This window comes from Myotis lucifugus, unplaced genomic scaffold (assembly GCF_000147115.1).
Source record: "Myotis lucifugus unplaced genomic scaffold, Myoluc2.0 scaffold_27, whole genome shotgun sequence".
Classification (NCBI taxonomy): domain Eukaryota; kingdom Metazoa; phylum Chordata; class Mammalia; order Chiroptera; family Vespertilionidae; genus Myotis; species Myotis lucifugus.
This window is the reverse complement of record NW_005871075.1, coordinates 4,486,023-4,557,856: the sequence shown is the minus strand read 5'-3', so window position 1 is coordinate 4,557,856 and position 71,834 is coordinate 4,486,023. Positions and strand designations below refer to the sequence as shown.

The window sequence follows — 71,834 nt, the reverse complement described above, 5'->3', positions numbered from 1 at the left end:
TTTATATATATTTTATTGATTTTTTACAGAGAGGAAGGGAGAGAGATAGATAGTTAGAAACATCGATGGGAGAGAAACATCGACCAGCCGCCTCCTGCACATCTCCCACAGGGGATGTGCCCGCAACCCAGGTACATGCCCTTGACCGGAATCGAACCTGGGACCTTTCAGTCCGCAGGCCGACGCTCTATCCACTGAGCCAAACCGGTTTTGGCAACGAAAATAATTTTATGGTTGGGTCACAACATGAGGAACTGTATTTAAAGGGCCAGAAGGTTGAGAACCACTGCCAAGAGGTCACCCAGCCAATAAGTGGACAAAGTGGGATGCAGCCCCTGATCTATTTGACTCCGGAGCCTGTGCCCTTCGGGGAGGCTATCGGTACTCTCCTCCCCGCCCCTTTGCCAACCCTGCCCTCCCTCCACCAGAACTGAAGGTCAGAGTTTGACATCATGGAGAGCAAAGTGGGGGGTGACATGAACTACACTGTTGTTTGGGGATTGGGAAAGAATACATTAAAACATGCCACACTTTGATGGCCTCCTTTAAATCTTGGCATCTTGCATTCCCACTGTGCAGGGGAGTTTTTAAATGTGTTTTGATGACTGCATTCTGCCCTTTTGGTACACAAGGGGGAGCATTTAGCACAGGAATGGGAATAAGATCACTAGGAAGTGAATATTCTTGCTCTTTGGTTGCTCTGTTCCTCTTATTCCCTCTTCCTTACCTTTCTCTCTCTCTCTCTCTCTCTCTCTCTCTCTCTCTCTCTCATGATTGTTTGCTGAACCATTTGAAAACAAGTTGCAGGCATCACAAGATTTTACCTATAAATACTTCAGCAGGATTTCTTAAAAACAAAGACATTTTTCTGCCTGACAATATTATGATCCTGTCCAAGAAATTTAGCGTTGATGCAACAATATTATCTAATACACAGTCTATATTCAAATTTCTCCAAAGATGTTCTTTGTTGCTTTTTTCCCAATCCAGAATCAATTTTCTGTTCTCTTAATATTAATTAGACCATGGTCATTTTTCTGGAATATTTTGCTGCAAAATGTTTATAATTTTTGCTGGGTACTTAATATTTCATGAAGCTGTTTTGCCATGATTTATTAATCAGTTTCTCTTTGGTTGTTACTATCATAAATATTGTGCTAAGTGGGACCTCAATTTTGACTCGGATACCAATTCAATAGTTAGCAGATTCTAAAGTGAGAGTGAGACTGACCATCATCTATGGAATTCACCAAGTGTTACAAGTCAAGTTCCCAGGAAAAGACTCTCTGATGGAGACTTGTGTACAGGAGGTTTATTCGGGAGTGTTTGGGGATCAGCACCTGTGGGAGAACAAAGGAAGTAGGGCTGGGCTGGTTGAACTTCAACGCAGTCATCACTAAGGCCCTCCATTAGCTTTGGAGCTGAGGTGGTTTTGCAGAGTTGCCCTATTGAGGCAAGGAGGCCGGGTCTTTATACGTCTACATGGACTGACCAGTCATGGATGCACATTGCCCCTGGGAAGGGGACATGACCTTGGGTAGTTTTCTTCAGCTTAGAGCAATTTCACAGGTACACGGAGGCAATGTGGGCTTCACAGCATCCACTACAGCAGGGTACTCTCGTCAACCTGTTGTCGAAGGATTGCCCCCCCCCCCCCGCCCCAAGCCAGACTTAATACACAAGCAGGGGTGGGAAGTGGGGAGATGCTACTGGAAAGAGCATTCATTGCATGTTGTGACTCCTCCCTCGCTGCCCAGGGGAAAGGCTGGGGTGCTTACCCTCCCCTGACTGTGTGATGGGGACTTCCTTAGGACTAGGGACTGGGCTTGAAAAATAGTTCCTATAGTTGGTGGCAAAGAGAACTGGCTGGAGTGCCCTGTGACAGTCGATTACAGAGGGTGGGATTTAGTTCTGCCCTCCCTGGGTTTGTTGGGGCAAATGAGGAGAAGGTGGGCCCCTTGGGAACTTAATCATGTTGGCTCCTGTATCCTTTCAACATGCCCCATCATTCTTGAGTGCTTTCTTTCTTTTTCTTTTTTGCGCAGGGTTGGGGGGGGGGCGTGCACTTCCTTGTTATTCTAGGCTTATCCTGTATTTTCCTTGTCCTGACCTTGGAAGCAACACCCCCCCCTGCCCCCCGCCAATCACTCTTTTATTGGAGAATGGATTTAAAATCAAGATCTTGCCCTAACCAATTTGGCTCAGTGGATAGCACATCGGCCTGCAGACTGAAGGGTCCCAGGTTCAATTCCGGTCAAGGGCATGTACCTTGGTTGCAGGCACATCCCAAGCAGGGGGTGTGCAGGAGGCAGCTGATCGATGTTTCTCTCTCATCGATGTTTCTAACTCTCTATCCCTCTCCCTTCCTCTCTGTAAACAATCAATAAAATATATTTAAAAAAATAAAATAAAATCAAGATCTTGGTGCTGGGTGTGCTCATTGCTCCTGGAGCATCATTGCTTTTAGGCCTTCTCAGTGGACAAGAAATACCTGTATATAGACAAACGTATACATTTATTTCAATGTGTATCTGTATAAAAAGCTTTGGTGAATACATTCATTTTAAGGTAAATGCAATGTGAGGGGGCGAGGGGAAGCATTTTATGATCCTGTGATTAGCTCTGTCTTTTGATGAGCCGGGGATCCTAGTCTCTGAACTTCAGTGCTTCTCAGCATGGACCCACCCTCCTCGGGGAAGCAGCGCAGCTGGAGGAGGCTGGAGATGGGCATTTCCCTGCCTCCAGGGGTGTTAGGCTCTGATAAAACTTCAGATTAAGCTCTGTAACAGTTTCTCCTGAGGGCAGGCCTTGTTTAGAAGAACCGAGTGCTCTGATGTGTTTAAAACGTGTCCTTTTCCCTCTCTGTCCGGAAGCAGGAGCTGATATTTCTCAGTCATTTTGAGGATCTGGTACTCCTGGGGGTAAAACTCACCGGAAGGTGACTGGCACCTCCTAAAGTTTGTGTCTCTCAGACATGTTTACACTGAGCGGTAGCAATTCATCAGTGAGAGCTGAAGTTTTCTTACCCCAGTTCCTGACTTCTGCTCTGGTCATTTATGATTCTCTGTACCTGTCTATCTCTTCAATGTTCAGGGCAACCCTTTGCCCTGTGACTTCACTTTTCTAATGGATCTGAGAAAAAATGTTGATTTTTCAAATTGTTTAACTTTTTACATTTTGTTTGTTCTTTTTTTTAAAAAATTTTTTTGTTGGTTTCAGAGAGGGAGAGGGAGAGATAGGAACATCAATGATGAGAGTGAATCATTAATCAGCTGCCTCCTGCAAACCCTGAGGCAGCCCCCCCCTAGGGGTTGAGCCTGCAACCCAGACATGTGCCTTGACCGGGAATCGATCCAAGATCTCCTGGTTCATAGGTCAGCGCTCAACCACTGAGCCACACCAGTCGGGAACTTTTTGTTTGTTGTTGTTCATTATTATTTCTCTTGCACTTGGCTCATTGTCTTGCAGACTGTAGGTACATGATAAATATCTGTTGAAAGAATGTATGAAAGAATGAATAAATGAATGCAAGGGAATGAATAAATGAATGCAATAAATGAAAAAAAGGTAAATGCACGAGTATCGTTAAGCAGGCTTCTGTTTGTCTTCCAATAACAAGTAGAACAGGTTCACTACAATATTGCAGAGTCACTAGTACTTGTTTACTTTCAGTTTTATGTTATGATTCAGGTAGCCGAGGTTGTCAGAGAAGAGACCTTACCCCCACTATTCAATTCCTTTCAGTTCAATAGCTACTTAGGAGCACTAAGTGCTATGCACCTTACAACAGGGGGATGAGTCCCAGCATCTACTTAATACCGAAGGGCAGCATTATTTTACTTATACATGTAAATAACAGCAGTAATTGTGAGGCTTATTATGGCCTAGCAACTGTGATAAGTTTATTGCATACATCATTTCATTTAATCTTGACAACAGCTCTACAACAGTAGAGCATGCCAGTGTAGCACAGAGGTTCTAGAAGTTTTTTGATTTGGGTTCAAATGCCAGTTCTGCTACTCTTGTGAGGTCCCTTAAACTTCTCTGTGCTTCCATTTCTTCATGGGTAACGTGGGAGTGATCATAGTCACCACATCTTTGGGTTGTTGCAGGGATTGAATGAGGTAATATATGTGACACGCTTACCTCAATGCCTGGCCCATAGAAAGCGTCCCATAAGTGCCAGCTGCTGCTTTTTCCTGTGCGTCTGGGGGACATTTGAAGTCCTGCAGCACCAAACTGCATCCAGCACAGAGGGAGGTCGCGTTCCCCAGGCTGTCCCTGCCCCTGCGCACATGGTCAGAGAGCTGCAAGCACATGCTTAGAATTCAAAAGCAGACAGTACACCTGGTCCTCCAAGTGGCCACGTTCGTTTTATGGTCCAAGCACATGAACCCATGTTCTATTTTCCTCTTCCTCCAAAATAGCCGTCTCTGCTCCCTGAAGAGGCCCTGGATGATTATAGTTCCTTAAATGCCCTGAAATTCTCAGGAGAAAGGCTTTTTTTTTTTTTTTTTTCAAAGCAGAGCTTGGAGCTAGAAGACAAAAGGTTAAATTCTCTAAAGCTACAACAATGTAACTCATTTCCTGTTTTTCTCAACTGTCTAGACACAGATCTCATAAGCATTAGCCATGAATCCCACCATCAGGTTAAAAATAGAAGGTTTAAATATGAAATGTGGTGAAGGAAAGATTGTAGGTTTCTACCTTCATCCACAAAATGACTACTTTGAAACCTAATTTTTTTGTCTTTGTTGGTAGCTTTTCCAGAAATGCTGGGAAGCTATATTCCAATGGCAGGAGGAAAGGGCCTTTTTTCTTTAGAATACATTTGCCCCTTGGTCGTTAACACAGTTTTCCCCCTGGATTTTAAAAGCCACTTGAAAACATGTATTATATTAGCTTCTCTTGACAAGGAATGTGATCACACTTCAAAAATTTCAGGTTATTGCTCAGACCAACATTTAGTCCCAAATAAATTTGTGCGACAAAAAATGCGTATAGACTTGACATGTTTACTTTGTCTATCTTTTGCTTCCGTAAAGTTGTCTGATATTTTCTTTTGAGCATATAATTTTTTTGGGAAAACACATTTTTAAAAAGTCCCTTAACAATCCATGGGCAGTGTTACACCGGGTGAGGATATACTATGCTGAGTTTCTCAAACTTATGGGACCATAGAGGTCTTTCATCATGATGGGCTCATTAACACCTCCCAGGAAAGTATTCCATGGAATACCAGTTTAGGAAATGTCAATTGGATACCACGATGATTTTTATTTCTGGTTTGAGAATTACATGGAGACGAGGAGACAGGTTGAGTACCTCTTGCAAACTTCCAGGCAAGCGATGCTGAGGGCTCTTGTTGGGGAGAAAGCAGTGGAGAAGGAGAGGAGGGGGCCGATCAGGAGGAGATTTAAGAGTAGAATTGATGGGCTACCTGTGTTTCAATCATGAGTCTGTATTTCATTGAATCTAAGATGCCATGGATTGTAAGATGCAGTCTGAATTCAAACATTGAAAGTGAAAAGAGGCCTGGCCGGCATGGCTCAGTGGTTGAGCATCAACCTATGAACCAGGAGGTCACGGTTCGATCCCTGATCAGGGCATATGCCCGGGTTGTAGGCTGCATGTGGGGCGTGCAGGAGGCAGCCGATCAATGATTCTCTCTCATCATTGATGTTTCTATCTCTCTCTCTCCCTCTCCTTTCATCTCTCTGAAATCAATTTAAAAAATTATATATAAAAATGTGTGAAAAGAATGTTCATCTTAGAATTGATACCTAATTCTGTCTACCTAATTTCACTGGAACCTTCTCCCCCTCCCCTATGAGAACAGTGAACAGGAGCATTTAGTGTGAAAAGAGAAGCATGGTTTTGGTATCTGAAATCCTGATTGATGCACAAATAAGGATTAGCGAACATGTCCTTTTTTTGCTTCTCAAGTTGAACTCTAGCTCTTCTTGATTAAAGGACATGTTTAGGAGCTATTGATATGGCTGGGAACTTTATAGAAGCCACTCTATTGAACAAAATGCTACCCAGATGTGATGATGTCATTCATGAGGCCATAGTCATGCTTAGCTTGGGGGAGGCCAAAATCTGTTTATTTAATAAAAATGGATGTTTTGAATGGTGGTGCTAGGGGACCTGGCCGGGTGCTTCCTTTTCCAGTAGCTTTCTTGGGATTCTAGAGAGAGATTGGCTTTCACAGGCAGATGGAGCTATTACCCGTGTTTTCTTTCCCCTGTGATAGGCCAGCAAGCCTGTAATTACACAGTACCAGTATCCCTTGTTTGGGAGCTGGGATGGATGGTTATATAAACACGGAGAGCAGGCACAGCTGGCCCAGGCTACACTTTGAGGACCTGAAATTCCTTTTTGGAGGGTATGGCATCCAAGGAGCAGGACGCAGCTTTCTGCGGAAGAGCGGGCTGTGGGGTTGAAGGACCAACACGCCAGGATGGGCCCAGTGACACCGACCAGCGAGCTCACATCTGCATGCCCAGGACCTTGTGATGAGTTTCTGTCCTTTCTAGTTATGACAGGAGTGAAGAATTCATGCAAATGTTTTAAAAGAGCTTGGAGCCAGGCTTTTGGGTTGCAAGTTATTTTAGGATTACATTTTATCGGTTGCTGTTTTGGAAAAAGTACTTTCGCCTTCGCATTCCCGGAAGTGCCCGGCAAAATTGGCCTCTCTTAACCCTCCACAGACTCTGGATGTAGACAGGGTAATTTTGAATCCCTCTGCTCCGGTGCCCACTTCCTTCTTCTGTAACTTGGGGATAAGAACTAGTACACTTTCATAGGATTGTTGGGTTAATCAAGCACAGTGCCTATCTATTCGATATAAAAGTAACAATAATAACTGCAATATTGAACACTAACACGTGTCCTATTTCTTCTGCACCAGGCATTATTTTATATAAAATAGCTCATTTAATCCAACCAACCATCCTATGAGGCAGTGCTGGTATTATTCCCATTTTACAGATGAGAAAATTGAAACACAGAAAAGTCTATTCGATATAAGTTAAGTATTATTATGTCTCTGCTGAAACTCATGTATACCTGATTATAGAATATGAAAATTAATTGGCTTATATACCTGCCTCTTCCTCATAAATATATGGGTTTCTTAAATATGATGGCTCTAACTAGCTTACTGGGAAATCTCAGTTTGGGGTGTAAGCATGAAAAAGAAAATTTTTTTTCAGTATTGGCTCCCAATCTTATATGGCTCTTCCTGTGGCTTCCATGGGAACGGCTTTCTTGATGACCTTCAGGTCAAATTCTGCAGCAGCGTTTCAGCTCCTATTGGTAATTAGCAGTCTCATCCCAGTATCCGAGCCTCAGCCTGGTTTATTTGCTAAGGTCCCTCTCAGATCCGATCTGTAGCTCACCTCCTCATTGGCTGCGGTGTGAACCATAAGCTAATGAGATCTGACCAAAAATTGGCCAGCAAGTTCAAAATGATCACAACTATTTGAAATGTGGATTTATATCTATCACTACTAATAATGACTCTTAAGTGTTCATTATGCTTTGAAATATTAGTTAATATTTAGCTAATAATTAGTTAATACTGCATAGATAAATAAATATACATATATTGCGTTTATGCTTAAAAATTATTTAATGGGATGGTCAGAGACCACTCACTGGTTTAAACAGTTTGAGGGGGTCATTGATTTACTCACTGTGCTTCTTTTTATAGACAGTGATTTTTACATGGTTTTTCTGCCTCGAGCACATGATGCAAAAACAAAATGGAAAGTGGTCTTGTGATCCACAGAAGAAACGTTTTTGCCAAGTTTACTGTGTGTTAACCACTGCACTCACCACACAAAGTGTATTAATCACATCAACTGCGTCAGCCCTATTACTCCTCACAGCAGTTCTGCGGTGCAGGTACTGTCATCATCCCCGTTTTACAGATGAGGGGACTAAGGGGTGGCAAGGTTTGGCCAGTGTCCAATACAACTAGGAAGTGGCGGAGGAGGGTTTGACCCCAGGCAGGTTGGCTTCAGATTCTTTACTCTTTTTTTTTTTGAAGGAGTCAATTTAATCCATTCTCAGTTTCTCTGCCAGTAAAATGGGTATTTTTAGCTAGGAATGGCAAGACTTCTGCTTAAATATGTGAAGTTTGAAGTGGATAGGATGACTTTTTCTCTCGGATGCTGTAACACATTAAACTGGCCCAATGTTTTGCAGCTCCTCCCATCAGGAGACTGAGCTTATCTCCCTGCTCTGCGGAGCTGGGCTGCCTTGCGACCTGCTTTGACTAACGAATGTGGCAGCAGTGATGCTGTCTGCGTTCTAGATGAAGCCTCATGCAGCCTCGCAGCTTCCATCTTCATCCTCTTAGGCTGTTGCCCCCACCACATAAGGAATACCAAGCTACACCACTGAGGGACAAGAGACCGCATGTAAAGGGACAGCCAGCACCACGGCTGGGAGCTGTGAGTGAGGCCATTTTAGCCACTCTAGCTTTAGTCGAGCCACCCGGTCATTGCAGCTACATGAATGACCACACATAAGCAAGACCAGCGGAACTACCTCACTGAGCCCAACCCAAATTGCCACAGAATCAGGAGAAATAATAATTACTGCTGTTTTAAGTCACCAAACTGTGGGGTAGTGTATTATTTCCTAGGGCTGCCACAACAAATGACCATAATCCCAGTGGCCTAGAACAACAGAACGTTATTCTCTGTTCTGGAGGTCAGAAGTCCGAAATCAAGGTGTCAGAGACCATACTCCCTCGGAAGCCCGTAGGGCAGAGTCTTTCCTGGCTTCTCCCACCTCCTGGTAGTTGATGGCAGGCGGTGGTGTTCCTGGCTTGTGGTGTATAACATCAGCCTCTGCCTCCATCTTCACTGGCCTCTTCGATTCTGTGAGTTGTTTTTTTTAAAAAATATATTTTATTGATTTTTTACAGAGAGGAAGGGAGAGAGATAGAGAGTCAGAAACATTGATGAGAGAGAAACATCGATCAGCTGCCTCCTGAACATCTACTGGGGATGTGCCCGCAACCTAGGTTCATGCCCTTGACCGGAATCGAACCTGGGACCCTTCAGTCCGCAGGCCAATGCTCTACCCACTGAGCCAAACCGGTTAGGGCAATTCTGTGCTCTTGATCACCGTGCTGTGCGGACTCTTTGAAGGAAATAGGGCTCCTGGGAATAATTTTGTAGTTAAGAAAAACTGAATAGTTAGATGTAGACAAAACAATTGAATGCAAGTTTGAAAAGTACAAAGAAGGGGAGCCACTCAAACACTTGTATGTGGGTTAAGAGGACTGCTTGGATGCACTTACTCTTTGGCATCTGCCAATATGATTTCTCAGGATGTGGTAGTTGGCTGACGGCCTCCTACAGCCACTAGATTCTGCTCTCCCTCTGGTTTTTCTTCTGCCCTCTGAAGCCTTCCTCTAGCCTGTCCTTGCCCTTGTTCTCTTTCTAGGAGCTCATATTAGTCAGGGTTCTCTAGAGAAATATAGTCAACAGCATATTTATCTCTATCTATCTATCTATCTATCTATCTATCTATCTATCTATCAGTCATCTATCTATCTATCTATCTATCTATCTATCTATCTATCATCTATCTATCTATTATGCATCTACCTAGTTATGGCCAGTGGGAATTTGTCTGAAAGGAAATTTGAATAGGTAGAGAAAAGCTTTGTAGAGATGGGTTGCTGGGCACCCTACAGAATCTGTCAGATTTACTGTCGTGGTTGCCTGTTACTGCTGTGAGAGATTGCCATGGAAGTTAGTAGCTTGAAATAACACAAATGCACAACAAGTTCAGAAGTCGGACAAGGATCTCACTGGGCTTCGGTCAAGGTGTTGGGAGGGCTGCATTCCTTCCTGTGGCCCTAGGGCCGTGGTCGGCAAACTGCGACTCGCGAGCCACATGCGGCTTTTTGGCCCCTGGAGTGTGGCTCTTCCACAAAATACCATGTGCAGGCGCACGTACAGTGCGATTGAAACTTTGTGGCCCATGCGCAGAAGTCGGTTTTCGGCCTGGGCGAGTCTATTTTGAAGAAGTACTGTTGATATTTGGCTCTGTTGACTAATGAGTTTGCCGACCAAGGCCCTAGGGGAAAGTTGTTTCCTTGCCTTTGTGTTTTCCAGATTCCAGATGTTGCTCTCATTCCTTGGTTCATGGTCCCCTTTCTCCATCTTCAAAGGGAGTGATGGCGGGATGAGTCCTTTTCACATTGCATCACTTACACCGTTCTGCCTCCCTCTTCCACTTTTAAGGACCCCGTGATTGCACTGAGCCCTCCCAGAGAGGCCGGGATGAGCTCCCTATCTCAAAGCGCCCAATTTAATCACACCCGCGTTTCCCGTTTCCCATGTAACCTAACGTTCACAGGCTCTGGGGAGTAGGATGTGGACATCTTCAGTAGCCATTGTTCTGCCTACCGTAGCTACATGATTTATGTCCATTTAAAATAATAATTAATGTAAGATGTGATTTTAAGTGGAAGGGTATAATAATTTTACCTTGTTAGAGTTTTTTTTTAAAAGAAAATTGGAGGTATATTTATGCTTAAGTTATTAAATTTATAAATTATGAATTTTATTTGGGAATGTTTTGCTTATTAGGGTTAAAGCTTCTCTGAGCAGTTATTTGAAGTGCTTATAAAAAAAGCAAATTCATTAGATTTATAATTGCAGCTTTAAAATCTTGAAAGGAATTTTTATTAAGTTTGCTAAAGGGGACTTTTTTTTTTTTTTAAGAAACTTTGGTCTGTTCAGTTTGAGTTTTTCCAACAGTAAAAGAAGGCCCTCTTATTTTGTATGAAAATTTATGAGACTTGTAAAGACTTAGTTGCACTTAAAAGAAACTTTAATGAATACTGAGTCTCTACACTTGTTACTTCATCAACTACTATTAATTTTTAACTGAGGAGCTATATACATAAACTCATGCCGATTCTCATTCTAGCCGAAGGTAAGTGTGTGGTTATAACTGAGGCTTTAAAAGCATTTAATGAATATTTGATGTGTGGGTTTATTCGTTCATTCTGCCCTGGCACTGTGCTAGGTACTAGACACAGCCACAAAAAGGATTAGAATGTTCTGGGAGATGAGATTTACTTGAGGAGGCTTCAGCAAGGAGTTGGCCCCACAAGCAATAGAAGCTTACCAGACAGAGGGGCAGGGGAACAGCATTCTAGGCACGTTGGAACAGCCTGAGCAAAGAATGCATGGGCTATTTCTGAAATGGTGAAATTTTGTGATCCTGGTGGAACTTTAAAAAAATTACCTCTCATGAACATTGTATGTCATTTTGTGGTGGAGAGTTAGTGGCAGGATCAGGGTAAGTTCCAGAGTGAATGTACTGAGACAGTTACCCACAAGTAAGTCACCTGAGCAAATCGCACCCAACTTAGAACACAGTGTAATTTTTACCCCCTTTTCAGGCTCAGGGAATAATAATTGTTGATGTAAATTGAACTCATATTATATGCCTGGCTCCAAGTACTTTACATATACTAGTTCACTTGACCCCCACAACCATAAGAAATAAAAGATTATCATCATCTTGGAGTTGAGGAGATTGAGACGGGGGTAAGTGTGGTCTTTGTCTGGCAGGGCCATGATCTGCACCTCGCACAAGCCATTTCCTCTTTCTGGAATGCTCATGCCCTTATTCTTCTAGGGCCAAGTCCTTCTCCCCTTTCAGGTCTCAGCCCTTCTTTATTCCCTTCATAGCACTTATTACAAATTTTATTTTTTCCTATTTGTTTTTATTGTCTTTCTTACTAGAACCTAAATTCCATTAAGGCAGGGACCATGTGAGTCTTGTTCATCATCCTAGACTTGCAGAGTCTAGCATATAGTAGTTATTCATTAAATGTTGGTGAGTACATTGATATCGACTTGAAAGTTCATTATTCCCTAATCTTTGTACTATACAAACAGCAAATATAGAAATATCTCATGTAAGCATAATGCTGTATTACTGACTCAGGTTGGTACCCAGCAACAAGCTTCTTTTTCTATGTATTCCTAGAAATTTTACAACAATGAGAAGTTTCTGGGAGAAGGCATATAAGCCTAGCGAGGCAAAAGATAAACACACTCAGTATGATAAAAAGCCAACTGGAATTGATATACACCAAAAATGCACCAGTGTGTATTGTTGGAAAAACATTTATTGCAATTCAGTGTCAAAAAGTTTTACAAAAATATGCCACCGTCTGGTACAAACTATAAAAATGTCAGTTCATCATGCAAGAAAAGTGTGCAAATAATTTATACAGATGGACTCAGCTCACACAATATTAAATGAACATCTTTGCATGTAATTGATCTAACCTTATACTTTCAGTTACAATGTTCAACCCCCTGTACTATTTGTCATTAAAAAAGAAAAGCATCTAAGCTTAGGACATGGACTTGAATATACCCCTTGAGCCAGGGTGATGGCACTTGGTAGAATCAAGATGGTGCCAAGAGTGCTCAAGGGTAGAACACCACTTGGAGCCTTCTGCTTAACAGACTTGTGTATCGTTAATTAAACAAACATTTCTATACTCGAAGACAGAAAAAGTCACGTTCAAACTCCAGGAGTAATGTTGTAGCAGATGGAGTTTCAAGAAGTTCAGAGTTTTGGAGCAGCCATCCAATTTTGGCCAAATGGAGCAGGGCCTAAGTTTTGAGAGGTTTTTCAGGAAGTTTTGTTTGCTGAGTTGAGTTCAAGGACACTTTGAAAAATGTCCAGGAGACAAAGACTTGAATATCGTGGTTCCTTGCTCCTTGCTGTCTCATGGAATAATCCCCCCCTTGCTTAGTAGAGATGAGGTTTAGCAGAGAGCAAACTTCCGCGGGGATAGAGGCTCACGGGATGGGCCCCACAGCAGGTACCAGAGGACGGAGGTGGAGGGGGTGGATTAAATGTACCTCTCAGTTTAAGGAGAGAGGAAATGCCTGCTTGGTAATCATCAGAACTTCAGGTTCTAGAAGGCAAGCCAAATGCTCAGCTATTATCTGTCTTAAGGGCCACTTTATAATTAAAATGTAAGTACCCAGGGAAAATGAATTTGTCAAAACACGCTGCTTACTGTGTGGCCAGCAGGTTGCACTCACTAGAATGCTGTGCTCGCACAGAGTTAGACGGCTGTAAAAATTTTAAGTGGCTCCTGGATTTCTCCAGGAAGAACCAGGGACTTAAAATGTTTGGAAAATTGATGGCCAGATGCCTAACACTGGACCCTCATGCTTGCCTTCCTCAGTGAAGGTCTTGAGAAGAATCATGTTGGTTTCATGTGTCTCCAGCCACACAGAAAGGTGTGGGGGCAGGGGCACAAAGTCAAGGCCTCAGAACATCCCAGGTTTATGGTCAGGTCTACCACTGAGTACCAGGGGGGCTGAGGCACAGGGAGAACCAGACTTCAACATCTCTAACCTCCCTTCCAGCACTAAAGTCTGGGGTAAGACTTTCTTTCCCTTGGAAAACCATGGGGGGTTTACTTTCCTTAACAAAACAGAGAAGAAAGCATCTACAGAAAACGAATTTAGAGGGATTACAATTACAATCAAAGAGTCACGGGTCTGCATTTGCCTAGAGGTTCAAGGTATCTCTGAGGTCTGTTTAAACACTAATAGGATTTTAGGCCAGCATCCAGTCAGAGGGATGGTTCACAGACCCAGTCAGAGGGATGGTTCACAGACTCAGGGAGTTGGAAACAGATTAAAAACACACACAAAACAACAGATGTCGACATAAATTCACACATAAAGTTACAGTTAAAAAAATTCACACATAAAATAGAGTATTTGCATAGCAAGACATTTTTCGCCCTACAACCTGGCAGGAAAATATAAACTCAGGTGCCTATTTTGATAAACTCTGTATTGAACGCTAAGGATGATATACCGTTGAACATGTCTTGAAATGATTGACCTTGTATATCATACCCCTTGCTCAGACAAATGAAATTCCAAACTCTTTCTCTTCGCCCACAAAAACAACGGGAACAAGGAGCCTGTGGTAACAGCAAGCTTGTCGTGAAAAAGTTTTTGAATCTACAAAGATGGCAGCTGTGGCAGTAATGCAATACACACTCGTTGTCTTACCTCACCACCGCCAAGCAAAGCCCGCACTTGTGTTGAGTTTTGCAGTATAAACCCAGCTCATCTAAAATATCTGCTCTGAGCCACTTCAATATAAAATTGATCATCATGAAACAAATGTCACCGCACAACTGACACCTTGAAATTTCTGCCTCTGGCCCTCCCACGCGACTGGTCCATCTGCTCAAAGTAACAGCGTTGAGTAATAACCAGTCTAGTTTAAGATGTCATTACACATTTTTTTGGATCTCGCTATAAAATGAACACTCCTAAGCTTCGCATATTCTCCTCTCCTCAAATGCTGTTCTCCAGTCTCAAGAAGCTCTAGGCTCTTGCTCACCGACCTTTGAGTTGGACCAAATGATAACATGCCTGTGGATTTGCTCACACTCCTCTGTACAAAACTCCTTCCTTTTCTGGAAGTCCAAATTCATATTTGCCATCAATCTCAAATGTTACTCCACAGGATTGGGGTGTACAGCGAAGAGAGCAGAGTGGTCTGTCTCTTCCAGCAATTTCCATTGGCACGTCCCTTCTGGCTTTTAGGCCAGCAGTTCTGAGACAGGGATTCCCTGTTTTTGTTTTTTAGGTGGGGTTGTCCTAGGAGGGTTTGCCTAGACATTCTGTAGATGATTAGTGCCCAGGGAACACGAATGTTCTTCCTACCTCACTTTACTTACAGGGGAGGCTCTGACCACGCTGCACTGCTACCAACACAGATGCTCTGTGACAGCTATGCACGTCCCCATTGCCCTCACACAAACCACAGCTTCCAAGAGATGCCACTTCTATTCCTTTCCCTCTCCCTCTGCACCTGCCTTTTCCTTCTTAGTCTCCTCTTCCACCTTAAAAATTCCTCTTGACTGTCACACACCACCTCCAGTGAGGCCAGAGGAGATGGGAGAGCCCAGAGACACCATCTAGGCAAACATCTCAGAAAACCATAACCCTGTCACTTGTGGTAGGGGTTGCCTTGCACCCATGCACCTTGCCTTGAGCAAGCATGAGCATTGCGGACAGTCCCACCGAGGCTGATTCGCCAGCTTTGTGCTGAGAGTCCAGAGCAGGTGACATTTCTGGGACTGCAAACCTGAAGGTGCCCAAGAGCTGCCACCTCCTTGATCAACTTGAAGGGTCAGAGGTCACGAGTTGGTGGGAAGATGTGGAAGGCCATGAACACCTAACCCTAAAATTATAAACAAAGGTTCCAAAGCTCTCACCCCACAACTTTAAGAAAGCCGAGACACTTGAGAAAAGCTGTCTGAATTATGGAAGCTTTTTAATTCCTCAGTGTAGAGCCTGCATTCTCAGTGTGACCTTGACTCGGCGGAGAGAGGAGAGCAAACACCTCTCAGTATTACAATGGTTTGTGGCACTCCAAAGCTCAATATCACCCAATAAAATTTTGTTTAATATTTAATTTTTCTCATTAGGGAGAATTTAAATTCAATTTAATTTTTTCTTCTTGGAGGGTGGTCATGAAAAAATTACTGAGAAACCGTGGTGTGGGCACAAACATTGCAAAGTGAGGAGCATCGACTAACAACTGGCTTCTCTTCCAAATGTTGGTACTTGAGCTGCGTGTTGAGGGAAGGGCATGCGAAGGCCCCGCATCACTAGCTGGTCCCTGGGCTTGTTTCTGTACATGCCTACCCATCTTTCCCTTCTTCAGGTCACCCCAAGTTCAACCCCTAAGGATTCACTGACTCTCAGAGTGGATGTGAACCAAGTTCCTATTTTGCTTCACTTATTTTCCAAGCACATGCAGGGTGGCAACTTTATTTACAAGAAAAAAAAAAGGCAAAGCAAATACAATGGCAAAAATATGTACATTATTGTAGAAAAGCAAAGTTCTATAAAAAGTAAAAAACAAAAACACTCCCCACCCTATCCCAGGAATATTTGATAACGAACTCATTACGTCCTGAGATTTTTCTCCCACGTAGTTACCTACTGGTATTGGCCAAGCAAGATCCCCTGGGGTACAAAGCATGTTTAGGATGAACTCTAAGCACCTCTGTTCCCTATTTGGCTGGAACGCCAGGCTTTATGTTATCATCCTGCAAGAAGCCCTCGCGCAGGTCGCACATTTAGACGTGGGGCGTAACGAAAAGAAAGCTCCTCAGCTCATCACCCATCGAGAGGAAGGGTTCCACTGACAGGTCAAACCTGCTTCACAGGCTTTTATCAGCACTCTGGCTCCGACCAGTCCACACAGATACGCTGACGCTTATCCGAGAAGATGCCCCAGGAAGCAGACATGCCAAGAATTAAACAGCAGGGGGTGACTAATTATCTTTTCTGTGATTGGACATCCTCTGGGATGGTTTTTAATTGGCCTTCTGTTGCCCTGAATGAGCTATGACACAAAAGGATAAAAGGCCTGCATGTTTTGAGGTTGTTCTAGTAGAGAGGCAACTCTGAAGACTGCCCCCTTCACCTCCCAAGGAGCCTAATGAGGACTGCCTCCAAGACCCCCTCCATTTTCAATCACTTTTTATCCGATGAGAAAACGAGACGCACAGACACTGCCTACTGGACGACACACTGTGTCAGAGAGATCGCTGTATGCTTTCCGAGGTAGACTATTGTGTGATATCTTCATAAGATAAGGCCCTATGTGTGCCCGTAGCGGGGTAAGATGGGTGGTACTTCCGTTGCCTTTTCAAAGCTAACCCAAAATCAAAACCAAAAGCCCAGGGATTTCTCATCTGCAGTTTTTCTTCTTTTTTTCTTTTTAAAACACATTTTCACATTGTAAACAAAGCGTGTTCTATCCTGTATTCGAGTTTTGCCCTCTTCTTCCACATCTCTGAGGAACTCTATATACAGGAGTTCCCGTGACCATCAAGAGAATTCCACTTTCACCGATGACACGGAACTCCTGCCCTTATCATCTTGCTGGCAAATCTTTAGGGAAAATAAAGTTTATTTACAGTATTTCTGCTTTTCCATACCAATTCTAATGAGAAGTCCATATTCTTAAGTTCCCAGCCAGCGACTGCGTTTCTCCCCTCCAGTGTCCTCTCCGTGACTTATCTCAGAAGCTTCGAGCCAATGTTTAAAATGTACACTATTTACAAATGAAGTGTCCAAACTCTGTATTCCCAACATCCAATCAGCAGGGAGCCCTTCGGAAGTGTTGTCATGGGCTGTGATTCAGAACTTGAACAAGTTGATAAAGTCCTGGGGAGAGAGTGAAACGGAGCAGCTCTCGGGGTTATTGGCTGTGCACGGGTGGTCAGTGCCCTGCAAAGGAACATCAAGGTCAGGTTTGAGTTCTCAGAAGCATCTCGTTGGCTTGGAGCACCATAAGGCATTGCCCAACTCAAAACAACATCCCTCTGCCAAGAATGCCATAAATTCTGCAAAAACTAAAGAGGTGTGTGTGTGTGTGCGCGCGCGAGTGCGCGTGCGCGCACTTGTGTGCAGGGATGGGAGAATTTGGGGGTGGGTGGGTTGCAGAAAAAAATAAACCTAAAGGGGGGGGGGGCTAAGGAAATTATGGTCTTTGAAAGTTTTTTTCCCCAGGGAAAGAACTGGTTTTATCTTCACCTTCAGCTGGAGGTTGCAATTAGGAAAGGAGTTGGCGTCGTAATGGCTGGTACTATTGGCTCTTAGGGGCTGGGCAAGGGGCCTGTGGCTGCCACCTCCGAGGAACATACCTTCCAGGAAAGAATGTGACAGTGTTTGCAAAGCTGTAGGGTGTCTCCATACTGCTCTTTCCGTGGGTAGCATCGCACAAGTTTAAAATACATCTTCTTCCAATCCAGCTGTCCTTTGTCCGACAGAATCAATCGCTTGCGGATCTAAATATCAAATAAAAGTCATTGCAGGAGAGTTCAGCAAGGAGAGAGCTTTTGGTTTTCTGGTTCTGAAAGTTCTGCTCCCACCGCTTCCCTCCTTTTTCATCTCTATCCTATAATAGCTAAGGGGAAATGGCCAAGATAGAAAGAAGCTTCTGATAAACAGCTTTTAATCAGTCTTTAAAAGAAACACGTGCTTGGTGACATCTTTCTAGTGCAGCGGTTCTCAACCTGTGGGTCGCGACCCCTTTGGCGGTCGAATGACCCTTTCACAGGGGTCGCCTAAGACCATCCTGCATATCAGATATTTACATTATGATTCATAACAGTAGCAACATTACAGTTATGAAGTAGCAACAAAAATAATTTTATGGTTGGGTCACAACATGAGGAACTGTATTTAAAGGGCCAGAAGGTTGAGAACCACTGTTCTAGTGACCTCCACTAAACTGCATTTGGCTAGTACTGGCCAGGTAGCTCAGTTGGTTAGAGCATCGTCCAAATATGCCAATGTTAGTTGTGGGTTCGATCTCTGGCCAGGGCACATAAAAGGAACAACCAATGAGTGCATAGGTAAGTGAAACAATAAATCAATGTTTCTCTCTCTCTCTCTCTCTCTCTCTCTCAAAATCAATAAATTAAAAAAAATTAAAGTTTAGGTGATCTCAATGAACAATGTCAATCTTTTCTTTGCTCTAGCTTGAGTGATCATTTCCAGGGAGATGCAGTGACTGCCTGGCACAGTGGCTCTATTTTATATCTAAATATTACAGGCTTCATGAGCAGAACTAGTTGACCTCACACTTCTATATAAAGAAGTTGGAAAAAAAGACTGAGGCAGCATGAGGAGGGGGAAGAGCCTAGAGTTGGCGTCAAGAGGCCCAAATTCAAATTCAAGGCCAGTTTCTTCAACTAGAGAACCCCTTCAGTAATTTCGATGTTACTCAGCCATTTGTGGCCCGAGTCTCCTCATCTGTTTAAAGTGGGCATCATGATATCCACCCTTCCTGGGGTCATTAATATAAAATGAAATAATACCTGTAAAGCTACTTTAGCTGTAATATATCATAAAAGTATGTTACTTTGTTATAGAAAAGAAGGACTGGTGTCAATTTGTGAATTTTTTTTTTAGAAAGTTGTAAAGTGTGGATGGTTATGAAGGTGTTTTTTCCCCCCATCAAAACCACCTAGAAAATACCAAAATCTCACACACACAATTTAGAAAGTCCTCCGACTGTTGTTTTCCAGTCAAACCAGGGAGCCCTGGAGGGTGGGCACCCACACTTCAAGCTTGAGAAGACGCCAAGGAAGCTTGAGGGTGGGGACCGAGGAGGGGGGAGAAGGAAGGAGTGTCCGCGGGGCGCACCGACCTGCCGCTCGGAGAAGTGGTACAGGCAGAGCCTCTTCCACAGCAGCCGGTCCTCGCTGAGCACGTGCAGGTTGGGGCCCACCTGGCCCAGGCTGACCAGGTCGCGCCCGTCGCTCAGCCTCTGCATGATGTTCAGTTGCAGGCACAAAGGCAGGTCGGTGAAGGTGAGGCCTTTGAAGGCAGGCTGTGGGGAGAAGGTGATGTTAAGTCTTGGGGCGGAGAGCAGCAGGTCACCAGACGACAGCCCCCAAGGATGCAGCTGTCCCCTCACCCTCCATCTTCAAGCTGGTTTATTGATCAGACATCAAAGCAGCAATTCTTCCTGCCCTAAGCACAGACACAGGGCCATGGCTGAGACCACAAAGAGCCTGGACCGCTGGAGCTGAATGGTGCCAGGAGATTTTCCTGCTTCACAAAGCCTCATGCGTTGACTCAAGATTTCCCCAGCAGCACACGTTGGCTTCTCCTGCTTTAGTCAGTTCACTCAATTAGGAGATTCGCTACCTTCTGTGAGAGCTCACTGTCCTGGACAGAGTACCCCCTGCCTGCCGCCCCAGCCTCCTACCTCACTGGCCCCTGGTGACCACTGACCCCCAAGCAGGTTTGCTCACCAGCACCCAAACACACTGCCCACGAGGCCTCCGCTCCCCCTGCCCTCCCTCTCTGCCCATCCAAATGGTACGCTTCCTCCAAAAGGCCTTTCTGGCTCTTGCGACTCCCTCAGGCCTTATTCTTCGCATCTGCCCAGAACCCCTAGGCTCTCTCTCAGGTGCTTCTGGCTGCAGGCCCCCTTTGGTTTTATAATGCAGCCTTTTACAAAAGGAAGCCAGGATACCACATTGCTGTTAGAATGTAAGTCCAAGGAGGCAGGACGTTTGATCTTTTTTTCTTTGCTGTGCCCCCAATGCCTAGAAGAGCGCCTAGCATATAGTCGGCACTCAATAAATATTTGTGGAATGAATGACACCCGAATCATTAAATAGGTCAACAGCAGCAGCAAACGACCCTGCACTGGTTGGTGTCTGTGTGTGTGTGTGTGTGTGTATGTGTATGCATGTGTGTGTGCACACATGTACTTGCACTGTGAAAATAGCACCCAGAATCCTGGTAGCCTAAATGCCACCACCAGCCATGGAGGCATCTCTATTCAAACCTAGGGCCCCACGGAACATTTTGAACACTGTTTGTGTGTGGATAATGCCTTGGTAATTGATCACGAGCTTCTCAACTATATTCCTGAACGTTTATTTAAGCCTTTTGTTGCTTAAATTGGATGAGTCCGTGTTAACCCACCCAGACCCCCATCCCTGAAGCCAGGGTCTAACTTAGTATTCTTTGCTGACTAGCCCAGCACAAGCAACACCTTTTGAGGGCTTACTATGGGCTGGCCCTGGAGGTGCTGCAACGACTCATTAGGCAGGCGAGAGACCCAGAAACAAGCAAATACTTCTAGAAAAACCTGTTAAATGCTACCTAGGAGGCGTGCAGAAAGCACTCTGTGAGCAGTCTCTACATAGACAGTCCTCAGTATTTGCTGACAGGTCTAGAGCATCAACTGGATGCTGCCATCTGGATAAGAAGTCAGCACAAGTCACCTGAGACTGTGGTTGATTCCTGGGTGGGCTTTCTGAGTGTGCACTACTGACATTTTCAGCTCAGTATTCTGTCACCTCTGCGGGTCACAGGAAAAGAAGTACAGAATGAAGAAACCCTTCCTTAGCTCAGGGAAAAATATCCTGGGAATCGGTATTGAGTTTCCTTCTCAAATTTCTAGGGAACTAGACTCCATAGGCAGCACATCAAAGCCCGACCACCAGGATTCCTGGGGGACATGCAATTAGCAATTCCATCCTGTGTCCCCTGCAAAGCAGGACAGGCATGTAGAGGGAAGGTGGCAGTGGCGGGGGACCTGGAAAGATGGCCTACGAAGAACATGGGAGGGACACGGGATGGACATGCAACAGATCTTGGTCTCAGGTACCCTTGGGAAGTGTGGGTCTGTCTGCCCATGTCCAAAATGAATTGGTTTAGAAGATTCTGAAGATCCCTTCTAGCTCCAACAAGCTCAGGTCTGGAGCTGTTTCAGCCTCCTAACTCATCAGAAGTGTCTATGACTTGGCAATTTTTATTGCTCAGGCTGCGGGGTTGAACTTTCAATTGTTTGTAAAATTCAGGACTCTGCCGGGCTGCAGAAGGCCCGAGACCTATTTGTCGTTTATCATCTGCTGCTGATCATGTGAGCTAATAAAACTGCCAGGAGGTTTTCTCTTTGTTCCCAGCACTTCAAAGCATCTACTTTTTTGGTTAAAACTCCCAGGCCAATTATTATATGAACTCCTATTAAAGTCCGCTTGGCAGAGTTCACCTTCAAATTTTCAAACCTGAACTTTCCCAAAATTCTTGCCCAGACCCCATGCTGAGCCCTTACTCCTGATACGCGGTTAACTGCTTGTGTGCCTTCTTCTTCTTGAATATAAACATTTAAGAGAAAAATAAGTTACTCTTGCTCCTTTGATCGAGCATTTGGCTAAAATCCTTTATGTCCTCCCTGCCCACAGGCTTCAAAACCCTGCCTCGCTCACAGCGCTCTGTGATTCTATTTAACCCCCCTCCCCCAACCCCGTTCTTTTCATTTTTCATCCTTTATTATACTGATTAGTTTGCCAATAAAAAACTGACTCCATAGAGTTAGATATAAAAATTTTATGGACAAGAAGATACCGATAGAACTTTGACAACTAGAAAGCAATTCATATAAATGTCACCTGTTAATATTTTTGTGTAATAAAGTACTTTTCTTTGGTCCAAACTGTTAAAAAGTAAGCTTTTTAAATACAGTCCAGACTGAAGTAATTAAACCCCTTCTCTCTTTCTCCTCTCTCCCTCCCTCCCTCTCTCTTTCTCTATCCATTTGCATGAAAAGCTCCTCATGACTCTCAGGGTTTCCTGCTCTCAAAATCTTGCAGCTCATGGCCAAGGAGGGTCAAGAAGGAGGGCCTGAGGGAGGAGAGAGCGTTGATGAAAGCACAGCCTCTGCAGACAGGTCTGGGTTCAATCCCCAAGCCCTGTCTTAAAGGTGGCGACACCCCGGCCAGGTTATTCCTAACTACTCCGTCATCTACAAAATGAGGAAACGCGTATCTCACAGTGTTGCTGGGAGGAATGGAATGGCGGATGCACGCAAGTCCTTAGCACAGTGCCCAGGAACTATTAGCTATTGTGATGACTCCTACTTACAGTTAGTTATTCACTAGATGGGTTGATATACAGGGTGGGGCAAAAGTGGGTTTACAGTGGTTCATACAGAAAGTAATATGATTAAGAATAATACAAGAATAAACTCTGTTTCACAGACAACTATAAACCTACTTCTGCCCCATCCTGCTGAATGTACAGGACATAGAAGAGTGTCCGCCACAGAGTGGGCCCTTCATAATCGTAACAGCTGATGCATTTACAATACTTACTGCATGGCAGGCACAGTTCCAAGCGCTTTCCATGTATTAACTTCTTAAATCTCACAAGTACTTCAGGCAGGCGGTGGGTGGAAACTTCCCTTCAATCATTCATTCATTCAACTAAATTTATTGACTGCCTTCTACTCTATGCCAGATAGAGGGGGCAGAGCAGGGAACAAGATGGTAATGTTCTTTCTTTGTGGAGTTGATGAGACAGTGGATGGAGACCACAGAGTGAATCCCCAGATGAGGTCATTTCAGATGGTAATAACTGCTCTGGAGGAGGTGAGATGATAGTGGCTTCAACAGATTGGGTGGTCAGGGGAGGTGACAAGTTAAAAGGTCCATGCCAGGACCAAGCTGAGAGTGTGCAGAGAACAGCTTGGCCTAGTGGAGCACCATGAGCAGAATGAGATGAACTTCAGTATTTAATCGGCTCTATGTGGGATTTCTTTGGATTTAAAAGATTTGCAAAAAGCTGAATCACTGAATAAATAGCTGGAAGAAAACTGGATTGAAAGAAAGTTTGGAAAGCACTGATGTTAAGAAAACTTTGCCATTTTAGGAATAAGGAGTCCAGGGTTCTGGCCTTGCTCTGTTTCTAATTGCTGAGTTACTTGGAGAAAGTCACTGAACTTCTCTGGCCCCCTCACCTCCAATGAAGAAATAGAAACTACAATGCTACTTCCCAAGGGTGTGTGTGGGTCAAGTGAAAGGGCCCCTGGGGAAGTCAGCCCATGGAAGTGCAAGGTACGTGGGTGGATGTGGTCAAGGGGCTCCTGAGAGGTGGACAGAGGGCACAGAGGCCAGCTCTGGGCAAGACTGACATCCACTGGGTGTCCCAAAGTTGCTGGAGGGAAAATGGATTGGCACAACTGGGACTTGCTCATTTATATCACTGGCTGGGTAATTCTCTTCTGGGCTTAGAAAAAAACACGAAGTATTAAGTCCAGGCTACAGATAATGCCAGAGATTAGGTAGAAAGTGTAAGTGGGTTTTCTGTGAGAGATAAGCTGGAAACTTGGGCCTCAAATTTACAGGGTCAAACTATGCCTACCCTTGAGAGATGGGAATGGAATAATTTAAAATAAATCAGATAAACGCTCATAGGAAAGTCTTGTATTATCTTATAACAGTCTAAGAATTGAGATCGCTTTTGATAGATTACTTGGGCTTGTGCTCTGCATTGCGTGTGTGTGTGTGTGCATGTGTGCATGTGTATACATGTGTGTGTGATTCTAAGGAAGTCACATACTATGAGGCCTCTGTTTCAGAGTTTAAGAAACCAAGGTGCAGAGAGGTTTTGAACAGTAGTTTCAAGGACACTGCATTGGGAAAACTTCATTTAGCAAAAGAATCATTTAAAAGAGGTCAAAGAGGTTTTTCATGTTATTTTCTGGAGAGGTGGGGCAGACCCAAACTTTATCAGCGTGGGTCCCGGAACCACTTAAAGCAGCCGTGGTCAGTGGTTAGATAAGTCAGCCAAGTGCGACATGAGCGGCCTAAGTGCGCCTGTCCATTAGTGAGCCCTGGGAGATTACCCCGCATCTCCTCACAGCTTTTATGGGCTTGGTCCTCCTGCTCACTGGTGAGAGGACGAGAACTGAGGGCCAAGTTAAAACCGAAAAGAAACCACTGATAGTAGTTAAGCTGGTAATATAGGACTTTTCTTTCTTTTTGGGGGGGTGGGGTGGGGCTTTGAATTAGAATTGCTCATGTGTTTTCTCACATGTATGTTCATAGTCTTTAATCAAAGGCTTCCTTTGTCCTAACCCTTGAGATTCGGAACTAGAATTTTAAAAGGTTGGGACCAGTTCTCCAAGCCACGGCCACCACCGCTCTATTGCATCCAAGGCGGCAGCATCCAAGAGCTGCAAACAACACAGGCTTTAAGAAGAAAAGGCCGAAGAGGAGAGACCTGCAAACGGCACTAAAGATTTCAGCAGCACAGCCAGCCTCTTCCCCAAAGCCCACTTGCCGGGTCTCCCACCGCGTTTCCTCTTTCACACCCTCTGATCCTGTCTCGCCAAGTTCTTCTCCCCAGCCTCCCGTTATCAGGAAGCCCCCTCCAGCACTCAGTAGACAGCACCAGAATAGAACGGTCCAGGCTCTTCAGCACCAGAGTGGAGATAAAGAGCCGACTGCAGCTTCCCCTGCCAGGCTGAGCTGGGCGGCCCTGCTTACCCTGGTGATCTGAATGTTGTTCAGCTGCTGCTGCCAGTGCAGAATCGTCTCCATTCGGTACACCCACATGTTAATGTTCCCGACCAGCACGCACTTGCCGACCCTTTGCACCAATGTGCACAAGGACGTGTAGAGGGTCTGGAGTAGCTCCCTTATTAGTCTAATGTTTTGCTGGTCTTCCAGGACTTGGGTGGGGAAGAAAGAGAGAAATAATAGTTAGGCCACTGGGACACCCTACATTGTGTAAGGGGGCCTTTCTTCTGTATGCTGCTCGTGTTACCGGGGTACGGCCTCTGGGGATACGGTTTTCTTTCGGCCTGGCCAAGCTTCTGCACTCGAGGTTACCGGGTAGAGTTTCCGTTATCTGGGTCCCTCTTTGTTCTAGTCTCCCTAGTTTTCTACAAAGACTCTTTCTTTTTCATTGTTCCACCCACACCAGCGGTTCACCTGAGCTGAAAGCAGGTGCTTTTGCCCGGCTGTGCCATCCCGTTTAGATGGTTATTGGCAGGAGCATAGGGGAGTCGGGAGCATGGGTTCTAATCCTGGATGGATGACTCTTTGTGTGATCTGGACAAATCACTCTTTCTCATGGGCCTCAGTTTCCCCATATGTACAATGACTCAGTTGATCCAAAAACCCAAGGTTCCTTCTAGCTCCAAGAGCCCAGGAATCTCTTCTGCCTTGTACACAGCTCCATTTTCTAGGGATTTGGGCTCCAGAGGCTTGGTATCCAAGGTGGGGACAGGTGTTGACCCTGAGAAAACCGAGAGGCTTACGGCAGGGTAGATGATTTCAGGAAAAGGACAGGAGGGTGGTGCTCTTACTCTTTGCCATGGGCATGAGTTGTGCCTTTTTCTCATCTGGGATCTGAGATGCATCTGGAGTGATTCCTTTCCATCCACTCACACTCCCCTACATCTAATGACATGTCCACTCTGCTGGAAAATCCATCTGTCCATCCCCATGCCTATAAAAAGGGGTGAGAGAGTGAGAGAGAGCTCACCTTTCAGTACCACTTTTTCCAAAATGTTCATGAAGTTCTTTTGGGCAATGCCACTCAGGGATGTGAGCTGTGACTTCGCTATCAGTTCCAACAGCTGTGGGTAAAAATAGAAGTTGCCAGGCTTAGAATACAGAGATATTTTTCTCCTCTAATCTTTGCTTTTGAGTCACATGACACGTAGATACAGACTGACGGGGAGAGATAAACGGCAGGCAGGGCCACGAGGCAATAAAAAGCAGATGCTCAAAGGGAAAGACAAATGGGGGTAATTGAAAACCCAAGAATCAGACTGAATATTTAATTGCTTTTTTTCTTTTACATATAAAGAGTTTGGCTGCAGCCGGGGCTAATTCATTCTGCTTGTCCTACTTCAGCAAGTGGAGCTGATGTACTCTGAAGGGAACGAAACCTCTTATGACCTGCGAATGTCTGAGTTCCGAATAATCACTCCAAGCAGGACTTCTTTACCCGCACTGAACTTCTTCCCCACTGGCACTGACCGCTTGCAAGGCGCCCAAATGCTCATGTTCACCTTTCCCAGGCACTTTCCAAGGAAGTGGCCATTCTTACCAGGATATCTCCTGCTTATGCAGCATTCAATGAAAATGCCTATTAATTACACTCTTTTGTTGCACTTAACTTTTTGTAGAAAGAGTCCAATCATTGGAAGAGAGAGAAATTCAGGGATGTAGAGTATCTGTTGCTAAGAGGCTAGGATATTTGCAGCTCTAGGTGTAGGTTCAAGTCTTGGTTTGACCACTTATTGTCTCTGTGACTATGAGAAAATGACTGAGTTTCTTGGTGCCTCAGTTTCCTCATCTGTACTACTAACACTTAGAGTCCCCAAGGTTATTGAGAGCTTTCCACAAGGGCATGCACATACAGCCCTGAGCAGAGTGGCTGGCATTAATTAGGTGGGAAATAAAGGTGAGTTTGTTCATTGAAGAAGTCTGTCCCATTCCCACCACCCCCATGATCACCAATTAAGAAGAGAGATAGTAACTTAAGTTGATCCACCCTCAGCCCAATCTTCCTTCCCTTCCATAGCAAGATTCTTTACAGATGTGGAAAGATTTTTGTAAAAATTCAAAGATTCTATTGTTGAAAAGTAAAACTGCAGACTGGAGTGACCCATTTCACAGATGGGCAAAGTGAGGCTTGAGAAACTAATCCTTACCAATTACTCCACACACAGTGAGAGGCCTTGGCAGAGTCCTCATCACCCTTCATGCTTTCACAGAGTCATCAACAAAAGAGGTTGATGTAAAGTGAAAATAATTTTACCAGAATCCAATAGGCCTCAGGAAAACCTAACTAGCCTTAGTCTTAAAAAGTAAACTAGACATAGAGAACCAAGATCTCGGCTTTATTTGAGAGCTTGAATCCCTGCTCCTCGGAAACTTTCCAGGGGAGTTTCATCTCCTGGCCAGGCCCCAACTGAACTTTCCTTCAGATCAGTAAACACTGGATATGACACTGTGCTGGGTGCTGGAATCAAGGCTGAGGGAACTAGCAAAGTGACATTCTAAAAACTGGGCTGCAGAGGAGAACTGAAACTGTTGGATCCAAGCCCCAAGCAATTCAAAGAACCTCTGCTTCCAAAGCATTTGTTTAAAAATTCTGTCCCCATGGAGCCCCTTGGGAGCCTGTCAAACCACATACAGGCTTTTAATTTCCTGAGCATAGCTTTAAGTTCAAAAATAAAAAACAAAAAGAACCACCCCCAAAGCTTTCCTTCCTTGCCTGGCATCTCTCTCTCTCACACATGCAGGCAGAGACGCCGTCACCTGACTGGGAAGAAGGCGCCTAGAAAAGGCAGCGGCTGGTTTGTTAAGATTAGTACTGGTGATCCAAGGTCGGAAGTCAGGGGCTACCAAGTGGCCACTAAGAGAGGCAAGAATTCAAAACGTCCGTGGGCAGTGGCCACCCTGGATGCCCTCTGCCTGGCCCAGCTCTGTCACCAACCAGCACGTGACAGTCAAAAGAGGAGTGAAAAATGGCACAGAGGGACTGGCCAGACCTTTCATTTATCTCCCGGACCAACAACAAGATTCAGAAGGCCAAGCGATGGTCTATTAATACCCTGAGCCTCACATGACCAACACAAAGCATGATGAAAGAAAACAAAGCCTCGAGTCGTTCTTGGAAGGGCAGTCGGCTGTGTGACTCATAGGGGTGAGGGGGTGGGAGGTGGGTCAAGGGGGTGGGAGGAGGGCGGGCAGAGCTCGGTCTGGAATCCATCCCAAACTGAGTCCCTGTGACTACCATCTCATGAGGGTGTCACTTTTAGTTTTGTCTAAAAATGTGCCAATCACAAGGACAAGAATGATCTCAGAACCATGACTGTGCATTTGAGGGAAAAGAAAAAACCTTCTGGTCGGACTGAAATGATCTCTGAGGAGGAGAAGGAATAGAGCAGCCAAAATTTGTCCATCGACAGCAGAATGACATGTTCACTGCCCTGTGTTTAATCCCATCTTAATGGAAAGTCCTTCTCTTCACCTCCAGGGCAGCTGTGGGGTCGGGAGGAGACCTAGATTCTCTCGCTGGGTGACCTTTACATCTGTCATTCATTTAGCAAGTGTTTTTTGAGTGGCAACTCTATCCTGGTGTTGTGGTAGGTGACGTGGACGTGCGGATACAGACGCATGATCCCTACACTCATGGAGTTTACTGTCGAGTCTATGATTCAAGTCATTTAACCTCTCAGAACCCCAGTTTCTTCATTTCTAAAATGGAAATAGAAGGACTACTTACATCACAGGGTTGTTATGAGATGAATATGTAAAAAGACAATATGTAAATGAACAGGTGTGGCTGTGTTCCAATAAAACTTTATTTAAAAAACAGGTGGGGGACCATATTTGGCCCTTGTGTCCTAGTTTGCCAACTTCTACTGTATATATCATAGAGTTCAAGAGTGAGGGCTGTAGAGCCAGACTGCCTGCCTCAGTTTCCCATCTGCAAAACATGCATAATAATATTTCCTGTCTCAGAGTTGCTGTGAAGATAAAATGTGTTCATAAAGCACTCATCATAGTGCCTGGTACCAAGAATATACTCAATGAATTATTATTATTACAATACAGAGAATATTACTAGGTAAAATTACTGTTGGTTTAAAGACTTTTAGAACTCCTCTATTTCAATTTTATGTATTGTCAACCAACTGCTTAGATGCTTTCAAAATTTTAATATTCCTTTATGTCATTTTTATTATGTTGGTGATACATTTAATATCTCCCTCTCTGTTAATAAAAGTTAATGTTGATACATTTTATGACTTACACAGGTGCATCTACCATGAAGTCTTATTTCGCTAATAATAATAAAGGATGTTTATTACATGGCAGTAACTGTGCTAAGCACTTTACATGTGTGATTTCCTTTAAGCTTCGATGGTAACCCAATGGGGATGGGTTCTCCATTTGACAACAGAGGCTACTGCAGCTCAGAGAAGTTATGTAACTCACCTAAGACATACCAGCAGTAGTAAGTGACGGAACCAGCACTTGAGCCCAGATATGTCTAACAGAACACATGTATGTTGATAGCTTCAAAACTTCAGTTTCTCAAGGCCAATCACATGTGCACCTAGGGCCAAACTTTACTCTAAAAACAGCAGCAATGCCATGCATGGTTCTGTTCTGGGAAACAGAGTCTGGAAATTTTCTATCAATATTACCTTGTGACAGGTAATCAGCTTTTAACATTAAGGGAGAAATAACACCCAGAAAGTGTTAATAACACCTTTATTAGCCTTGGGTAAACCTTTTAGGCCCAGTTTTCATATCAGCATGAAAAATAGGCCCAGAACCAACCGGTAGGTAGTACTGTGTGAAATTCGTGGTCAAGAGGACAGGATTTATTAATTTCTGTGTCAAGAGAGCTGTGTGCCTAGGAGAGTAGAATTGTATTTAGCCATTGATTTACCAAGATGGCTTAGCCCAGTGGTTCTCAACCTTCCTAATGCCGTGACCCTTTAATACAGTTCCTCATGTTGTGGTGACCCCCAATTTCATTGTTACAAATTGAACATAATTAAAGCATAGTGATTAATCACAAAAACAATATGTAATTATATATGTGTTTTCCGATGGTCTTAGGCGACCCCTGTGAAAGGGTCGTTCAACCCCCAAAGGGGTTGCGACCCACAGGTTGAGAACCGCTGGGCCTTAGCCAGTTGGATTCTTTGCCACAAGAGAAAAGGAGAGCGGAAGCAAATGTCTTGTTTGGAAGTGGCTGTTGGTTTCTGCTGGGCAGATTTTAGCCCAGGTGCCGGGTATTTGTGGCCTTAAGGAGAGGCAGGAGGGTGGAGGGGGAGGAGGAGGAGGAGGAGGAGGAGGAGGACGGTTCTCGGCTCCTCCTGAATTCCATGGTGTCATCACCGTGTGGGTTGTGGGATATGTAGCATGATTTGCAGCGACTAGCTGTGCAGTAACAGGAAAGGTTCTGGGCCACCGGAGGAAGGGAGGGTGGTCACCGCATACCGAAACCACATCCTGCCCCTGAGCTTGGGCTCATGCTCGTTTGGACACGTAGGAGAAAAATCTAGTTGCAAGCAACAGCATCTAGCGAATCTCAGAGTGGATATCAACCACGGTTTGAAGATGAATGGGCAGAAAAGAGATTTCCCTCCTACCTCACTTTACCCACAGAAAAAGCAGGTTTCCTCTCTTCTCTTCCCTTCAGTTTATCTTTAACCAGTGAATCAGTTCATGTCACTTCTCTGCTTGGAACCCTCAAATGGCTTCCCTTTGCACTTAAAAAAGAAATCCAATCTCCTTCCCATGAATGGCAAGGTCCTCCCTGGTCTGGTTCTTGCTCCTTCGCCAGCCTCACTGTGCACGGTGCTTCCCCAGTTCGTTCCGCTCCGGCCACACAGCCTGCCATAGGTTCCCCGGACAGGCTCATTCCCCCCTCCCAGCCTTCGCCCTTGCCTGTCTTCACAAGCTGGCTCCATCCCATCCCTCAGGTCTCAGTTCAAATGTCACCTGCCCAGAGCCACCTTCCCCCATCACCATCCTATATGGAAACCTCCCAGTAGCCATCTTTGTCTTACTGTGGTTTCATTGTTCTTCCTTGTTCCATCTTATACATATCTGGCATGAACTTGTTTACTTACTAATTGTTTAGTTGGGATCTGATTCTCAAGACAGCAGGCATTGTTTTGTTTATCCCTCCACCCCAATCTGGCACAAGGTAGTGCTCACCCCGTATTTGTTTGTTAATACATGAGATTAGAATCAAGGAGTGTGATAGCTGGAAGGGACCTGGGAAACAATATACCCGAATTGCTCCTGCTCTAGAGGAGGTGGCTCCTCACATGGTCAAATGACACAATCAAGGTCAACGGTAGATGGTCTGAACTGTCAGGCTGGCATCCATATGGGGTCTGGTCCCAGACTGATGCCCCACCTCTACCCTCTATTTACAATGCAAACATATCATAGAGACTTTCCAGGAGGGCAAGCAGCTGAGATCTAGAGGGACACTAAATAATGGGGGCTTCAGAAGCATCAACAACAAGTAGCAGCTGCCCTACCTATCAGTTTGAAACAAAACCACACCAAGGTTAACCATCAGGCTATTGCCTAAGTACAGTCCATTTCGCATAGGCTATGAAGAATAAATATAAATTTATCCCCAAATCCCTCCATCTCCTATGACAGTGTGCTCTGCACGTTGAATTCTAAGTCTGATTGGAAAACATGCCACGGGATTATCAGAGGTAGAAAAGCAGCTTCAAGAAAGCCCCTGCCATTTCTCACATGCCCAGTACCCTCAGGAAGATAATGTTTCTTGCAATAAACTTCTGGTTACATCAGGCAATGCCTCTGCCTGCACTGCATGCTCTGTACTTTATTTAATGGGTAAATAAAATTTAAAACAAGTTAAAAACCTGGAAAGTTTTGTCCTGACGTTGAGCTTGAACACTGACAAGCTGGAAGAGGGAAACTTTTCAGCTACATTAATCATCTGCAGGCATGTCAAGGCTGGGTAAATATTATTTGCAAGTGAAACATCTCTCTAACTGAGGGCGTTAAGATCCTAAGAAGGAGGGCCAAGTTTACACGGATTAATTGTATTCTCGGCCGAGAGAAACTTGCTTCTGCCTTCCATCCATCCAGATATTTTTGAACTTGCAATGGCGTCCTGCTCTCTGTTGCATCAGTCTGAACAGCTCTGTGTGACTCAATGACCCTGCTTAAGTTGGACTCCCCATCTACTCCAGCGCCCCTCACCTCTACCCTCTGATTCTACGAGGTTGGATGTCACATGGCTCTCAGCCCCGGGCCCACCATCACTCCCTTCCACTTCTGTTCTTCCCCATCTCAGGTTTCTCTTCGGGACATTTGTCCTTGCAAAGCCTTCCACCTTCCTCTGCACCTGGCCACCTTTCAAGGAAGGAGACACTCGGGTTCTACCTTTTCTAAGATGCTGTCTCCAGTGTTCCCCCCTTCATGCTCCAAATGGGACCAGACTCAACTTGCTACTTCAGTAGCTGTACCTTGTTCCCCAAAGTAGCCCAGAAGCTCCTGACAAGCAGGGGCCAGGTCCTACATGATTCTCAAATGGCTATGGCAATGCTAGGGATACGGTTATGGATTTACCAGGGAAGGGTTATGGGTTTACAATACAGTTTAGGGAGTCGAAAGCATTCGCCCCAAACAATTTGCTAGGTATGGGGACCTAGCAGGAGGATGCTGCCAACTCCTGGCCATTGGAGAGCTCTTTCTTCAGTGGACTCCAGGGGCCTTCGGGTCCTAGGTCACAGAGACGTAAAATAAACCTCTGTCCTACCCTCAATCACAGCAACTCAGAACACAGTGTCAGATGCTCTCGGGGCCTCCCTCCATGACTGGGAGAAAAGTCTGCCGAACAGGCACTTAAAACTCCGCTCACCTGTCCAGTGTAGCATAACCCCTGTATTGAGCACCCGGGTTAGCCTAGAAACCTAGGTAGACTTTTAGTCTGAAATATATTTCTGGACCTGTGGTGGGATATGTTTAGATTCTGAGTCCTCAAGAAAAACGTCATACAAAAAACAGGCACATCTTTGATCCAGCAGTCTCCAAAGCAGGATGGGAAAGAATTTTAAAAATCAATCTCTATATTTTATTTCACCTTTAATTTCCATTTTTGAGAGTTTTCTGATGCCTGTAATTAGGACCCTAAAGATAATAGTAACAGCAACAACTGATACCATGTACCAGGCACTGTTGGAATGCCTTTTACTTGTTTGTATTCAGTTTAATTCTCACAGCAACACAACGGGAGAGACCACTATCAGCACCTTCTATAGGTATGTGATTTACAAGCTGAATTCATGAGTAGGCATACACGGACAGCACATGTTTTCATATTTATTTACTGTTAGGGGTCCATGGTCAAAAACACCGCTATCTCGTCTGTCAGCCTTCCCCTGTTTCTTTGGGTGCCCCCACTTCTGTGGGAACCCTCCTACTTCTGCAATGACTCCTGTGGTTGTGTGGGCACCCTCACTTCTTCAGGTAGCCCCCCACTTCTACATGCGCTTCCTCACTTCTGTGGGCTCCCAGACCTGGCAGGTTCTGCTTGTCTCAGTGCTCACTCCGACTGAGAAGGCCAGGAATTCCAAGACACGCAGACTTTGTCCTGGGAAATCACTAGCAGTCTGATGGCCATTCACTGCCGGACAGCCCTGTGCCCTCACTGATGGTGCCCTGCAGTGGGTTCTCACGATCCCCTACCATTGCTGTGAGCCGTTTTTAAATGGGCTCATGGCTCTTTGATTTTGACCCTGTTGCCATTGAGGGCTGGACACCTTCCCTTCATCCCAGCTTCTCAGTCGCAATGGAAAAAGATAACATCAATTTTAAGATCCAAGAGGCAGAGGCCACCCTCCATCAACGGGAGGCCAGCCACCACGTGTGTGCAGCACTAAATTAATCCAAGGTCACAGTGGCAGAGGGGCTGGCTGCCCATGCACATCACGCCCCACCAGGGGCTTGGCAACAGCACGCCCTTAATTGAAGGCATTGGGTTTGCATTTGAGTCATGGTGCCCTATTTCAGCCTTTGTTTGCCAAACCACCAGTCAACTTAAACTAAAACATGTTTTTGGAAGAGACTTTTAGGAGGTGGTAGGAATGCATAACTTGCTGGAAATATCCAAATGGACTTGGGGTGGTGATGCAGGGACAAAATAAGAACATGCATGGGTTTAGGTTGTGATTCTCTGCTGCAGAGGGACAGAGAGAGTGGGCAGCTTTCGTTAGTCCTTCCTGATCCGCTAGCTATGGGGGTCAGTTCATCCCAGTCAGGAAACTGGTAGGCAAGTTTCTCCAGTATGTTCCTGGTCTGCACATGGCATCTGTGGTGACCATCAACGTGGTCACAGTCTCATTCCATAGAGAGAGCTGGGAGGACCAGGTCACAGGCCACCCTGACATTAAAGCATCCCGTGAGCCTGCCTCACGATCTATTTAAAAACCTAGTGTGCAAAATATACCATTTGGGCCCCCACGTAGTTCCTGAGCTGGTTTGCAAACTTGAAAACACACTGGGGTCACTTGGTGGATACATTTTCATAGCAATGCCGGGCACCACTTCAGCCAATGCCATCAGCCACAGCTGAGGTGGCCTTCCGTAGACCAGCTTCGCAGGTGATTCTAACACGCAGCCAGGGTTGGGGCCACGGTCACAGCAGGCTCACTTCATGGAGCCATGAGCAGTGTGTGGTCTCTGAACCCTCCCAGTTTACTGGATCCTCACTTTCTCTGGGCCCTGGGTGAGTCAGTCAGCACTTCCCTCCTGTGGTTACCAGTTTGAGCCCCACCACCGGCCCAGCTCCTGGAATCCTCTCCAGTCACGCCCCCAACAAGGGGAATTTCCAAAATGTGTTGGTCTTGAGGCATGGTGTAAACAATTTCTTAAAAAATGACCATTCATAAATGAGTCAGTTGCTGCTTCTAAAGACTTTAAATCATCTTTAAAACCCACAGTTAAAATAGTATTCAAGCCATTGGGTGTATGTGGGGAAGGGGATAATGTCAGTAGGTGTAGCTTGAATTCAGTTCCGGTACAAATGCAATTTATATTAAAAATATAAAACCTCTGCAATTTATATTCAAAATGTTTGGTTTCAAAATTTCCACAGATTCCTGTGCTGACTATTTAAAATTATAACATTTTGAGATAGCAGCGTTCGCCATCTCTTTGATTCCTTCTGCGTCTCTTCTTCTGGAGATGTCAGCCAGCATGAACACAACTTATTTAAAAAATGGACTTTGCCTTTAAAGAGAATAAAACAATTTTTTAAGGCCTTCAAAGTTGGTTCAGCTTCTTACTGGAACTAAGAAATCGCTGCCGCATCAAGAAACCATTAGGTCGAAGTAGTAAATGGGGAGAAGATACTGGCAAGCCACTTTGCAAAGTTGGTTTAAGGATAAGAAGAATATATGAGAAGTGTATTGAGTTCCTCAGAAGAAAGCCTCAAAATGCAGTGCCTATCATTAAATTGTTTTAAGCTCTTCATAAAAATAACATATTATTTCTCAAATTACAGAGGGCTCTGACAGTGAAGGGGAAAAAAAAGATTGTTCTTTCCAAAACAGTAATATTTTTCCACTACTTCTGAACCTAACAACTCTGAAAGCATTGGGCAGTTTCTCTAACTTCAAAATTATTGCAGAGAAAGTGCTCATGAGACAGTTTGCAATTAGACACTATCAGGCACAAGTGCTTCGTGCTGAGTCTTAATCAACTGCAAGATCTCCTACTTATTATTTTTAAAGTAGAAAAAACATTTTTATCAACTTAACAATACTAGTAAATATCAGTAGCTGACTTTGCATAATAGTTTCTGGTCCGCAGACTATTTCCATATGTAATGCATTACGGAGTTTCACAGCCATCCGGTGCAGCTGAGGCTGTTCTGTCATCTCACAGAGGGGAAAACGGAGTCTTGGAGAGGCTGAAACAGTGAAGGTGGTAGGAGCTTTCAACCTCTGACCCCGGGCCATTCTACTGACAGTCCTCTGCTTACATAAAACTTACTGTGGACTGCGCTGGCTTCAGATCCTCCTTTTGTACTTATGTAACTTCATGACTTTGGAAAATTCATTTTATCTTGCTACACCTCCATTTGTTTATTTTTAAAAATATATTTTTATTAACTTCAGAGAGGAAAGGAGAGGGAGAGAAAGAGATAGAGACATCAATGATGAGAGAGAATCATTGATTGGCTGCCTCCTGCATGCCCCACACTGGGGATCGAGCCCGAAACCTGGGCATGTGCCCTGACCACGAATTGAACCGTGATCTCCTGGTTCATAGGTCAATGCTCAACCACCGAGCCACGCCTGCTGGGCTACACCTCCATTTGTTTAAACAGAGATAATAAAAGTACCTACACTTTGCCCTAAACGGTTTGGCTCAGTGGATAGAGCGTCGGCCTGCGGACTGAAGGGTCCCAGGTTAAATTTCGGTCAAGGGCATGTACCTTGGTTGCGGGTATATCCCCAGTAGGGGGTGTGCAGGAGGCAGCTGATCGATGTTTCTCTCTCATCGATGTTTCTAACTCTCTATCCTTCTCCCTTCCTCTCTGTAAAAAAATCAGTAAAATATATATTTTTAAAAAGTACCTACACTTTGTAGGGTTATAGAAAGGATAAAGGAGGATAATGCATGAAATAGATTTTCCCTGTTATGATCCTGGCTCCTTTCTGTAACTCTCTTTCTTGTGAAAGGAATAACAGGTGGGAAGGAGAACCATCTGAAACCTGGCCATGTTGCTGACCAGTTTGTAACGAAGACGCCAGATCTGGGTGTCTGGCTCCAACACTGAGAGGATGGAAACTATTCATATTCTTAGCGACAGTGTCCAGATCTTCCTGGCCTGTCTCCAACCAGCCTGCACTGGCTGCAGGCCGCAGTGACCTCCCTGAAGTGACAGAGTCACACCGAATGACACGAACGCTTCATCGAGACAGGCTCCTATTTTCAACCCTTTTGGATTGGAATAAGGGCTCAGCTGAAGAGTGGACAGATCTGCTCATGTGGCCCCGGCTCAGCTCAGAGCTCCTCCCTCTAAGGAGGCCTGGGTTTTCATCAGGTCAGCTGGGATGGCAGCCCTGCATCTGCCCAGATGACAGGTGAACGATCCGGGCCTCAAGGGGGCCTGAATGTCATCTCTCTGGCCGAGCCTTCGGAATCATCTGACTCAATGACATGGCACGGAGGAGCACAACAACCCGGGAAGAAGAAAATAAAAACCAAACCTACCAACACCCACGTTCCCTCCTACTCCTGAGCCTAAAATCCAAACAGCTGCTACCTCCCAGGCTGCACCACTGACAAAAACGCACAATGATAAACCAATTAAGAAGAATCCCTGACTTGGAGGCCATGGCTAGACTTACTTGCTTGACCATCATCATCATTGGTATTTCCAGACAGCTCATTAAAAACAAAGGGAAAGCACCTGACCCAGACAGGTAGTTTCAGGTAAACACAGGAGTGGCTATTGTTATCATATGAGGGTGGCAGTGGGTGGGAGTTACGGGAAAGAAGCACTGAGGTGCTTTGAACTCATCCACTGTTGTGGTCTGAACCCAGAAAGCCTTGGGCTCACCTAGAGGCAGCTGCAGTGGGTCAAGGAGTTGGACCGTGAGAAGAGTCAGATGTGCAGAAGGTTTTCAAAACCAGCCAAGGTGCTTTATGGCTTGCTGCTCAGTTCTCTCTCGCTAATGTTGCTGGCTGCAGCGTGCTCCCTTTTACCCACGGGGGCTGGGAGCGGCTCCCTAAGCATCCTGGCATCCCATCTGCCCTCTGTCCTCTATCGGGGCCAATCTCAGGGACACCCCAACAACCCACATAAGAAGTATGTCGGGAAGGGGGAAGTTGAGTCCATTTCTGCTTTCCTCAAAGTTCTCAGGGTCCTAAAAAGTTACTTCTTTGGGGAAACTACTTGTAGACAACCCGAAAAGACAATACAACTTGAGAAAGAGGCTGGGTCAGCCTTCGGGTTCCTGGGACTTACCCTGACGACGTAGTTAAATCTTCTGGAGTCCAGGATGGCGGTGGAGAAGTCCAGCCTGTTGAAAGCTTCCCCCAATGTGCAATAACCATGGCGCTGAACATGAGAAGAGGGATGCGGAGGTTATTCCAGAACAATCCACCGGACTGGACGGAATACACTTGGTGCCTGTCCTAGGTAACCATGACCATTTCCTCCTTTCTTGTGCCATGACATGCCTTTTCTGGGAACCCCCCGAGAGCCACAAATATGGGGGTAGTGGAGCTGGCAGCTGCTTCGGTCAGTGACTCACAGGTTAACACCCCTCTTTGTGACTTGAACCATTTGGGCCCTTGTTCCCTGCACAGAGTAGCCGGGGAAATTCATAAGTAGCTGCTCATCAAGGAAAGGCTAGGAGCTGGATGTGTGATGTGTGAGACGGTGGCAGCTGCTCATGGTAACACACTCCTGGGAGGAGCAGCAGACCTACCTGCCGACTCTGCCTGCTACCTCGCCTCGCATCGCCAGTACTTTCTCAATCTGATCATCAGAAGGGTTTTTAAGGCTTCACGAAGAAGCAAAAAGTTTTGGCCCAGCAGGTGTGGCTCAGTGGTTGAGCGTTGGCCCATGAACCAGGAGGTCATGGTTCCATTCCCCGGTCAGGGTGCATGCCGGGCTATGGGCTCAATCCCCAGTAGGGAGTGTGCAGGAGGCAGCCAGTCAATGTCTCTTTTTCATCAATGTTTCTATCTCTCTATCCCTCTTCCTTCCCCTCTCTCTAAAATCAATGAAAACATATATATTTTTTAAAAAGAAGTTTTGATCTTTGACCTATGAACCCATAAGGAACTGGCAGTAGAGAGCCCTGACTCATAGTCCCAGCTCAGCTCTGGGTATCTGGGTGCCTCACTGACCCTTCGGGGTCTCAGATCACAGAGGGAACCAGATGTTCTCCAATGATAGAAAGTCCATCATTCTCTCCTACTGCCTTGTATCCTAGTTGTCTGAGCAAATACTGCCTGTGCAGAGAGAAAATATGCACAAAGGGTTGTATAAAGTGCCATCAAGTGTGGTAATTACAGTCTGGTCTCCTTCTACTAGTACATCTAGCTCGGTGCCTCACACGGATCAGGCAAAAACATTCTGCTCTGTTTAGTGATTAGCTCTTCCAGGGCTAAAACTTAACTGAGTTGAAATCTAAAGAGATCTTAGAACAAAAAGGAGGGACTGTCTTGAGGCAAAAAGGCCAGGGCTTCATAATAATATATTTGAGGTGGGCATCTTTATACATATTTTTACATACATTATCTTACTGAATGATTGGGGGCGGGGGGCAACTAGTGACTTTTGCTTCTCTCTCTCTGAAGCCCTAGATTCTCATGGTTGGCTAGTTAGTGGGCTGCTCGTCACCATCACCCACACCCCAGAAGACAGTCATGATTTGAAATAACACTGTTGCTCAATTTCCCCCCACTCTGTCGGGAAAGGCGTAAAGCTAAGCGTACTCTTTAATAACAGATGATGCTCACCTCTTTAGTACTTCCTTTGTGAACATAGATCCATTTTTCTTGGTGAAAATCTAGAGACAAGAAAACATACCCAGTTTGAACATGCCCAAGATTGTAAACTTGTTTCTTTTTCATTTATCTCAGAGTGTAAAAAGTTTCGAACACACACACACACACACACACACACACACAACTCTACTGACAATTTAAGAGGCTGCAAATGCCTAATTTCTGCAGTGTATAGATACTGAGTTACAATTTACTTTGTCTGAAGCACTCTCATTGCTCCAAACTAAAAAAAAAAAAAAAAAAAAAAAAAAAAAAAAAAATCTAATACCCAAGTACAAGTTTGTTTTATATGCCAAGCCTACAACTTATGCAAGGTCATAAAAAGAAATAAAACAGATAACACACGGGAACTATGCAGTGCAGATGGATTAAACTAAAGATCTGTAATTCCTGCTTATTAATAGAACTTTACACTCTCCTTTGACACTCACGTACAGCATCTAGAAATGTTACTAATATTTATACAAGGAAAGAGGGAGAAACAAATCCATTTTCAAAGCCTCAAAACAGTTCAAAATAAAAGCATGCGCTGGAATTGACTCAGCTGACCTTATCGCTGTATCATAACTAAATTAACTATGTCAAATATAAGTGACAAGCAGGAAAAAAACACCCCAGCTAGCAACTGACTGTATAAACAAGACTATAAAGAACACATTCATCTTGCTCGTAAAATGCATAGACAGGTTTCTGAGTGCAAAGATCCCAGCATCCTCCAGCAATGACACGGTAAACATCGAGGCAGATGTCTAACAGGAGGTGTGATTACTCCCCTCCCCCTCCCCAAGCCGACCGTAACATCTTCAAACAGTGTTCCCAAGTTCAAAACGAAGGGCTTACATTGAGTTTTGGTTTTGCAGTTCAGCATGTCCTTCTTTCTCTTCTTGGCCGCCACGTCATAGTTGAGGCTGTTGAAAAGATTCTCCTTGTTGTACACTTCCTTGTTGCAGTAGCTAGGAAAAACAAGGCGAGAGGGGAAATGCTGTCACAGCTATACTTTAACATGAGCTGTTTCCCTAAGTAGCTTACTGGTTATAAAACACGCTTCTCAAACACAACAATAAATACCCCTCCAAAGAGGTCTCTCCAGGCACAGACATCCCTCTTTCAGGATCAGATATTGTCACATCTCAGTGGAAGGCAGGGATGGGGGCTGCTGCTGCTTTTGAATTCCCAACAGTGCCTGCCATTGTATTTGACACACAGCCCTGCACTCTCCACACAGGGCTCTACAATATTACTTTAAGCAAAGAGGATGAATGGAGGGAGTGGGAGAGGGGCCATTACTGGTATCCCTGTAATGCACAATGCCCTCCTTTTGCAAAAGTCCCCACCCCAAGCCGTTTTTCAAAAAGATAGAATTCACCTACCATACAATTCTCCTACTGAAAATGCACCCAAGCTGCTTTTAACTAGCATGCCTCTCTAAGCCTTTAAAACGTGATCACATTTACAAAAATCCGACTTGCAAACTCCATTTCTAGGAGATGATCTGTGAACCGAGCTAGTTGTTTAGTTTTCATGTAATGGACTAACACCTGGCGTCATGTTTAGAGGTGAGGAACTTGGATCCTAAAGGAAACAAGCTGAGTTCACAATTCATACATTCAAAAGGGCCGAAAAGACAGAACTGCCCAAGTCCCAGGTCACTAGAGGAATCGCAGGGTCAACCTGGGTCACGTGGATTGTTCCCTCGTAGGATAAGCCATCATTAGGGAGGACTGACCGAGTTCTGACCTACTATACAATGTCCCTTCAAGGTCAACCTCTGCAGCGTTTCCACAGAAGGGAAGCAGGAGAAACACTGAGGTAGAATGGGAAGGTAGGTTCCCAACTCTCCCAACTCCCATGGGGTATGTAGGTATACGCAAGGTAGGTTATAGAATGCCAAGAAGTAAAACATAAATTAGGTTTTATAAAAACTACACCACCAATATATTAGAGTCCTTTACAATTACCTGAGTTCCTCTGCTAAACTTAAAATGTGATTTGATTTATATCTTTTTTTGGACAAACACCGATTGAGTTAAATCAGACACATCTGTATTTCTCCAATCTGTGGACACTGTGTAAATGGTAGAAAGGAGGGTTTGAAGCAAGTTCCAGTCCCCTGTTGTTACAATGGTCTCTCAAATAGCACTTCAATGAGTACAATGAGTAACTTGCTAAAATGCTTGCACGTGACAATACCAACAACATATTCAGTGTTTCTAGACCCATCGGGATAAGCTTGATGGATAACCAATCATTTGTTAATCTTCCATTGGAAGGCCCTGCTTAATACCATTTACTGCGCTTCCTAATATCTTTAGCCTTCTCCTTTTCATTCAGAGAGTCAGGGTATTTTTAGGTTTCAGAGAGATTGCTGTAGAAATGTCCTCTCTTGGAGGTACTTTCTCCCGCAGGCCGAGGGTGAATGTTCCGGGCCAGCTTTGTGTCACACAGGAGTGTGTGTTTGTCCACTTGCGGCAGAAGAGGGGCAGAACAAAGGGAGGGCAGAACTCTGAGTCCTTAAAGCTAACTTAAGAAATTCCAATCAAGGTTGAGGAGAAGGGGAAAATGGAAAGTCACTTGACCGATCCATGATGTACGAAGGCCGAGAACAGCTTTAGGAAGCAGCGAGGCCGTTCTGTGTGCTTCTTTTTAAAGGAAGCACACACATGCACCACCAGCAAAACCCGAGAGCTTACATTCCACATATAAAACAAAGCTGTGTTATTCTGGATCATACCTGGAGGTAGAGCAGAAAAATCTCAGAGCCCGGGCCACAGACTGTGACCTTGCCTCAGAAATTTTAAATATTTATATTTCACCTGATTCCTTTCTAATTGAAAACATTCCCGAAAAAAAAAATTCAAGCCTTTGCTTTCCTCAAGGAAACGACAATAACCTGCGTTAAGCCTGCGTGAGTCATTCCCAAGGCTAGTTTCAGAAGAATTTGACATAACTAATGATGCTCTCTCACTGCAGAATGTAGAGAAGCTTGAACCAAAGCGGAAACCGTGTATTTTTCTCTTGGTCATTAGGTTCTGGGACCCCCGAGGGAAGGTCTAGAAAGTACGGTTATGGGGTTTATTTATGTTGCCTGCGTATATGTTTTCTTTTAAGCAATAATATACTCAGAGACTATTTTGAGAGTTCAATTATGTCCATTTCAAGGATATGCAAAGCCAATGGGAAATTACAACAGAATTTTTTTTTTTTTTTTAACAAGAATAGCTACCACCATTCTGGAACCCGTGACATTTATTTATTTATTTATTTATTTATTTATTTAAAAAAGCAAAACCACTGAAGGAGGTTGCTTGCTTCGATCACAGCCAGTAAGTTGCTATTTTGTAGTCACTTCTTACTATTGCTGATTTGTATAGGCACAGGCCTAGAATAAGAAAGAAGGCCTCTCCCAGCCCTATAATATCACCAAACATTCCAAGATATTCGAAGACAACTTTAGAAAAGGTGGAAAGATTTCAAAGTAAGATTATTTTGGCAGCAGAGATAAAGGGAGGGGCAGAAAAGCACAAGCCTTATTTCTCATTTTCTTTGCAATAACAGGCCATTTAAGAACACGGTGGCTGCTCTGGAGGGCTCAGTTGTAGATGAAGGCCAATGAGATGTCTATGCTCATTTGCCCCGTTACATACCCAAATTGTCAAATGTATATGGTTAGTACAGGGATTGCATGGTAAAAAAAAAAAACCTGCTTGGTGTATAAAGCTCTCAGAACACAGCCTTGCTCACAGTAAGCACTCATAAAAATCTTAACTATTTTTTTTCTTTTCTTATGCCCTACTCATCCAGGGCACCAAGGTAAAATTCCTGCTTCCTGGTTCAGCCTTAGCTATACTGGAAAGCAACATTAAACTTTTTTAAAAAATTTATCTTATTGATTTTTTACAGAGAGGAAGGGAGAGGGATAGAGAGTTAGAAACATCAATGAGAGAAACATCGATCAGCTGCCTCCTGCACACTCCCCACTGGGGATGTGCCTGCAACCAAGGTACATGCCCTCGACTAGAATCGAACCTGGGACCCTTCAGTCCGCAGGCTGACGCTCTATCCACTGAGCCAAACCAGTTAGGGCAACATTAAACTTTTTGACTGGAGGCCTGGAGGCCTGGAGAAGGGTGGCTGTGGCTCAGCTGAGATTACTCATTTGGGGGTGGATGAGTGTAGGGAGGGGGGTTGTTGGTGAGAAGGGCTGTCTCAGGTGCCTCCACCAGCACTTCCTTGAAACATTCTTGGATCACCGAACTCATTCTGAGCTCTTTCCTTGAATTTTAAATATGTCCCACCAAATTTTTTGTTTTGTTTTGAGATTTTATTATTTATTTATTGTTAATCCTCACCCGAGGACATTTTCCCATTGGTTTTTAGAGAGAGTGGAAGGGAGGGGGAGAGACAGAGAGAGAGAGAAACATCAATGTGACAGAGACACATTGGTTGCCTTCCGTACTCGCCCTGACCAGGGCCAGGGGTGAGCCTGCGACTATAGTACATGCCCTTGACTGGAATAGAACCCAGGACCCTTCAGCCTGTGGCCCAAAGCTCTACCCACTGAACCAAACCGGCTAGGACTGTCTCACCAAATTTAACACTTGTCATTCCTTCTCTGTCTTGCGTAGTTTCAACGTTTTGAGAAGGGGCCCTGCTTTAGGCTTATCTGAAATCCTCCATGATCTCATTTCGGGGCACTTGGCAGCAGTGGGCTTTGTAACATTCAGCAGCTGGAGGAGGCCAGGGCCTCGGATCACAGAGAGCATGGCCAGCAGAGTCCAGAGAAGGTGCACTGTGCAGAGGAGCTGTGGTCAACACTAAACACTAGCCCCAGGCTGAAACAATCCCCGTGCACACTTCTTCCCTGATCTTGTTGGGGCAGGCCACAGAACGGGACCTGGAATTAGAGAAGTGTACCATGCCTCTGTAGTCCTCTGTTTTACAATGCTTCCCCCACCTCCCCTTTTCCTTTTTGAAAGGGACTGCCTTTTGTTTTCTCCTAACAGGAGAGGCATTCAACTTCACCTGTGGCGGCAGGCACTCAGCCCAAACCTGACATCACAGAGAAACATCACGAAGACCAAAAACAGTGAGGATATTTGAGACTTTAAACTCAGGTCTCAGAAGGCCAACCTCTTTTAAGAAGTTGGCAGACTTCTCATGCTAAGTAAGGAAGGGATTGTTTACACTTGCTGGGGGGAAAAATACAGGACTCCACAAACAAACAGCCAGCTGCTTTGCTAGGAGCTACCAAATGATTCCTAAACTCTGACTCATCAAAGAACCAGAGGCAGTCGCTATATTGATCACCAGTTGTGATAATGACAGCCAGTGCCGCAGCTCTAGCTCAGAGGGTGTGAAATGAGAGGAAGGAAAGCAGACTCTGAAGGGCACAGGGATCTCAGTCTGGGTTTAAAGTTTGTGCTAAGTTAAAACCATCTTCAGGTCTCCCGTAGGATGGAGAGAGAGGCACCACTGTTCACTGGGAAAGGAGAGTGATGCCGTCTCATCTCCTGGAGCAGGGACAGTGGGAGTATTTATATGAACCAGAGGCTCTATTTTGAATCCTCTCCTGCTGAACCCCGTGGTCTGCTTCCCACTGAGGAGCATCCTGCAATTATATTTGGGTGACTCACTGAGACATGGCTCCCTAGAAAGAATCTGGACTGTTATACAGAAATAAAGTACCAAATATTAGATCATCGTTCCTGAGGAATGAGGAAGAAGGAAGCAAGCTTCTCTCCAGGACAGAATAATTTAGGCATAATTGGTAACTTGAGTTCCCAAAAGACATAGTCTAGTGACAGCAGGTGATCATTGTGTTTTTCTTTCTTTTTTTAAAATATATATTTTTGTTGACTTCAGAGAGGAAGGGAGAGAGATAGAAACATTAATGATGAGAGAGAATCATTGATCAGCTGCCTCCTGCACGCCCCCTACTGGGGATCGCGCCGCAACCCCGGCATGTGCCCTTGACCGGAATCGAACCTGGGACCCTTCAGTCTGCAGGTCGAGGCTCTATCCACTGAGCCAAACCAGCTAGGGCCACAGTGTTTTTCTGTAAGTAAATATCTAATTTTCTAGAAATAAAATGTCTTTGCAGTGCTCCCCAATCTGCCTAGGATCTGCCCATAGGCATCTTCAGCATAGAGGTCAATATGCTCTTGTCTCTGTCACACAGGCCTTCAAGATTAAATACTGTTTGTGTTTTGTTTTCCCCCGCTGGAAGATAAAGAGTTTGATGCTTTACAAATCACAAACAGATGGGGGGGGGCGGCTCTGGAGGTCAAGCTGTCAAAATCACCGTCTTTTCTTGGTTGTTTTCTTAAAATTAAGTGTCAAGAGGCCAAACAACCACTGGTTTCTGTAAGCGGGAACCTGACCCTTACAAAACTGTCCACTGAAGTCAATTCAAGGAGGGAGGGCAGGGGTTTTAACCAAAGTGGGTGAGAAAAGGCACCCAAGGGTGACCAGGCTGCACAGACCCCCTCTGGACCCACTTTCATTGCTCTCCTCACCTGGGCCAAATGCCAGGGATCTGGAAGTCAACGGTTAAGAACCAGACTGACAGATTCCAGACCTTAGTCAGTGCTTCTGTGTTGTTAACCACGCAGAACTCCCGGTTCAGCGGGCCTCGGGTTTTCCACCAGCCAGGGCTCCGGTGGGACCTCGAGGGGCTCAGCTGAGCCAGGTGGGCTTTCTGCATTTGATAGGCACCATGGAAATAGGGGTACAAAGAAAATTAACCCAAAGCGTCACGGAGGAAACAGGTGCAAATGGTTGGTCGTCTCAGAAGCAGAAGACGTGTGGATTTCACCTTCCTCCTCCCTCCCCTCCTGCTCAACTCTGCAGCCCCCACTCCTCACCACCGCTCGAAGCAAGTCCGCCCTGCAAGCCGGTGCCCCAGGGCCATCTGGCCGCCCCTTCCTGGTTACTCATCCTCCCAGCCCACTCTGTGGTCGCCTGTGCGTGGGAAGAGCCTGGCGGCGCTCGGGCCGGAACCCTCACCCCATGCCGTCACCTGACTGTACCCACAGCGCTGGGGCTCTGGGAGCCCCGCCACCCCAGCGGGGGAAGCGCGTGGCCCACTCGCCCGCGCCCCCACACTTGCAAACTGCGCCACGCCGTTGTCCTGAAGGCAGGGGACCCCTCCAGTTGGGTGCTTAAGTTTGGATGTTTGTGGACAATATCTGCGTTTGTCCTCAAATTCCCAGGGTTCTGTAAGTACTGCCCACTTGTAGACGCTGACCTTGAACAACAAGAAACATCCAATTCCCGGATCCCGTGCTCTCACGACCTCTGCAGAAACCAGACAACTCCCTCCCCTCTCCCGGGTCGGGGTCTCCTCCTCACCCTCTTCCAACCATGCCTGACCCCCGTTCACCCGCCCCCCGCGTCCCCGCCACCAGCCCGGGTCCGCTTCGCGGGGCTGGGAGTTGGTGGCACATCCGCTCACCTGCCGAGGTCGCTCACGAAGCTGCCGCTCTTCTCATCCAGGAAGCGCTTCCAGCCGTCGGCCGTCTTCACCCAGCTCTGCCCGGGGGACCTCCAGTCCTGCCCGAGGAACGGCATGGCGCCGCGAGCGGACGCACCGATGTGCGCGTCAACCCGGTGGACGGGACCGGCCGGGCGGCCTCGGGGACGCGCCGCCCGGGGCGGCCGCTCGGGGTGCGGGGGCCGCCGAGGGGACGGGCTGCCGGGAACCGGAGTCGAGGGCTGCGGGTTTCGGGGTGCGGAGCGGAGTGCCGGCGCGGGCAGAGGGCAGAGGGCGCGGGGCGCTGCTCCGGGGAGGGTCGCGGGGCTGGCGGAGTGCGGCGCCGCCGTCCGGGCCGCGGTATTTATCCCGGGCCGCTGGCCGCCGCTCTTTGTTGCCGGAAGAGCCGCCTGCTCTTAGCCCGGCCCCCGGCCCGGAGGCCACGTGGCTTTGTTTATGAGCTCGGCTTGTTTTCCGAGGCGCCCGCGGCTCCTGCTCCTCTAGCAGTTGCACAACCGCGCGCGGGTGGAAACTTGAAGCCGAGCTGCCAGCCCCGGGCTCCCGCGGCCCCTCCGCTCCGGTCCCCGGCGCTCCCTCCCCGCCCCCCGGGCGCAGCTACCGCCTCCCCGAGAGCACTGCCGGGCGCTGGGGCGGCGGCATCCCACCCTCCCTCTGCGCCCGGCTGGCGGGGTGCAACTTGGAGGAGGCCGGAGAGGCGTCTGGGTCCCTGTGGGGCGGGAGGAGGAGGAGGGACAGCTCCCCTGCCACCCCGAGCTGTCAGATCGAGGCCGGCAGTCAGAGCAAGGCCGGGCGCAGCGCCGCCTGGAGCAGGGTGGGCTGGGGCGAAGCCTTCTGACCCCTTTTAGCCTAGACCCCGCGCTTGGACCGAGGAGGGACAGCCCGCACCCCACCCTGCCCCAAGAACTGTCGTTAACGGGTCCCAGGTCGGTTTTCAGGCTTGTCTCCCGGGTGTCAAACGAACGAGGAGAGGAAAGGAGGCCGAGTGGCATCCGCTCCCTGTCGGCTGGGAGTGGAGAGCAGCGACGGTCCCTGAACCCACCCTGAGCACCCCGAGCGAGCAGCGCGGGCGCCCGCAGCGCCTGGCCCGGCACAGCCGCCAGGGAGCAGGTTAGGGATGTCCTAGCCCCGCTCTCGGTTCCAGCCTCCTTCAGGGCGCTGGGGCTGGGCTTTTGTCTCGAAGAACCACTGTACCCTCCTCCCCTTCCCACTGTTCCGCATCCTTTGGGCTGTTGAGTTCTCTCTGGGAAATAACGGCAAGAGTTTTCGTCTCGGTGAGGGTTAAGGGAGAGAGAGGGGCCCAGAATGCCCTTGCGCCCGGGCTGATCGGGACTAAAGGAACTGCGCTGTGAATGCCGGGCGAGGTCCCCAGAGAAGGTTAGGCCAATGACTTACCCAGGTCACAAGGCGATTTCTTCGCCGCCCTTAGTAGGATCTGAAATTAAACTGTTTGCTTTCACTTTTTGGGGTGGGTGGGTAACAATCTGTCCCTCTCTGCAGGATGTAAACTCCATGAGAGCGAGTCCATCCTGTTCGAGATGCATCCCAGCACCTTGCCAGGCCCAGAGTATGAACAGGTGAATGGATGCGAGAGGCTGCTGGCGTCAGAGTAGCTGCTTGCCCTTCATGACTTGTAGTTATGATGCTTCACAGGCTGAGCCATTTGGTGATTAGATTGCACAGAGCAGTCACAGCAGAGTGAAAAGTCCCTCTGCTAGCTTCCGGCTTGATTCATCCAGATCCCTTCCTCTGCAGCCATCCATACCTTCCAGTCCACCAACTCTGTGCACTTTGCAAAGGTCATTTTGTTTAAAACTCCTCATAAATCCCTGTGAGCTGGGTATTGTCATCTCTACTTTACAGATGAGAAAACTGAGACTCAGAAAAGTTAAATAGCCTGTTTAAGAACCCCCAGCTAGTCTGGGGTGGAATCCAAGCTGGTACCCATGTCTATTGCCAATTCCAACTAGAGCCAGATGACTGGGTTCAAATCATAGTTCCCCACTTAAATAGCTGTGTGACCTTGGGCAGGTTACTTAACCTCTCTGTGCCACATTTCTCTCATTTGTAAAATGGGAATAGTGACAGTAGCTACCGTAAAGGGTGTTGTGAAGATTTATTGAGATAATCTGTATAAAGTACCCATGATGGTATTGACACCAATGGTAGTCATTATTATTATTTTTATGCAAAGTTGGCACCTCCATCTTTGACTTCTTTAAGGCCCTGTCTATCTTCCCCACCATATTTTATTTTGTTATTATTTTTAAAAATATATTTTATTGATTTTTTTACAGAGAGGAAGGGAGAGTGAGATGGATAGAGAGCTAGAAACATCGATGAGAGAGAAACATCAATCAGCTGCCTCCTGCACACTCCCCACTGGGGACGTGCCCGCAACCAAGGTACATGTCCTTGACTGGAATCGAACCCGGCACCCCTCAGTCCGCAGGCCGATGCCCTATCCACTGAGCCAAACAGGTCAGGGCCCCACCATATTTTAACTTTTGGGGTCATGGAGCGTAGCTCACTTAGCTAATTTCCAGATATAGGAAAATGTGTTGATTGGAGCAAATTGTACAATGAAATGATAGTTTTCATATAACTAGTTATTGTTTATTGCACTTGAACTATGGAAATGGGTCTTATTTGGTTCAGAATTCTAGATTATTCAAAGGTAGACCTGGTACAATTTTAGCTTACTCACTGCCTCATAAGGCAGTTTAGAGAAATTGTAAAGAGCACTGAAAAACTTGGATACATACGAAATGCTCTGTTGTTTCTAAACCAAAATGACATTCGTTTATAGCTTTGACCTAGGGACTGACCACTTGTCATTGAAATGTAATGATGTTTGTTTTTTTGGAGTTTCTCTTTCTGAAAGGGTGTGTGTGTGTGTATGAAACATACTTATCAACAGTAGCTGTAAGTTAAAAATAACTTTAGCTGTTGGGTGGGGCAGGGTCTGGAATCAACCAAATTTGTTGGCTCGCCCTGTCCAAGTTAGAGCGACTTTTTTGAAGGAAGAGCTGGAGGAACTCAGTATATTAAACCCAACTTGTCAGTATTGTCACAAGGAATGCATGCTTAATGCCACAGCAATTTGCATATGACCTCCCACCCAGTCTGTCTAGGGTGGAGCATCCTTGAAACAGTGTGAAATACGTCTGTTAGGTGTGTTTGAGCAGGAACTGCCGGCTGTGTGTTATTTTTGGGTCTCTGGCTGCCATGAATCTGTCAGACACATGTCACCAAAAAAATTCTTATTACTTTAATGAGAATCATTTGGTATTCCTCAAATGTGGTCCTGGTTCTGTTTTTGAGAGAGGGTTAAGAACATTTTGCTATAATCCTCCTTCTTTCATAGCCCAATTGTTAATTTATTATGGATGTAAAGCTTTAAATACTGTGTTAGTGCCTGAAATCGATTAAAACAAGCCTATCTAGCCCTGGCTGGTTTGGCTCAGTGGATAGAGCTCCGGCCTGCGGACTGAAGGGTCCTGCGTTCAATTCTGATCAGGGGCACAGGCCTGGGTTGTGGGCTCGATCCCCAGCGGGGGGCGTGCAGGAGGTGGCCGATAGATGATTCTCTCTCATCATTGATGTTTCTATTTCTCTCTCCCTCTCCCTTCCTCTCTGAAATCAATAAAAGTATTAAAAAACAAAACAAAACAAGCCTATCTACAACCCTTCAAATGGTATCTTGAATGGTTGAGCAGCAAATTTTAGTGCTGAGATTTCTCATATGCAACAAAATCTCGGACTAAAATTCATCCAGACATTGTATTTGGTAGTTTATTTACTTTCATCACTAATGTTCACAGAACTTTGCAAAGTAGGTATTTTTATCCCCATTTTACAGATGAGGAGACTGAAGCTTAGCTATGTTTAGTAACCACTTACTCAAAAGTCTGCTTGAAATCAAACCAAACTTTTAGAGGTTACCTAGTTCAATTCCCTCCTTTTTCCCATGACGAGGCTAAGGCCCAAAGAAGAGAAACTCACTCAAACACAGAGCTAGTTAGTAGCAGTCCTGGTTAGTGGGCATCTTGAGATCAAACCCAAAGGTTAGAATATTCCGTGAATCTTGCTGGACCGGCCAATGTCCCTGAGAAATGTAAATTTCACAGTAAAATTCAAATCCTATGATTTACACATTCCAGTGATTGGATATTATCAGGACTTCTCATCAATGAGTTTGGTCCAAAGGGTACAAGAAAAACAATAACAGGTATTTGTGCCCCTAAAGAGGCTACTATTCAGTGTCAGCCAGGATCCCAGAGAAAGAGCAGAATCGAACAATCAGGTGCTTTGTGTGTCCTTACCTGGCCATCAGATAAAATGCAGATCCGCAGCTTGTTATATTTCGACAGACTGTAGTCACTGCATGTTTGGACTTGTCAAGCCTAGTGATTGGAGAAGAGGTTTCTGAGTCATGTTAAATGTGTTTCCTGATATGAGTCAGCTACTGATTTGTCAAATTCTGGAGAAGTCACTTAAACTGTTCAGTTTTTACATTTATTTACGCACAAGTATTATAGAGATGGTTGTATGCTTCTGTGACATCATTGGTTGAAGGGCAATCATTAACAATAATTACAAATTTTCATTGGGAAATAGAAAAATACAATCTTCCGTTTTTGTTTTTTTCTTGGGTGCTTTGCATATCTCTGCCTGCCTTAAACCCATCATTTCCCCACAGAAAGCAAAAGTCTGCAAAGGTACTCTGTTCACTGCTGTATGTATGCCTGATGCCTGGCACATATGAGGTGTCAGTGTATGTGGAATTGAATGTCCAAGTTGTGGACCATGGGCTGAAAACCATTTTACTCTTTGTCTCAGCTGATTCCATAGCAATAAAAATAAAAAAGAGCCCATGATTTCTTTTAGACAACAGTTTATTCATTTCAGGAAGAAGAAAATAATTTAACAAGAAGTACAGAATGTTCATCTTCTTTCCCATTCTGACTACTGCCTGAGAAATTCAGTCCCTAAGGGACATAATATTTTCAATCAGGGTTTACTGTTGATAGTAGTTTAAGAAATAATTTAGTCTTTAAAATATCTGCTTAGCTAAAAATGGTATTCCATAAAAGTCTTTGCTCAAGGTCTTCAAGGTATGTGTTGAAGAGATGGTACATAAATTAGATTTTTTCCCCTCCTCTGTCAACTAAACAAAAGGAGTGGTTATCTTTAGGTCTGTTTGTTTTTTAAAAAAGCATCTAAAAGGCTGTAAAATTTATTTATTTTTCTTCAAAGATCTGTTATTGTTTTGGTTTTTAGAGAAAGAGGAATGGAGAGGGAGAGAGAGAGAAAAAAAACACACACTGACCAGCTGCCTCCTGCACACCCCACACTGGGGACCCAGCCCACAACCTGGGCATGTACCCTGACCAGGAATCAAACCAGCAACCTTTCAGTGCACAGGACAATGTCCAACCAACTAAGCCATACTGGCCAGGGCCAGGCTATAAAATTTATTATAGAATATCATTTATTCATTGTCTCAACAGGGATACATCAGACCTTTGCTATGTTTCTGGTGCTCTTCTAAAGCATCTCAGGAAACACAAACACCAACATTTACTCTCAGAGCATATAGGCCACAGGGAGACAGAGGGACATAAGTATGCATTTCCAAATCTGTGCCATGTGCAGCGATAGAGATCTGCACATGGGTTGTTGGGACACCCATGAGGATAAGGCACCTACCCAACCTGGCTGGAGTCGTCAGGCCAGGCTTCCTGGAGTTGGTCTTCAGCTGGGTCTGAGGAGGCAGGGACTCCATTTGGAACAATGTTCAGAAGGATCATCTCTTTTGCGCTCACTGATCTGACCCATCTTGAAGGAGATGGTTTTCCTCTGCTAGTGGTCATAGCACACGGTCCTGTGCCATGAAATGAAATGTTCCATTTTCACATCCTGAAAACATGTTATAAATAGTGCTATTTCTCACTACAAATCAGTTATGAAAAACTTAAACAAATAAGCAAAAGATGAAATTGCCTAAAAGTAACAAATGAATGGGTGTGTGCTGAAAATATGTGTGTGTGTGTGTGTGTGTGTGTGTGTGTGTATGTGTCTATAATAATAAAAGCATAATATGCAAACCTACTGAACTACCAAACAGCAGAATGACCGTCCGGACGACCTTCTGGATGACCACTCTATGACATGCACTGGAGCCAGGCCAGCCAAGGTGGTGTGATATGATTGGTGGGGGGCCCCCGCCATCGCCCCATGATCACCCCGCAGAGGGAGGCCCAGGTCACCCTCTGTGGGGCGATTGATAGGGGGGCTCCACGATCAATCGCCCCAAAGAAGGAGGCCCAGGCCACCAGTCGGCAGGGTCATCAATGGGGGGTGAGGGGGGAAGGGAGGAGGCCTGTAAATGCGGAACCCTGGCCAGGTGGGTGGGGCCTCCCTCTGCTGGGCAACCGATCACAGAGCCCCACGATCGATTGCCCCAAAGAGGGAGGCCCAGGCTACCTGGCCTGGCCGGCGGCAGTGGGTGGGCGGAGCCTTCTGACCAGTGGCCACCAAGGGAGGCCCAGGCCACCCAGCTGGTGGCTCTGCGGCGGGTGGGTGGGGCCAGCTGCCGGCAGCCAGGGGAAGGAAAGCCCCGATAGGCCCTGATCACTGGCCAGGCCTAGGGACCCTACCTGAGGGGTCCTGGATTGCAAGAGGGCGCAGGCCAGGCTGAGGGACACCCCCCTACCCCTGTGCCTGAATTTTGTGCACCAGGCCTCTAGTCCTATATAATAAAAGGCTAATACGCAAATCAACTGACTGGCAGAATGACCAGTCGCTATGATGTGCACTGACCACCAGGGGGCAGACGCTAAGTGCAGGAGCTGCCCCCTGGTGGTCAGTGTGGGAGCGCTGTTCAGCCAGAAGCCAGGCTCACAGCTGGCGAGTGCAGTGGCGGTGGCAGGAGTCTCTCCCAGCTCCGTGGCAGTGCTAAGGAGGTCCGACTGCTGGCTTAGGCCATTCAGTTAGAACCTCCTGTTAGCCTCCTGATTCAGAGGGGTGCCTTCCTGTGTCTTGGTTGAAGGTTGTGCTTACTTTCAAATACAGGACCTAAAGGGACCAGATCTTCTCACTCCTTGCTGTGGTGTAGCCAGGGGCAGGCATGTGATAAGCTTAAGCGATCATACACTCTCAAGGTGGGGTGGGGGGAGTGACAGGAGGTTGGTGGCTCCTTGTTGGAGGGCATTTGTGGCCAGCATGGTTGGAGGGGTATTGACTCCAGGTGGTCTCTGCTGCAGCAGATTTGCCCTGGTCCTTGCTGTCTGGTCTTCTTAGGCTCTCTTAGCTCCCACCTCGGTTTTCCACACCTATTTCTTTAGCCTCGTGACGATGTTATGGACCCTGATAGTCTTCCAATAAAATATTTATGCTTAGGAGAGTCAGGGTCGATTTCTGTTGCTTATAAACATTAATCCTGACAGTGTGGAACTTCCATGTAGGAGAAGTATTCAGAGACTGGGTTACACACCAACACATAATGTCTCCTCCACCCATCAGTCCTGTAAGCCCCTGAGTCTCATGTGCTTATGTGTGCACTTGGGCCAAGAGTTGAATTAGAACAGAGAGGATGATTTGTAAGTATTAGGACTTACCAAAGAAATCATCTGCTGAGAAGACTGGACTCAAGCCCAGACAGGGGATTTTAGTTTACACAAAATTGGCAGATTTAGAAATATTGAGACAGAAAAGAATGTTGAGCTGTCCATGTGTGAAAGCAAAAGATGAGGAATTGAAAAGCTTAGAGCTGTAGATTTTGCTTATAAAACCATGGAATGAGCATCATCAGGGCAGAAAGGCTAAGCCCAGAGAAAGTTCAACTGGTGATATTTTATAAATTTCCCTAAGGTACCCCTTTTGTTATAAACTGTTTCTGAAATTGGTGTTTCAGATGTGAAATTTAGCTGGAAGGCAGTCATATTTACTGAGTGCCTATTGGTTTACTTAATTCACCCCAAAACCCTACATGGTATATATCGCCATTTTATTCACAAGGAAACTGCATAGTTAGAATCACACAGCTCACAAGGGGCAGAGCTGGAATTTGAATCCAGGACTTTTGACTCCAAAGCTAGGGCTCTTCCTATGACACCATTCTGCCTCCTGAAAGTTACATGAGGGCAACAGGGAGAGTAAAGGCAGAGAAGGGGGCTGTTAGGAAGAAAATTCTTCTTCCATATAAGTGACTCAGGACCGGAGATATAGCTGACTAGTTATTAACATAGCTGCCTTTGTGTATTCTGAAGGGACCTTGATTGTCTTGGTGTCCTACATAGTATAACTTCTAAGTAACTGAGGAACTCATTGATGGCAAAAGAAGTTTAGTGCTGGGTTCATGCTGACATTAGTTGATTTAAAAAATATATACATATATATTTTATTGATTTCAGAGAGGAAGGGAGAACGAGAAATAGAAACATCAATGATGAGAGAGAATCATTGATTGGTTGCCTCCTGCATGCCCCCGACTGGGGATTGAGCCCACAACCCAAGCATGTGCCCTTGACCAGAATCGAACCCTGGACCCTTCAGTCCGCAGGCTGACACTCTACCCACTGAGCCCAAACCAGCAAGGGCTAGCTGATTTTACTGTGTAACCCATCACTCAGAAGCTTGACAGAACCTGGAATGACCATCTAAAGACTGCCAGGAAATAATATCCTCAAAGTTTAGGGCTCCTGTCATACAGAATTCAGTAAACACAGTGTCTCTCCCATTTCCAGAATGCATGGTCTTGGAAACAAGGAAGGAGATGGGAGTAGTCCCACCTCACGTTACTATTACACCTAACAATTCACTTAGAGCATTTTGGCTTCCCATCCCTGAAATCTTGGGTTGGTGGGTTTGGAGGCCCAGGAGGAAGCACAGACATGGTTTCATTAAGGCTGAAATTGTCCTTGATTATTTAGACTATTCATGCCACTGAACCAACAAGCAGACAGAAGGTTACTGTATTAAGTAGAGCAACTGATTCTCATTAATAGGGGAAATTACGTTACTGCTACCCAATGAAGGCAAAAAGAACCCTATCCAGAGCCCAGAAAACTCACTGGTCGCTTACTACTCTCATATACAGTAAGAATGGTTAGTGGAAAAGTGTGACAACTCAGCACGTACAGGGTCACTAAGAGCTCTGATCCGATGGAAATGAAAGGTTGGCTTTATCCTATCAGATAACAAAATTCCAGGCCTTTGAGGTGCTGAGGGTAGGGAGAAGGTGGAGTGGTGGTGGAAGAAGGATTATTGATTTTTGCTGCATGACCAGCGGCTGAGATGTGGACTGTCGCATGTCTTCTCTAATTGATTGCTTGCCTCTCTGCTACCTGGAGTGAAGAGTATGTTATAGTTTAGGTTGTGAGTGAGAGTGCGACTGTATCGACATCTCCTTACCATGACATGGCAGTTTATGGGACTTCGTGTCTCAGTAACGTTGGGGATGAGAGTCTCTTCATCTGAATGAGGGACACGATGGATGTTGAGGGGATGTGGAAGTGGTGGAGCCTGCAGGTTCCTCTCAGCGTCCTTCAGGCAGGCAGAGCCCCACACACCACCTCCCCCAGGCTCCTTGTCCTCTGGTTTTCTGTTGGGTTTGGTCAATGAAAGTTACCTGCAACAGATTAAACAGTGAGAGGAGACCAGAGTATTTCTCCCTCTCTTCCTCCTTGTTTCAGCGCCCTAGGCTGAGCCCTTCCACGACTCTGGTTCCTGCCAGCAGCTCCTCTGCCCTGATTTCAGCTCCCATTGGATTCTGCGAAATCACTTTCTCCTCTTGCCCCTAAGACACAGAGGTAACAACCGTTCCCTGCTGCCCTCACCTCTTGCAGGCTCCCTTAACTCTGTCCACACCTCTGTAACTGATCCCTTCCTTAAATTATTTGAGCAGAATTTTATAACCTATTGGGCCCCTGTGGAAAACAAATTAGGAGCTGATTTCATTTTATTGAAGCATAAAATGACCATTTTATTTATTCTACTCAAGCAGCCTTAATTTTCCCAAAGGATAGGCAGTGGTGTTTCTTGAAAAAGCAAGGGTTCCTGTAATATTTATATCAATTTCATCTACAAATGTTTGATGCACATGCAGCCTTCCAGGAAGAAGTCATGCCAGGAATAATACAAAATAAGAGGAGGGGGCTATTTTAAAAGTCTTTTTTACCTAAGAAACTTAGGCAAATATACTTTCCTCCTAGCATTATTATGGCAAGTTACATCATTTCTATGCCATATATTGATTTCTACAGGTCTGTAGTAGAATTTTGCTGTTACTCTACCTTTCCAATTGGCTGTCATCAAGTTATAATCCTTTAGGACAGTGATGGCGAACCTTTTGAGCTTGGCGTGTCAGCATTTTGAAAAACCCTAACTTAACTCTGGTGCCGTGTCACATATAGAAAAATTTTGATATTTGCAACCATAGTAAAACAAAGACTTATATTTTTGATATTTATTTTATATATTTAAATGCCATTTAACAAAGCAAAATCAACCAAAAAAATGAGTTCGCGTGTCACCTCTGACACGCGTGTCATAGGTTCGCCATCACTGCTTTAGGATATGCACTCACCAAACATTTATTTATTCCTCTCCAAGTTTTTAGTTGATCCAGCCCTGCCTGTGGATTTTTCACTGGCTTCTCTCCTTTGCAGGCAAATGGGTCCTGACTAAGCCAGACATGGGCAGCTTAGGGGACAGGCACTGAAGTCTTCCAGTATTCCGTGATTTCCCTATCTTTGAGATGAGCGGGTAGATGACTTTTATGCTCTCTTTCAGTTCTGTAAAAACTATGCCTCTGTATTAGTCCAGTCTTGCAAACTCCTCCTCTCCCTTTTTCAAATGCAAATAAAACAAACCTGCTTTGCAAGGTGTTCCAAAATGCAAGCGATGTGCCTGAGCTGATGTTATCGGCCTTTAGCACAGTCATACCTCGATGAAAATGAGGCCTGTGAACATATCTGCTTGCAACTTTTATGGGACATTTCTTCCTTGGGAAGAGGGGTGGGACCCTAGGCATAACATAGTGTAGTCATGTGCTGCTTAACGATGGGGATACCTTCTGAGAAATCCATCGTTAGGTGATTTTATTGTATGAACTTCATAGTGAACCTGCACAAACCTAGATGGTCGAGCCTACCACACACCCAGGCCACATGGGATAGCCTATTGCTCCTAGGCTACCACCTGTACAGCATGTTACTGTACTGGATACTGTAGGCAACTGTAATACAAGGGTAAATACTTGGGAACCTAAACATATCTATACATAGAAAAGGTACAGTAAAAGTATGGTATAAAAGATAAAACATGCCGAAACCGGTTTGGCTCAGTGGATAGAGCGTTGGCCTGCGGACTGAAGGGTCCCAGGTTCGATTCCGGTCAAGGGCATGTACCTTGGTTGCGGGCACATCTCCAGCAGGAGATGTGCAGGAGGCAGCTGATCGATGTTTCTCTCTCATCGATGTTTCTAACTCTCTATCTCTCTCCCTTCCTCTCTCTGTAAAAAATCAATAAAATATATTTTTAAAAAAAGATAAAACATGGTATACGTGTATAGTGCACTTACCATGAATGGAGCTTGCAGGACGAGAAGTTGCTGTGGGTGAGTCAGTGAGTGAGTGATGAGTGAAAGTGAAGGCCCTAGGTCCTAGGACATCGCTGGGCACTATGGAACTTTATGCACACTGCGCTCAGGCTACACTAAACTTCTCAAACAGCACGAGCTTACATCCAGCACAAGAGAAAACAACGCAATTAAGAGACGCAGTGAACTCAAGAAGGATGAGGCTGCTGCCAGCGTAAGGCATACCGTTTTGCATCAATTCTTTTATAAGTAGAAAGAATTGTTTATTATCATCATGGGCTGCATATACTTGGGTGTACTGTACTTTCCATACTGCCGGCAGCCCAGTAGGTTCGTTCGCACCAGCGTCACCAAGAACACGCGAGCAATGCGTTGCGCTGGGACGTCAGGTGGGACGTCAGGATGGCTGTGACGTCACCACGGCCTGACGTCATGACTAGGAAGTGGGGGTTTTTCAGCTGCATTGTAATCTTATGGGACCACTGTCCATGTGTGCGCTCCCTCGGTGGCCTGGAGATCATTTTTGGTGCAAGACTGTACCTATTTTGCTCGTGATGGAAACAGCGGGAGCGTCTTCAGGAATCGGGTGAGGTGCGCAGTGATGGCCCGCGCGGTGGCGCTCCCGCGGGAAAGCTGAGGCCGGGGCCTCGCTCCCAGCTCTCCAGAGCACAGGAGACCTCGTCTGGGGGTCAGGATCCCCGGGCCCCAGAAGAACAACTCGGTTACTTAGTGGTTTAGAGTTGGTGCGTTTTCACATACATTATCCCCTGTGAGCTATTCCCTCCGCCTGTAGCATTCTTCCTCACGCCTGTAGCATTCTTCCTCAGGGACTGGGTTTTAAAAAAATAAATGCTTTTGTTGATTTAAGAGAGAGGACGGGAGAGGGATCTATAGAGAGAAACGTAAGTGATGAGAAGGAATCATCCAGGGCTGCCTCCTGCACGCCCCACACTGGGGACGGAGCCTGTCCCGGGGCATGTGCACTGACGGGGAATCGAACTGTGACCTGGTACATGGGTTGATGCTCGACCACTGAGCAACACCGGCCGGGCTCCACTTAGTCTTTAGGTCTTATCTTGGATGTCCTTTAGGGAGGGTTTCTGGCACCCCGGGGACAGCTTGGTTCCTGGAGTGAGCACAGTGAAGCAGGGCAGATGGTGATGGTCAAGCATAGCGTCTCACCCGACTCACCCCTTTTTATAACATCCCCTCCTTTGGGGGGAAATTTCCCCCTGTCTGTGTGGTTCTGGTGGGGCTGTTAATGGCAGTACCAGCCTCCTTCCCCACAGGGGTTGCCAGGTAACTAGGCTGAGCCAATCAGTCACTACCGGGCACAGTGATTAATCCATAGATAGGCATGCGGGCCAATCAGGCCTTCTCTGGAATTCATCTGGAGAGACCTTGAGACAGGGAGGGTCTTTCTGAGGGGGCCGCTGGGCCAGAAGCATGTGCATCTCGGGATACCAGAGGCCATCTTTCTCAGCAGCATTGAGGAAACTATCAGCATTAGGAGAGAAAGAAGGCCCAGCACCAAGGGCAGCAGTGATGAGTAATGGAACAAGGAGAGCCCTTCTTAGAAATATACTCCATGTACCACAAATGGACCCTTTTCAAGTGTACAATTCAGTGGTTCTTACTTTATTCACAGATTTATACAAACATCACTATGATCTAATCCTAGAACATTTTCATCACAGAGTTCAGAAACTCTGTAACCTTTAACGAGTCACTCCCAATTCTCCCTTCCTCCCAGCCCTTGGAAACCACTAACCTACTTCCTGTCTCTACACATTTGTCTATTCTGGACATTACATATAGATGGAATCATATAATAAATGGCCTTTTGTGCCTGCCTTCTTTCACCTAGTATAATTTTTCAAGGTTCATCGTATTGAAGCATGTAACAGTATTTCAGTCTTTTTTATGGTTCAATAATATTCTATTGTATGGATATACCACATTTTCTTTCTCCATCATCAGTTGATAGACATTTGCCTTGTGTTGGTTTTTTTTTTTTTTGCCATTATAAATAATCCTGCTAGGAATTTTTCATAGAATCTTACACAATTATAATAAGTTATTTCTATGATAATTTGTTGGTGTCTGTCTTTCCCAGGAGAGTTTAGACCGTGCCTAACAGCTAGTAGATGTTCAACGATTACACGTTTACTGAGTAAATAAATGAAAGACCTGAGAGTATGACCCCCATTTTACACACAGGGAAGCTGAGGGTCAGGGAGATTAAACAATTTGCCCAAATCATATAACTAGTACATCACCAGACTTCCTGATTACAAACAATGGAAACCAACTTTGGCTGATTTAAGAAGAAAAGTAATTTAAGGAAAGGCTTTTGGGGGATTCACAGAATCACCAGGGAGACTCAGGCTGGGAAAATGAGCTGGAACAAGGAGGCAAGGTGGCTGGCAGGATGGAGGCCAGAATCATGTCTAAAAGCAGGCTAGTGAGGACACTGTTGACGTCTCTCCTGACCAGAGGACATTGCCACTGCTGCCCTCATGTCCCTGGATATCAGACATTGCTGCTACTGCTGCGGCCTCACCAGAATGCCTTTCCATTGGCCCTCCTTTGTATCACCAGCTGCTGATTGAAAACCTAAGGCCGTGGTCGGCAAACTGTGGCTTGAGAGCCACATGTGGCTCTTTGGCCCCTTGAGTGTGGCTCTTCCTAAGCCTTAGGAGTACCCTAATTAAGTCAATAACAATGTACCTACCTATATAGTTTAAGTTTTAAAAATTTGGCTCTCAAAAGAAATTTCAATCATTGTACTGTTGATATTTGGCTCTGTTGACTAATGAGTTTGCCGACCACTGGCCTAGGGGACCCTCTAATTGGCTGTGAGTTGGTTGCAAAGGAAGGTGGGAAAGTGAGTATCTGGCCTTTTAGACTTCTTCAGGGGAGGTGGGCTCTGCCTTACTCAGCACTCTTAGTGGGGAGTTCTCTAGACCAGGGATATTTAGTGTTGGGTAGAAAAAAAAATTTCACTCTCCTAATAGGTAGAAAGTCAGGTTTCCAAATTGGATACATTTTAATTGTTTGGTAGCTTCTGGAAAAATGCCCAGTTCCATGAACCTTTTGAGTCAGTGAAAGTCTTGCTGTGTTATTTTTCATCTGCTCCCCACTCTCCAAATGTCAGGTGTCAAAGCCATGACAGGTCGCCAAGTACTCAGGAGGCCTATTAATTCTTACTTATCTCCCACCTTTTGTTTTAAAAGCAAATGCTGCTGGAACACAGTGCCTTTTAAAATGTAAGCAGAGCTGAATGCTTTACAAAATAATTTTACACATCACAAAGATAATCAGAAAAACATGAGGACTTCAGTCTCTGATCTTGCCGTGCATGTGTGATGGGGGATTCTCCCTGTTGCTGTAGACCTTGAGAGGAGTGGCCTGGTGGCATACCCATCTCCCCCTTTTGTACTAAAGGGGAATATATTGAGAAACGCGTGGCTTTTTCCTTGATGTCCCCAGGACTTTTCATGAGTGAACTCCCTCAACGTGAATCTCCAGGGAAGCTGGCCCCAGACCATCCATCTGGGGCTCATGGAAATAGAGCTATTGCACCATCAGAGAGGCTTCATCCTGAATTAAGCAGTCATTGATTAGATCTGTGTAAAAATGCACCCTCTCTCCTCTGCCCTTGGGCACATGGATAATTAAGCTGCATAATTATTCAGAACCGCTAAGGAAACGCCAAGCTCCCTGTACTTAAGACAAGAGATCTCAGGTTTGTTAGCTGTAGAGGAAGGCCATTCCAGAGCACAAGGCCATCTCTCTTTATCTTGGGTATTCCAGCTGGGGGTTTCTTAGAGAGAATCCAGTTTCACCCCAAACCATTTTTAGGCCCCCAAATTGGGGCCACGAGTGGTCAGGAGCCTGCTCAAGGTTCATAGCTTAATAGTGGCAGGGTCCAGGCAAAACTTTGGTTCTCCAGCCTGGCCAGTGTGGCTCAGTGGTTGAGTGTTGACCTATGAACCAGGAGATCACGGTTTAACTCTGGGTCAGGGCACAGGCCCAGGTTTCCGGCTCCGTCCCCAGTGTGGGGCATGCAGGAGGCAGCCGATTAATGATTCTCTCTCATCATTGATGTTTCTATCTCTCTCCCTCTTCCTTCCTCTCTGAAGTCAATTAAACACACACACACACACACACACACCCCTTGGTTCTCCATATCTAAAATAGAGGTGATAAAAATAATAAAATTTGCCTGTGAGTTATAAGCTTGTTCTGACATCAAATGAGAAAATATATGTGGAAGCACTATTGGACAAATATTTGGTAAATTTAGCAGAGTGCTTAATCTCTCTGCACCTCCATTTTATCACCTGTGAAATGGGAATAATATTATCAGTCCCATATTATCAAGTTGTATGAGGATTAACTAAGTTAAAACATGTAAATTTCTTGGGATAGAACTTGGCACATTGTGTGTGCTTATTGAATGCTAGCTATTATGTTGGTTATGGAATCTAACTTCTAAGGGAAACTTCAATTAGGTCCTGCTATTTGACTGATAAATTAAAAAGTTGATTAAGTGATTAACTTACTCCCCTCCAAATTTTCTTCTTGGAAATTTGCCCAAAAGCCAAGGCCTCACTGTCCTATTTTAATGAGCCCCGGGAAGAGTAGAGAGGCCTGTCCTGGAAACTGAGGAACTTGGCTGTCATCTTTCTGAATGTGCAACTCTGGGTACTGTCCTGCAGGTGAACTTGTTTCAAATTCTGGCTCTGTCAGTTGCTGGTTGGGTGCCCACAGGCCAACCCCTTCCTTTCCTTGGGAATTTATTTCCTCAGCTGCAGTTCTAGGTGCGCCTGTAAAATGTGTAGGCATTGGACCTGAATTTATTGATTCCTAGAATAAGGTGGTATAAGTCAAGCCTGTAGATTCTAGAGCTAGAGTGTTGGGTTCAAGGTCAGTCTTCTGTGACTGGGCAACTTATGTAACCACTTTAAGCCTCAGTTTTTGATCTGTAGAATGGGGTTGATAACAGTACTTCCTTCAAGAGTTGTTGTAAGGATTAAATTAGATAATATATGTAAGCCACTCAGCACAGTGACTGGCACCCTGTAAGCTCCTACTGAAGTATTGGCTCGAAATAACAGCCACTGGAACATTTGTTTCTAAAGCTAACTTCCCAGTATTAGCTTCTTTCTTCCATGTTCTTAGTCTTTTTTTTGAAGCCAAGTACAAAAGTTTTGGTTAACTAAGAGTTCTGGTTGATTGAAGGCTGTTTAATCAAGAGTTGGCTCCTATCCCTTTTTGTGGTTCATGCATATTTATGATAGAACTAGAAGCCCTATGCACGAAATTCGTGCAAGGAGCTTGGCCCTTGCAGCCATGGCTTTGTCCAGAAGGTTGTCCAGAAGGTTGTTCGGCTGTCTGGTCTAATTAGCATATTATGCTTTTATTATTATAGATTTGCAAGGGGTGTGCTGGACATCAGATAATACTTGTCCTGAGTTCATTCATTCTAAGGGAAGGAAATTGATTAGGTTCCCACGCAATAGACACCACTCTGAATCCCTTAAGGCAAGCTGACCTCTTGGAGATTTAGGTTAGACAATATCACACTTCTGCAGAAAAATAAAAATATATCTAATATCACATTTTGTCTGGGTGCACCAGGGAATATATTTTTCTTGGAGGTAAATAAAAAAGAAGCAACCGCCCCATTGACAAAAAAGTAATAAATAGTAATAAAATCTCCTGTGAACAGCCACTTCTTAGTAATTTGGACCCAGAAGATGTGGGTTCAAAGTCAAGGGTGGAACAATATTAGATGCATCAATAAAAACATAAAGAATGTAGAGAACTGATTATGGATTTATGACATGTTTATGAAACCAAATATTTGCTTTTTAAGAGCCTTCTTCCCATGGTTTTGCAAGAAGAGGCAGCTCTAGAGAATGTTTCTACTTGGCCTCGTGGAGAGAGATAAGGGAGGTGGAGGGTGGGAGGCAGAGGGGTTGCTTATTTAGTGATGGAAGAGCAGAGCAGGTGAACTTGCTCAAGAGCCACAGCCCTTTTGCATAGGAAGTCGACCCAAGGGTCTTGGTGTTAGGTCAGCATCCGGGCAAATGTTCCCTCTGGGAGAAAGGTCTTAGAGGTGGTTCTTAATCCAGCCAGCCCTTGGGTTCTAGGCCATGGGGTCCTTGGCACCATTGGTAATGGAACCACTTACCTTTTGTGGCACTCAGTACTCTTTCCACAGCGCTTGGTCCATGCTCTAACCTCCCTGTACCTCTCACCTTGCTGTCTGATACCTCTGCCCATACATTCCCCTAACAGTCCCTCTCCCAGGTCTCTTTCAAGAGGTTTTCTGCCCTTACCATCTTCCCACTCATTGAGACTATTTCTTTGTCTCAGATCAACCAATTATAGTACCTAACTACTATCAATCCATGCATTGAGCATTAACTACAAGCTCATTGCTAGGTACTTTAACAAGGTTCTCTAAAATCCCTACAACACTCCACAGCAATGGGTATTTGTAGCTCCATTTTTCAGTAAACTGAAGCTCAGCTTGGTTACCTGACTTATCCAAAGGTACATAGCTAGTTAGCGGCAGAGCCAGAATTTAATCCCAGACCCTATGTCTCTAAGATCTGGACTCTTTCTACAATCCCAGTGGTCTTCCAATTATGTGTCGCCATGGGACTTTTCTCATAACAGAGTCATATAGAAGATACATAGAGGTTGAGCACAGATGGGTACTCTTGATGGGTACTCTTGTCATATGTTGACAAATCACTCATTTTGAGTTAACTGCTAGGTAAAACTTACGTATTAATGAGTTCAGTGGGATTGAGTTCTTTCTGAGCACATACTTTCTTATTGTAAGAAAGTCCCTGGCAATTAACGTACCCTCTGTGGGTTTGTAAATTGGGGATGATAAGCTGTGGTTAGGTTTAGAGGAGATAACGATGTAAAGTGTTTGACACATGGGAGGCACTCTGTAACTTGCCATAGTTACTATGATTTCACATTTGATTTTATTCAAAATTCCAAGATTACAAGGATGAATTTCTCATTGAATGAATCACCAAAGAGGGTGTTGCTTTCTTCAAAGACACTAGAATCCAGATAGGTCTTATAGGCTCTCCAGCCCTGCACAGCAGAGAAGGTCCCATCCACCTGGGAAAACGGAAAGAGTGCTGGTGGGTGTTTAAGTCTGGGAACAGATGCACACCGCTGTTTTCAGGACCCAGGCATGCGACTGCAGGAAATTTTGAAAGGAGACCATTATTTCCAAAATTCCAGCCCAGGAATGACATGATAGACCTGGCTTGGGTGACATGCCCACTTCCTGAAGCAATCGCAGTATGTAGGAGAATTCAGATTGGCACCACCAGCAGCCAAGAGGATGGGCCTGCCCCACCTGAACCAGCTGGACTACACATAGGGGAAGAGCATCCTTCAGAGATGCTGGGCAAACAAGAAGGCTTACCTCCTCCACCATGAGCACATCATTATGGTGGAACTGGGGGTGGGGGTTCCCACTTTCTGAGATCATAGCCTTGTTGGGGAGTGTGGCATGCACCTTTCTTCTGTAGTGATAGAATTTTTGCCATGGTTGCCTGTGGTAGACAGAATAATGCCCCCCATAGATGCCCATGTCCTAATCCCCAGAACCTATGAATATGTTATGTCACATGGCAAGGGGGAATTGAGGTTACACATTAAATTAAAGATGCTAATCAGATGGCCTTAAAATAAGGAGATTAGTCTGAATGATCCAGGTAGGTCTAATGTAATCACATGATCATTAGATGGGGAAGAAGGTGGCAGAAGAATCAGGACCAGAGAGATGGCATTGGGAGACAGACTCACCTGGCTAGTGCTGACTTTGAAGATGGGAAGAAGTTGTGATCTAAGGAAAAGGTGTCCTGTAGAAGCTGGAAAAGGCAAGACATGGATTCTCTTCTAGAACATGCAGAAGGGAACCCAGTCCTGCTGGCACCTTAGTTTTAGCCCAATGAGACACATTTTACACTTCTGACAACCGGAATTATAGATAATAAGTTAGTGCTGTGCTAAATCATTAACTTTGTGGTCATTTGTTACAGCAGTAGTGTCCCACCCCACTTCCTTTCTTCACCTCCTTTGCATCCTGCTGCCTAGCTGTGGATGCCAACTGGACCATGGGGACGAAGCCAGACCCTGCAGAGATGCAGGCATGAGCTGGAAGGAGCAGAGACACAAGTCAGCCTTGGGATTTCTACTTCTACTCTTTGACAAAATACACATCTTGTTCAAGCCACTGTTACATGTTTTCAAAACTCACAGCTGAAGCCGACCCTAATTACTGTAGAAAGAAAAGGCATTAACCCTGATCCAGACCCGGTGTCCACAAGATGAGAGTGTCCCAAGGGTGTTCAGAGCTCCTACCTGATCCTACCTCTGGGCTTCACAGCCCTCATCTCCTTCCCGTCTCTTGCCTTAGCTGTCGGTATCTATTCTTAGGCAGTAATCCTAACCAACCTCAACTCAGCTGGACGCTCTGACTCTCTGAACCCTATGCCGCCTTGGTGAACACCCATGATCCACTCTGGCCCCATGGAACTCATCCCCTCCCGAGCCTCCCCCCCACCCCACCCAGATAAAGCTAAATAAGAATACAACATTTAATTAGCATTGAAGACCTCGTCTCTAGATTTCTGTGTTGACTTCAGAAGAAATCACAGTTATAATAATTAGTATTTATTGAGCACTTACCCTGGGACAGGAAATTGATTAAATGTTCTATATTTTAACTTCATTTAATCCTCAGAACAACACCGGGGAGTAGGTACTAGTGTTGTCTTATTTTATAGGAACTGAAGCTGTATTAACAGAGAAGTGAAATAATTTGTCTGAGGTCACTCAGTTGCTAAGTGGAAGAAGCAGTGTATAAACCGGGCAGTCTGATTTCAGAGCCCACACTGCGGTGCCTTAGGTGTACTGCCTCCCAAGCCCAGCCCCGCCATCTTCTGAGCAGGACTTCACCCCACAGAATGCTTAGAAGACCATGCTGATGGCTCTGGGCATCAGGCTGGGCTGCCACGCATGGCTGTGTGGATTGTGCACTGCACAACTCAGGAGGTATCCTTCATAGTGTCATCTGTGTTCGTTGTAACCCCTGGAGCTGTGCAGTGGACAATCTGCACAAATACATGTGGCCACTCGGAGGCCTTGGGACCTGCCAAGCTGATAGCGGGAGGTCACATGGGAATGCCAGGAACTCAGTTGGGGAGCTATTAAAAACTTTGCTTAGGAGTTGGTGTTGAAGATTAGGAATCAGGGAGGCAAGCCAAGGTAATGGGAGACAGGAACGCAAAGGACTTTCGCTGGGGCAATGTGAACACTCCTGCTGGAAAGCTTCTTTCGCCCCCAGACCTGCACTAGATGACCCTTTAAAAAAGGGGGAGGAGTTAGTTTTGTTGTTATATCATAAAAATAATACATGCTCATTGACAGATGATTGGAAAATATAGAAAAGTTTAAATAAGAAAATGGTAGTCATCCATTGTCCATGACCCAGAGGAAACCACTGCCAATATTTTACTGTATTTTTCTTCAGGCTCCCCTCGCTCTGTTTCTCGATGGATGATATATATCCATTTGAGATATATATATATATATATATCTTTGTCTCTCTATACACATGTATATATCATTTCTCATTGGGATTGTATATCTATATCTATATCTATCTATATATATATATGCTCATACTATTTGTATAATTTTCACTGAGTCCTATAGAAGTAGTTTGAAAGGTATTGGGCTGACTCTTGCTTGTTCTGGAGCATCTTTAAGGCCCCAACTGACTAGCTGTGGAGCAATTCTTTCAAGAACTGGTGGGCCATAGAATATAGAGGCTGTTAATGGGATTGAGGGGAATAAGTGGGAGTGATCCTTGGGATAGATGAATAACTCATCCTATTCAAAGCTGGGAGTGTGGAGTGTTGAGGGGCCACTTGGTGACCTTCCAAATGAGAAACTGGTTCTCCTGAAGGAGAGCTTTGAGGTGAAGTGGTCCAGCTTTCTGCCTCCTCTTCATCATCCCGCCCCACATTAACACCATGAATACAGTTTCTCGATGAGGAAACCAATACCTAAGAAGGTAACTTGACGTGATTGAGGTCCTAGAGGGCGGCAGTGGCATACTGGGTACAGAACTGGGGGCTCCTGACTTCTTTCCAAGGATCCAGCATTTCTGAAAATGTGTGCTGCAAAAGGCCAGATTTACCATACACCCCTAATAAAGAATGTTCCATGGACAAAGCAGGACTTTGGTCAAAGGCTTCACATTGTAATCCTTTCTGAGATTCACAAGTACCTTAGCTTACTAAAGACTAAGAAGGCCTGCAGCAAATAACTCTATTGAACTTGATTCAATCCATTGTTTCTTGAACTTGTGTGGACAAGGAACTCTTTCTCATTGGTCATTGAGGATCATATTTGAGGAGAGAGAGGCTGTGTTACACTATGCTGCCTGTCCACTCAGGCAAGAAAGGACACCTGAGGACATTAGAAATGTCACACTGAGTCAAAGCTGTAGTCCTTGTAGCACTGGAAAGGGCTCTCTGATAGGACCACCAATGAAAGTATCGCAAGAGTGTGTGGCTGCCCTCCACTGAGGCCAGGCTTAGTGACGTTAAACTTTTGAAAAGTTCAAATGGCTTACCCTAAATCAGTTCCATGGGAGCAAGTTCTTGTGTGTATTATTCATGTCTTTCTCCTCAGTGCCTAGAACAAAGCCTGCTATATAGTAGGCACTCAATAAAGACTTGCATGAATAAATGGAATTATATTTCTCGTTACTTTTGAGGGTTGAAAAAATTCCAAAATCATTTTCTCTGAGTGACATAAAATTTTTGACTTTCCCCTCCCAGCTTACAGATTGAATAAATGTTTATTGAATGCGTAAAGTATGCAAACCCTATGCTAAACATGTTCCCATATAATAATCTCTTATTTAATATTTTCAATGACCCTGTAAGGCACTATAATATCAATTTTCCAGGTGAGGAGGCTGAGGCTTAGAGGTATTAGTTGGCTTAACCAAGGTGCTCTTCTTAATAAGTGGCAAAACTGAGATTCATGACCCCCATGGCCAGAGCTGGGTGTAGTTTATTAATGGGATGATCAGAGCAGACTTGAGATGAATCAAGAAGAGGCAGGCTTCAGAGGAAGACGCCTCCAGGTTAGAGAAGAAGGCACGTCCTCTTCTGGAAAGGTCATTACCACTTCCTGGGTGCTATGTGGGAACCCCAGGCCACCTGTCCTGTGTCTGTGTGGAAAATAATTCTGCCTAAGGCAGAGTAACTGAGAATTGAGAAACACGAATAGTTTCCAGCTGATAGAACAGCTGAAGCACTAAGCCTCCCAAGCCTTGGTTACGGCAACACAGTGCTATAGCACACCAGCGTGACTTCGAATTGCCTTGTCCACTCAGCAGGTTGCTATTTCTTTTCCACTCAGGTCTTTGAATACCCAGAGCAGCTTTTTCAGTTTAAGAATTAAAGAAACACAACCATTGTAATACCTGGTTGTCCTTTGAAAATTGTGCCTGTTCTTTGAGCTAGAGCACAGAGTGGCTAGTTAAACTGTGTTCAAGGGAAAGTGTGTGGTTAGAGTGGAGGACAGGTGGATGGAAGATTATATCTCAGTGGATTCATAGGATGTCGGAGCTGGAAGGAGCCTTGGAGATCATCTCATTCCTCACAGAGGCGGAAACTGAGGCTCTGAGGTTGCCCAAGGCCACATGGATATTAATTGGTAAAGCTGGGCTTCAAACTCAAGTCTCTTGAATATGGTGTAGTGTGCTTTATTCCCTGCTATCTTGAATACAGTCCTTGCTCCATCCTTCATGCTGTGTGACCTTACACAAGTATTGGACCTCTCTGTCTTTTTTTCACCTGTAAAATGCAGGCAAATATAGTTAACTACCTCATGGAGTTACGATAAGAAATGTGGAACAACATCTACTATTGTGGTAACAAACCTCACCCTAAGTGTGTATTGTGCTTGAGATATTAACTAATGATAGTAGGCAGTCATCATGGTTTTCAAACATGCACAAGATAGAAAGTATAATAGTTACATCCCATGTGCCTATCACTGAGCTTCAACAATTATCAGCATCTTGTCAAAACAAGAGTTTAAAAAGTGCTTCTTTTGTCATTAATTCCTTTAAACATTTTTCTCTATATATAGTATACTAGAGGCCCAAATTTGTGCACGGGTGGGGTCCCTAGGCCTGGCTGATCGGGGCCCTCTCACCCAGTCCCAATCAGGGTGGGCCGATCAGGGCCGGGTCGATTTGGGCCTGCTGGCGGGGGAGGGGTGGGGGGGAGGGACCACGGGAGGTTGGCCGACCACAAGAGGTTGACTGTGAGAATGCACTACCACCAGGGGCAGCTCCTGCGTTGAGCCTCTGCCCCCTGGTGGTCAGTGCACATCGTAGCGACTGGTTGACTGGTCATTCTGGTCATTCTGGTCGTTCAGTCATAATGGTCACTTAGGTTTTTATATATATAGATGTGAGTATAAAAATGTACACTACATAAAATTACATAAATCAAAGGTGTATATGCAAGAACCCACCTAAGTCTCTTGCCTCACTCCCCTCCTCCCCATTTCTCTCTCTGCTTTGGCCCCAGTGCTGGTCTACAGTGCAAACATTTGTGTAGTGCACATACTGATCCACATTTCCTCCCATCCAGGGCCTTTGCACATTCTTTCTCTGCTTCCCATCTCAGCTCTGGTTCTATTTTCTTAGGAAATCCTTTTCTTCCTTCCAGTCCAGGTCGGGTTTCCTGAATATAATCTATTCTCATGGAATTTAATTCTTTTCCTTAATTGCACTTGTCTCGATCTGTAATGTATAACTGTAGGCTCATTTGAGTGAGGACTAGTGTATACCTATTTCTGTAGGCTTAAATCTCCAAGAAGGCTACCTGCCTAGTGTCTAAATGCAGTGCCCAGCACATAGTGGGCATTCAACCAATTGTGGACTAAATGAAGGCTATATTATAGTGCAAGGTTAAAACAGCACAAGGGTGAGAGGTGATCCCTGTAAGTCATTGGTAGATGAGGCATTGTTGCATGAGAAGTTTAAGATTGGAAGAGATAAGGAACAATGCAAGACAACAATTTGAGTTCACAGACAGTGCATGGTTGGTTAATTGCCAAACAAGCACAGTGGATGTCAAATACATCAAGTTCAGCAAGAGAACGCT

General features: G+C 45.4%; 1 protein-coding gene across 2 annotated transcripts; it reads right to left on the bottom strand.

Moving 5' to 3' along the window:
• Window positions 1-14,940: 14,940 nt before the first annotated feature.
• Window positions 14,941-47,317, bottom strand: FBXO32 (F-box protein 32). Of its 2 annotated transcripts, none has more exons than XM_023751958.1 (9): window positions 46,947-47,317; window positions 40,334-40,446; window positions 39,446-39,495; window positions 37,941-38,033; window positions 25,917-26,010; window positions 24,914-25,098; window positions 19,273-19,455; window positions 17,762-17,905; window positions 14,941-17,282 (listed from the first exon to the last, which is right to left on the bottom strand). In XM_023751958.1, the coding sequence occupies exons 1-9, from the start codon at window positions 47,060-47,062 to the stop codon at window positions 17,256-17,258; spliced, it is 1,005 nt and encodes a 334-aa protein (XP_023607726.1). In that variant the 5' UTR covers window positions 47,063-47,317; the 3' UTR covers window positions 14,941-17,255. The 2 variants fall into 2 exon arrangements, with proteins under 2 accessions (XP_023607726.1, XP_006086385.1); XM_006086323.3 differs by having other exon boundaries at window positions 16,999-17,345; window positions 46,947-47,311.
• Window positions 47,318-71,834: the final 24,517 nt, after the last annotated feature.

Bases quoted from the DNA above. Each gene is read 5' to 3' on its own strand.
- FBXO32 (XM_006086323.3), bottom strand. From the start codon at position 47,062: ATGCCGTTCCTCGGGCAGGACTGGAGGTCCCCCGGGCAGAGCTGGGTG. The intron at 38,034-39,445 runs GTGAGCATCATC...TCTCATGTTCAG, and splicing joins ACAAAGGAAGTACTAAAGAG to CGCCATGGTTATTGCACATT. The intron at 25,099-25,916 runs GTGAGCTCTCTC...TCCCCACCCAAG, and splicing joins GGAAAAAGTGGTACTGAAAG to TCCTGGAAGACCAGCAAAAC.